Here is a 72,089-nt window from a genome sequence, read left to right on the forward strand (position 1 = left end):
TGATAAAACGATAGCCTTTGAAGACTATGCCATCCTGTTTTGTGAGTTCGTCACAAACTTTGAAGTATGCATGCATTTCAGTTGGACATTCATATGTCACTTCTGGCCATCCCACTGTGATTTGTTGTATGACCAGTTGTAGCGTGGCATCGCTTGCAGTTGTGCGTTGTATGGTAGTCAGTCCTTGTTTGGAGAGTGGGAGAAAGTCCACCATGTGGATCATTCCACTGTAATTTCTGTTGGTGATCTCTCCACGTTTTCAAGGTATGCGCATGAGAGGGTGTCTGCTAGGTACATTCCTTTTCCTGGTTGATACTTTATTTCAACGTTATATTGGTTGAGCCGAATGAGCAGACATTGTACTCGCTTGGTTGCTGCAGATAACGGCTTGCGTCGTATAGCATCCAAAGGCTTATGGTCTGTCCATAGCATGATCTTGCGACTGTATACATATTGATGGTTTCGTTCCATTCCGAAGACTTGAGCAAGCAGCTCCTTTTCGATTTGCGAGTATTGCATTTCTGCTTGAGTGAGCGATCGGCTCGCGTAAGCAATTGGTTGTCCCTGTTGTAGAAGGACGAACCCAAGACCCTTGCTCGAAGCATCTCCTTGACCTTCGGTTGCAAGTTTGTGGTTAAAGTACCTGAACACCGGAGAATCTGCCATGCGTTGTTTGATAGCTTCAAATGCTTTATCTTGTTCTTCAATCCATTTCCAGACCATGTCTTTATGAGTAAGCTGCTGCAGAGGCTCACTGAGGTCTGAAAGATCTGGCAAGAATTGTGCGAGGTACTTTGCCATGCAGACAAATCATTGTACATCTGTGACATCTTGTGGTTTCTGCATTTCATTGATTGCAATCACTTTGGATCAGCTTTGAGTCCATCACTAGACAGTATGTGCCCCATGTATTTCACTTGGGAGCTCTTATATCTGAACTTATCATAGAAACATAGAAAATAGGTGCAGGAGTAGGCCATTCGGCCCTTCGAGCCTGCACCACCGTTCAATAAGATCATGGCTGATCATTCACCTCAGTACCCCTTTCTTGCTTTCCCTCCATTTCCCTTGATCCCGTTAGCCGTAGGGGCCATATCTAACTCCCTCTTGAATATATCCAATGAACTGGCATCAACAATTCTCTGCGGTAGGGAATTCCACAGGTTAAAAACTCTCTGAGTGAAGAAGTTTCTCCTCATCTCAGTCCTAAATGGCTTACCCCTTATCCTTAGACTATGTCCCCTGGTTCTGGACATCTCCAACATCGGGAACATTCTTCCTGCATCTAACCTGTCCAGTCCCGTCAGAATTTTATATGTTTCTATGAGATCCCCTCTCATCCTTCTAAAAACTCCAGTGAATACAGGCCCAGTAGATCCAGTCTCTCCTCATATGCCAGTCCTGCCATCCCGGAAATCAGCCTGTGAACCTTCACTGTACTCCCTCAATAGCAAGAAAATCCTTCCTCAGATTAGGAGACCAAAACTGAACACAATATTCCAGGTGAGGCCTCACTAAGGCCCTGCATAGCTGCAGTAAGACCTCCCTGCACCTATGTTCAAATCCCCTAGCTATGAAGGCCAACATACCATTTGCCTTCTTCACTGCCTGCTGTACCTGCATGCCAACTTTCAATGACTGATGTACCATGACACCCAGGTCTCATTGCACCTCCCCTTTTCCTAATCTGCCGCCATTCAGATATTATTCTGCCTTTGTGTTTTTGCCACCAAAGTGGATAACCTCACATTTATCCGCATCTGCCATGCGTTTGCCCACTCACCTAACCTGCCCAAGTCACCCCGCAGCCTCTTAGAGTCCTCCTCACAGCTCACACTGCCACACAGCTTCGTATCATCTGCAAACTTGAAGTTTAGTTTGATATTTCACTCTCTGCCTCTCTGCATGAATTTGCGTAAGTTTGCATCATGATCGTGATTGGCCTCTTTAAGTGTCTCACCACGTCCAGTGATCAAGATATTATCTGCAATCTTGTAAACTCCATCTAGACCCTTGAGGTTCTGGTCTAGCTTCTGCTGGAAGATTTCCAGGGCAGGACTGATGCCAAATGGCATTCTATTATATAGATATCGTCCCCATGGAGTCTGGAAGGTTGTGAGGTAGGAGGACTCTGTGTCTAGTTCACCTTCCAAGAAACCCTCCTTGCAGTCTGCTTTAGTGAAGACCTTTACATTTGACATCTGTGGCAAGGTAGCATCGATCTCAAGAAGTGGATAGTGTCCACATTTCAGGGCATTGTTCAGATGTTGAGGGTAAATACATACTCATATCTTTCTATTTGTTTTTTGTACAGTTACTAGACTGCATACCCAGTCCGTTGGTTCAACAACTTTTGTGATAATTTGTCGATTTTCCAAACGATCGAGTTCCTCATTTAACATTTGTTTGATCGCTATTGGCACCCATCTGGGTGGCATTACAGCTGGTGTCGCTGATTCATTGCATTCAAGGTGAACTGTCCCTGGCATGTGTCCAAGTCCGTTAAAAACATCTGGATACACATTGTTAACATCGTTTTTTGACGCTCGCGAGATGTTTGCCTTGTTCGTAGTTTGCGATTCGCGTGGTTCATTTATCACTGTGATATTCTGAAGCTGCACTTTGATCAGTTGTAGTTGTTGAGCAGTGCGTGAGCCAATCAGTGGTGCACTTTGGCCCTCAATGATTACAAAGGGCACAATGTGCTTTTGCTTGTTCTTTGTATTTTCCAGTGGCACGTTACAAGTCCCTACCACTGGAATGGTTGCATGGTTGTTATAGTGACAGTATTGCTTCAGATTCTTTTCTCTTTCAGCCTTTTGGTAAGTATCAAAGAGATAGCACATTACATGTGGCTCCACAATCTATTTGCATTTTTACCATTTGATCTTTAATGGAGGAGGTAGCCATAATCTTGTTAGGATACTTTCTGTCAGCTTTGTCCTTGATTGTGCGAGCAACTTTACCAAACATATTTACAGGCATGACTTCAAAACTAGAATCCTAATTCTCTTCATATAGTGCATGAACTTTTGGCTTGTCCTTATATTTTGAGTTATGTGTAGACTTCTACCTCAATCCATTCTGCCTACGCTTTTGAGAAAAGTAATTTAGTTTGCTGCAACTTGTGCAGGTCTTCCCATATGCTGGGCATTTAGTTTTTGACAGCTCATGTCTTTTGCCACAATATCTGCAATTGTACGTGAACTCTTTGTCTGTGAATTCTTTCTTTGTGGGTCAAGGTTTCTGTATGTCAGCTTTGACATCTTCAGAGTCTGTTTTAGTGAGCTTCATGGATTTCATTTGCGCAACTGTGGCCTCTGTAGATTTACAGAGCATCACATATTTATCGAGTGTTAGGCTTGATTCTTACAACAGCCTCTTACGCAAAACGTTATCAGATATTCCACAGACTATGCGGTCTCTGATGAAATCATCCCTCAAATTGCCGAAAATACATGACGATGCTAGTTCTCTCACTTTCACGAGATATCTGTCAAACCGCTCGTCCCCTTGAACACAGTTGTTAAACTTGTACCATTCATAGATGATGTTGGTTTTACCTTTACAGTGCTCTTCCCAGAGCCTCAAAATAATCTCAATTTCCTGCTTGTCTTCCTCTGATTTGTAGGAAAGATTATTGTGGATATCTAGAGCATCGCTGCCCAAATCCTTGATATACGTTGCAACCCCAACTCGATCTGGTTTTTCCACAATATTCATGATAATTTCATAGCTGTCCCACAGCTGTTTGAATTTTTTCCAGGTTGCTTTCAAATCGCTAGTCACCTGCAATGGAGGTGGGAGAGGAATGTGAGAGGAACGGGAGTTGGCACCGTGGTGATCATGATAGCTCGCTACAGTTTAGTACTTTGAGTTTGCCACATACATGTATACAATTCAAATACCACAAGACTAGAACAAGTCTAATAGTAAAATATCATGGCCATATAATCCCTTATGCAGCAGTGGACGGCGAAATGTGAGATGCTACAGATGTTGCCTGCTCCAGCCTGGGAGGATCACAACGCAAAGACATTCAGGGCCACGATAACCTTCACAGGCATTGACAGCACTGTCCTTGCCTTGGTGTGGGACTGTAGGCCTGATTGCAAGTAGTGGCAGAGTTCTGTGAGCACCTTCTTCATAAAGCGCAGATGCTTCACACACTGGTCCTGGCTCAGATTGAAGTAAGAGAATTGCTCCAGAAGATCCTAGGAGGTTAAGGCCTCCTGCTGAGAGCCATTCTTCCCCTCCTCCTTCCTCTGCGAGCAGCTTGTCCACTTCGCTGCCTCTGCTCCATTTCCCTGTCATGCAGCATACCAAGTGGGTTGACAACTACGACACCCATGACAGAGAGCAAGTGGTTTGACCAGAACACCTGGGGTGGTAATTCGGTTGGGTCCTAATTAGGGCACTAATGGCGTCAGGACGGTAAATTTTGCGCCGGGAAATGGTTTGCGTCTGCAGCCGCAAAATTCATCAGCTGGGCCCTGAGTGTGGAGCGGAGCGCTAAGGGAGGCATTCCACACCTCTTTTAGGGCACTAGGCTGGCTGAGCAACTGAAAATCCTGAGCTAAAGAACCGGCCTCGGAGAGCCCTAAGAGAGGCTTCCATGGGGAAAAGAAAATCAACCAAATAAACACCAAAAACATTCCCAAAATCTTATTGACGCCACATAAACATAAATGGCAAAAATAAAATGCAATCACACTTAACTCAGGTAGACATTCCTTCCCTCCCTACCGCCGGTACAGCTTAGACCGCCCGCTTTTCTAGGCGGTCCCACTAGAGCGCACAAGGAGGTGCTACGTGTCCCCCAGAAAGCAAATTTAAGAACGGTGTCACAACCAGGGGTGTTGCACACTGGTTCGCCTCTCCCAAGCAGTAATGCTCCGCGCCTCCGAAAACTGGCACCAAATGTCCTGGCGGGATGCTGGAAGCTGGCCGCCTGCCCAGAAATAATTTCCGCCACCATTACCGTCCCTCCGGCACACGAGCAGAAGCGGCAACAGACCGAATTTCCTTTCCTTAAAGCCAGAACCACGTCCTTCTCCACTTGTATAACCACTCCCTGTTACCTCGCCAACTTTAAATAACTCTAAAAAGCTTCAAACTTACACAGAACCAGTAGAAATTAATCAGCAGCTCATCTGAGAGTGGTTGATGAAACTTATAAATATCGCTGGTGGGTGGACCATGCAACTGCTGAATAGGTGAAAGGTGTGCGAGGTTAACACAAGGTATTAGTTCCAGCATTGCGGACGTAAATAGCAGCGTTGGGGTCAATTCATCATTGCCCGCTGATTGACGCCATGATCTGCCTACTATACATACTTCAAGCATACACTCCCAGGACCGATGTTAATATCCTCATCAGGATGGCGTCTGGCGCAGTTCACACCAGAATTGTGCGCGCGCGGCCAGGATGCCATTTTTGACCCAAATTGGCACCCGGAATGCACAATTGAATTTTTAGCCCTCTAAGTAATGTTATTCCTGTTAAGACTGAAGACACAATGGGGCCAAAATTGCCCCCGACCAAAAAGTAAGCGCACTTACCGATCTTGAAGTTTTCTCTCCGCCCCAATCCGTGGGGTGGATCTTGCGCCAATATTCAGGTCTTTGTTCTGCATTTCCCATCGGGGTGGAGTTGAGGGGTGAAAGTGCCCTTGCAGCGGGATGGCCGACGCAACAAGTCATCAGTGCTGCGCTGAAGACGTCAGCGCAACACAGACGTGCAGCATCACTCTGACGCGTCACAATGTCCCTCCCCTTTAACTGCTGCGAGCTCTGCATGGGGTTTAGATAGTCCCCCTGGGCCCCCAGGGAGGGTTTTGGCCAGGTCAGCGGCCTGGCACCAAAGAGGGGGTGCCGGGCTGTCTTTTGGTGGCCCGGCTGAACCCCTGGCTACCATTGTCGGGCCGACCTCTGAGCCGTCCTTACAATTAAAATAAAATGGAGGCGGCGGCAGCGCTCCCTCTCCTTTAACAGCAGACGCGCCATCCAGCCACAACACAGCCCGTCAGTGGCACCAACCGGCGGCAGCACCCCTCCCGCAGGGCAATTTCCCACGGGGGGGTCAGAAAGGGGTTCGCCGCTAGTCTGTAGGGGGTCGGCACGTGCCCTACGGGCGGCCGCACTGGCGCCGCTTAGAGGCAGTAATGGAGCTTAAGGGGAGGGGCAATTTCAGCCCCAACAGGTTTTCAGATAATGGTGCCATACAACCTGATCTGATGAATACATCACCATACCAAGATTGGTCAGTTTCTCGTTTGGGAGAGGTGAAAGGGTTAATTCTTCATTTATGACTTTTTCTTCGAATGCCTCTTGTCTTCTCCTAAATATCATGTAAGCCCGTGTTTTATATATTTTTTTCCTGCTACTGGTATTTCTCCTCTCTTTTTCATGATTCAGCACACAGCTGTTTTATATTTGACCTTATTTATTTCTCTATTTATTTATCTATTGTTAGCAATCAGTGTCCTTGTATACGGACAATAAGTTACCGATAGTCTTTCACAAGGCAGTTTGGAGAGATAATAAGATCCATGAGACTTTTCTATCTTGGTTAAGTTAACAATTATCGAGCATACACTCTGATTTTGTTCAAGTTTAACATGGTCCTTTGCTCCAGTGGTGTTTTGATACAATGGTTCCATTCCTTCGTAGGCTATCGATCCCAGCTAGTGCTCCTGTAACTTGTATTAATGACGGCGCGAGCTATCCTCAGCACAACTCGCAATTACACAATTAGTGCGACAAGTTTATATCGGCGAAATTCATTACAAATGTAGGAATAGGTTGTTATAATGGAAAAAATTTGAAGTTAATGGAAAAGAAAAATCGGGTGAGATGTAAATCAAGCGGCCCTTTCACTATCACCCATTTTGCTCGGCAATAACTCTGAGGAAATCTACCCCATAAGGTAATATGCATATTTCTTCTCAAACAGAGCATTGTGTCATTTTGCAAAAAAGAATAGAACTAAAATGATTACAACCTAGTTATGTTCCAGTCTGATTAAATCAGCCAAGGCTGTTATATTTCAATGGTATGCCATGGGAGATCAACTAGTAATTTATTAAAAATATTACATTTGCGTGCACCTCGTGTCAAATGTTTCCACATTTATCATGTAAATTGCCTATATAAACTTGTCACACTATATCTACACTCTCCCTCTAAAGGATGTGCTGAAGTGTCAAAATTTGTGATAGGGTGCAATTGAAACATGTTTTCATGGGCAGATTCCATTATAAATGTAGACATAGAAGCATGGAAACATAGAAAATAGATGCAGAAATAGGCCATTCGGCCCTTTGAGCCTGCACCGCCATTCAATAAGATCATGGCTGATCATTCCCTCGTAGGAGTTTCGAATGGAAATATAAACTGAGGACACATTGGACGTCTTCAAAAGGGAGAGTGAATTATATCTGTATGTCCTGAGGACCTAAATTCAGAATGTTGAACAGTAAACTTAAAACTGATATTAGGAAGATGTATTTACTAAAAGGAATGTTTTATCAGGCAAGATAGTAGATTCAAAGACATGGGGGATAGTTGGATGTCAGACTGGGTGACTTGGAGCAGTTGAGAGATGAGCTTTGATGGGTCAAGTGACCTTTTCTTGTCCTTGACGTTTTCTCATGTTCTTATCGGTTTCTTATGTTCTTAATATTTGAATAATAAAATAAAACTGACAGGGTCAGCATAGCATTCAAGGTTCCATCCTGTTACAAACAGCGTTGATCATCTGTTCTGGTTGCTTCAGGCACATTGTTACAGTTAAATACCATTTGTTTTAAAAAAAGGAAGAGCTACCTCAGGAAAATCCTGGCAAAAACATTCCTATAGTCTTAAAAATATAACACAAGCAGTTATAGAAATATTTAGCTATCCTACTCTAATGAATGTTTATTCACAAATATTTTGTTAAGTTATTTTTGTTGATAGAAAAGGGTGAGTAAGGCCATTTGGTCTATCCTAGTTAATTCATCCTGAAAGGCCCGACAGTTCCCCTCCATCACAACATCCAACTGTTGCCTAATGATTCAAGGGTTTAACTTCCATGATCCTGCTCAGAGGTCCATTCCACGTGTTGATCATTCTTTGTGTGTAGTTCCTGATAGCAGTCCTAAATTTGTCTTCTGCTAATGTGGCCCCTTGTCTGATTGTTACGGACCAATTTGAAGTATTGTTGTTACCTGTGCTATATCATTAGATGTATTGTATCTTATCCATCTTATGAGGTCTCCCCTCAGTTGTCTCAGCTCAAGGTTGAATATCCGAAGATTTTCCAGTCTTTCCTCATAAATTAATCCTCTGATGCTAGTGACCAGTGCCAAAGATTTTCTCTGCTCCACGTCCATAATTGGTTCAGCATTTGTATTTTTTTCCTTATATGACATTTGTAGAAACATTCATTGGTGCATTGATTTTGTATGCATGGCTGCACATTCAGGATCATCTGCTGCCTGGGATCCCAGAAATGTAGTTCAGTGAGAGAGGTGGATAGTTCCTATTTATATTTTCTGGGAAACAATACGGGAGAGGGATAGTATTGTGCACACATCCAAGAAGAAGGGCCAGAATGCCTAGTGTACCTCCAACTCTAAGGAAAGCTATATATCCCTCATTTTCTTTGGCATATATTTCAAGTGTTTTTCCATATATTTGTGGTTCAAGATAGCAAGTGGAGAACACTTTATTTTTTATTGATTTGTTCATGGGATGTGAGCATCGCTGGCAAGGCCGAGCATTTATTGTCCATCCCTAATTGCCCTTGAGATGGTGGTGGTGAGCTGCATTCTTGAATCGCTGCAGTCCTTGTGGTGAAGTTACTCCCACAGTTAAGAGTCAACCACATTGCTGCAGTCCTGGAGTCACATGTAGGCCAGACCGGATAAAGGACATAAGTGAATCAGTTGGGTTTTTAACGACAATCCAGTAATTTCATGGTTGCCATTACTGATACTAGCTTTTTAATTCCAGATTTATTTAATTAACTGAATTTAAATTCATCCAGCTGCCGTGGTGGGATTTGAACGCACGTCTCCGGATTATTAATCCAGGCCTCTGGTCCAGTAACATAACCACTACGCTGCTGTAACCCTCTTGCTACTAGTCATGACATTTGTGCCAGTACATATGCCACAGGAATATATAATCTCCAGCAGTGGGTCACAATGAATTATTCCAGAGCATTGCCTGGAACAGCTGAATGTAGAGGCATGACTAGTGTCTCATAATATGCTTCTCTGGTCCCTTTAACATTCATCCTGCAGGGAGGAGTAGAATTTGTTTGATGAATAAGATTGATACATGTGGTGGTCATGAGAGTCTGTATTCATACTTCCATGCTTCCTTCTTCATTGTGTGATGGCCTAGGTCTTACTCCCAAGCCTCCATCCTTTAAAGTAAAATAAGAAAGTATCATGGCCAGTCAGGCCTTGTCCTTCCATAGATAATGTGCAATCTACTCTACCTATTTAATCTCCCAAGGGAAAGTTCTTCATGAACAATCCTTGATCCCCAGAGGTAATCAGAAAACGCCAGGGTACTTATGTGTCCCTATATCTCCATGATGTGCATGCTATCCTCCACAGACAACACCCCCAGCCCTAGCAGCACCGAACAATTGTGTTACATGAAAAACTGGAGTATTTTAGTCCATTCATATAGTCTCCAAAGATTTGACCCAGAAACCTAGACAGATCCTGTAATAAACTCTACGAAGCTGCCATAATTGGATTATCTTACTCACAGCAGCAATAGAAGATAAAAAAGTTAGTCCTAGTCATACCAAACTAGAGCAAGTGCAATCTAAAGGTGATCCATAAGGAGGTTTTAAATTGAGAAACTGATATAAGCAATCTTAACTTTTCAAGAGCTGTTAAGAAATTTACAGGCTGTATTAATCCTAAACAACTAATGATATTTTTCCCTATGATAACAATGTTATGACAAATGAAACATTTACTGTAAATTCAAAATATTCTCACTTGCAAATCTTGCCAGAGGTAAAGGGAGGTACTCTTTGTATCAGAAGACAATAAACTTTGGAACAAAATCTAAAGCAGTTATTCTCCTATTCCTCCTCTTATAATAGACACAAATCAGACTTGTTCTCAGAAACAGATGAGAACCCAGAAATTTCTGTTGGTGCAATGGTAATTCAGGACATTAAAGTTAGTCGTGCAATGCATTTCCCAATTGGTCTCTGCTTCATTACATATTGCTGGTCATGTGATGAGATTTCTGTGTGCAAAAGTGCAACTAAGGTTAATAATGGTGGCATAATTGGAGATGATCTGGGAATTAATCATATCGCAGAGATTCTATGTCACACATGTAATGCATTCCTGCTGCCTATATAAGGTTGCTGCACCTCTGTGCGAGGGTTGAGCAGGAAACTCCTGTTTTTTCTGGATTACCAGGAGACATCATTCTGTATACAGAACGCAATAGGGATTGCATACAGTACTCCCTAGCACTCTACTTGGCTGAGGAATCCCTTATTGGTAAAGCTCCAAACAATATCCGCCATTCAGATAGCACTGCTAGAGGCAACAAAGGTCAACATAGCCCTGAATTTTCATACTTCCAGCTCCTTCCTTGCTGGCACTGAGGACATGTGCAATGTCACTCAGTTTTCTGTTCACAAATTCATCAAGGTGGTAATTGATGGTTTACTCAGGAGAGCTAACATCTTCATGTTTACCACTGAGCAGTAGCTTGAGAACACTGCACAATGTTGCAGGACTACTGGCTTACTCAGAATAGCAAGAGTGATAGATTCATGTAGCATTCGAACCCTGATCCATAATGTTGTGCCCAACATGAACAGAAAGGGGTTTTACTCACTCAATGTCAGCTGCTCTATGAGTATCAGAATAGAATCATGTGGGACAATGCCCAGTTTCCGAACAGCACCCACAATGCATTCCTTTGGTAGACAAGGTACAGTGGTAGGATGGTAGTATCGCTCCTAGGAAATCAAGCTGATTCTTCCCTCAGTTGGGTTTATAGATGTCTTTACATCGTCCCCCTTCAACCCTGGATAACGTTATGCCTGTGGCAGCCACAGACAGAATCTAAGCAGTGATACCGCGAAGCCCATGCAGCCACCAGGCTAATTATTGAGATGCCATTAGTAAGCATTCCCAGTTTTGGGAATACCCACCACTTGCCTGCTCTCAGACCAGCATTTGCCTTGTAAGTGCTGGATGGCAGGTGATCCCAGGTGATAATCCCTGTAATTTAAAATCATTGGGCTGAATTTTCAGCTCATTTGCACCTCGGTTAGTACACCAGCAGGGTGTTAAATGCTGTTTTTGGGCGTTATGCCAGGCATCCAGGATTTACTGCCTGGCCAGAAGATTCGGCCATTGGTTTGCACCGGTGCAAAAACTTACCGCCCCGCCCTCCATTTTTAGCGTGATGATGAAGTCAATCATTGTGCAATGCTGCACGATCGCCCCGGATGGAACATTCGGCCTTAACGCCTCATTTAACACCTGCCCCAGGAAAGGCCTGACAAAAACAGGTGGTCCCAGGGTGCAACAGGCAGTATTGGCAGCATTTTTAAATGGAGGGATGAGAATCCTACATCACAGGTCATAATGACTGCAACGGTTCTGTACATAATGCTGTGTCAAGCTCCAACTTGCAAACCTCACTTTTATCTGCCTTTACATTGCCCTTACAACTTCAGTGAGAAAATTTAATGGGGGCATTACTAGTTCACCAGCATATCATGCTCCATGCTATTGCCAGACAGTGTCAAGAGAGAGGAAGGACTCTTGGCCATGTCAGTCCACGGATGATGAGAGGCCGAAGATGTCCGGGGAGGAGGGCCTGCCTCCCACGGGTTTACAGGCACCAACACTCAGACTGCAGCTCCCTGAGGAGCAATGTATGAGCAGGCTGCGCTTCTGAAAGGAAGTGAAGACAGAGGTATGCCATCTCCTACAGGCAGACCGATGCCTGGACCACTCTGGAGGCAACCTTCAATATTCCCCTCAACAGGTATCCGAATTCATTGTGGTGTGCTGCACGTTGCACAGCTTGGCCATCATGAGGGGCCAGGCATTGCCAGTGGGGATTGCATACCCACCTCAGGAGGAGGAGGACGACTAAGAGCAGCCTGGCGAGGCCTCCATTGGATAGCCACCCCATCCACGGGGGAGGCAGCGTGGAATTGCTTCTGGACCAACACTCGCACGTCACCAGCTTGTAATGGACTGGTTCTCCTAAATGGAGGAAACTGAGGGATAGAGCTAATACTGGACACGCTATGTGCCCCCATAAAGGCACATCTCCAGTGAACGTTGGAATGATGCACAAAACACCAATGGCAAATGAGGAGTCATAAGTTTTACTGAAACAAAGTCACAAAAACTCCCCCCACCAAAATAAAATATACAATATACAATGTTATGTTACAGGGCACTAAATAACAATGAAACTTCTTTACCATCGCAAGTTTTGGCTAAGGCACTTAAAGTCCGCTGTGTAATACCTCACATAATGCCAACGCTCCTCCAACTTACATTTTTGTCGAAGCTTGCAGTCAGAGGCACAAACTATTTTCAGGTGCTAACTTTAATGCCCCGCTGCGATTAATGTCCAAAAAGCACAAAATCCGGCCCCTTCGGTGCTTAAATTCAGTGGATCACATAGCAATTTAATTACATCTTTGTCATGTGACACTGAGTAACTTTCTAAGTGAAATTTTACAGAATGTTCAATAATTTTGTATTCCTCACAATATCCTCTGCAGTCGTACATTGTGAAATTAAAAAAAAAATTTGGTCCTGCCAACCCATCTGCCTCATCCTCACTGACTTACACTGGATCCCGATCCCTGCAATTTAAAATCATTAATGGGCTGGATTTTCGGCTTGCTTGTGCCTCAGTTAGTACCCCAGAGGGGCGGTAAAGGGTGTTTCTAGGTGTTACGGCAGGCGTCCAGCCTTTACCGCCCGGCCGATAAATTCGGCTCATGGTTTGTGGCAGTGCAAAAACTTACCGCCTTGCCATCTAGTTTCAGTGAGATCATGATGTCAATCGTCACGCAACACTCCGCTAGCATGCCGGATGCAAAATTCGGCTTGAACACCTGATTAAACGCCCACCCCAGGAAATATCTGAAAAACCAGGCATTCCCAGGGTGCAGCAGGCGGTTTTGGCAGCATATTTAAATGGAGGGAGGCGGATCCTACTTCACAGGTCACATTGACTGTAACGATTGTGCACATCATGCTGCGTGAAGCTCCGACTTGAAAGTGGCAATTTTATCTGCCATTACAATGAATTTACAACATCAGTGAGCGAATTTAATGCGAGCAGTACTTGTTCTCAAACGTATCATGCTGCATGCTATTGCCAGCTGGTGCCAAGCTAGAAGAAGGGCACTTGGCCATGTCAGCCCACGGATGAGCAGAGGCTGAAGACGTCTGGGGAGGAGGATTTACCCCTTCATGGGTTTACAGGCACCAATGTTCATACCTCCAGTTCTCTGAGGAGCAGTGTGTGAGAAGGCTGTGATTCCAAAAGGAAGTGCTGACAGAGATATGCTATCTCCTATAGGCAGACCAATGCATGGACCGCTCGGCAAATTCGGCTCATGGCTTGCAGCGACGCAAAAACTTACCTTCAATACTCCCCTCATCAGGTATCCGTATTCATTGTGGTGTGCTGCATGTTGCACAACTTGGCCATCACGATGGGCCAGGCATTGCCAGTGGGGATTGTAGGACTACCTCAGGAGGAGGAGGACAACGAAGAGAAGCTTGGTGAGGCCCCCATTGGATAGTCACACCATCCATGGGGGAGGCAGCGTGGAGATGCGCCGGACCAAGAGTCGCATGTCACCAGCTCATAATGAATTGGTTCTCCTAAATAGAGGAAATTGAGGGATTGAGCTAATCCTGGACAGGCTACGTGTCTCCATAAAGGCACATCTCCGGTGAACGTTGAAATGATACACAAGACAACGATGGCAAAGGATGAATCATAAATTTTACTGCAACAAAGTAACAAAAACTCCCCCCACCAAAACCAAACCATACAATATACAATGTTATGTTCCAGGGCACTGAGCAACAATGAAGTCCGTTAAATCCACTAAACATTTTTAAAGCCGCGATTTTCGGCTGGGGCACAAAAAACTTCCTTGTGTAACACTTGATTTTGTACCCTGATCATGGAACCTCAATTTTTGCTGAGATTTCCAGATGAGTATGCAAACTTTTTCCAGGCAGTATCCGGACCGCCCAGCCGCCATTACTGCCCCAAAATCTCAAAAGCCGAAAATCTAGCCACTTGTCTTCAAAATTCTCTGCAACTCTCTACTTCCACAACCTCCTCCAGCCTTACACTGCTTCCCACACCCTTCAGTTCCCTCACTGTGGCCTTGTATATCTGTCCTTTCTGTTCGACCCACCTTTGGTTGCAAACATTTCCGATAAGTTATTTTTTAAAAAGACCTCGACAAAGAATATCACAGAACTTAGTCAACAGATATATAAATGGTTTTTAGTTCTTAATGTAATCTTTCTGAAGTCTTTAGAAGAAATATGTCATGCTAGTACTTCACCCTGCAAAGCATTCCAAGCTCCAACACTTCTCTGCGTAAAGTAAATCTTGCTAATCTCTATCTTCATTTTAAATTGTCATATCACTAATTCCCCAACCAGATGGAATAGTCTTTCCCTCTTCACTTTATTAAAAGTTTAATCTTTTAAAAAACGTCTATTAAATATCCACTTAGCTCTCAGCCACATCCACTGGACAATTAAGCAACTGATGGGAGGAGGAGGCTCCATGAACATGACTAACCTCGATGATGGTGGAGCCCAGAACGTGAGTACAAAAGAGAAGGATAAAGCGTTTGCAACCATCTCCAGCCAGAAATGCCGAGTGGATAATTCATCTCGGCCTCCTCCTGAGCTCCCTACCATCACAGAAGCCAGTCTTCAGCCAATTCGATTCACTCATTGTAATATCAAGAAATAGCTGAGCGCACTTGATACAGAAAGACAATTTCCTGGCTATCATACTGAAGACTTGTGCTCCAGAACTAGCCGCACATCTGGCCAAGCTGTTCCAGTACAACTAAAACACTGGCCTCTATCCGGAAAAGTGGAAAATTGCCCAGGTATGTCCTGTCCACAAAAAGCAGGAGAAATACAATTCAGCCAATGATTGCCCCATCAGTCTCTCTGTCATGTATTCAACTGTCATTGTAACCCATGTATAAACTGACCGAAGTTGTACACCATGAGAACATTGACCACTAGGTGGTGAACTTGCGCGAGACACTCCTAACCTGGACTTTCAGGGATAAAAGGGGAAGCTCCACCCACCTTCATCACTTCAGTGCTGGAATAAAGGTTACTGGTCACAGAATGACCTTCTCTCAAGTATGGGCCTCGTGTGCATTTACATTGTATAGTAAGGACATATCATTGGCGACAAGAAACTGGGATTTAAAACACGCGAGCATGGCCACTAGCAGCACAGATGAGAGGTACTGTGTTGGTGATGATTGGGACGATTTTATTGAGAGACTACAGCAAAGCTTCGTCACTAAGGAATGGCTGGGACAGGATTCGGCCGACAAACTCAGGGCTCATCTCCTGACGGTTTGTGGATCCAGGAAGTACTCCCTGATGAAGGACCTTCTAGCGCTAGAGAAGCCAGCGGACAAGACTTTTGAAGAGCTCAGTAAGTTGATCGGGGAACACTTTAAACTGATGAGCAGCATGCACATGGCAAGACACCGGTTTTACATGCCCAGGTGGCGAGAAGGGCAAAGCATTCCACACTTTGTGGCAGACCTCCGGCGACTGGCGAGCCTATGTAAGTTCCCAGATGCATGCAGAGTGGAGATGCTGCGAGACTTTTTTTATTGAGGGCATCGGGCACGCTGGGGTTTTCAGGAAACTGATTGAGACCAAAGACTTGATCCTGGAAACGGCGGCTTTGATGGCCCAGACATTTATCTCAGGGGAGGAAGAGATCAGAATGATGTTTGACAAAAATCTTGATTTAAATGCAGCAAATGGACAGGGAGTCAACATTGTTAACGCGGCACACACTTCTCCAGGCAGACAGGGGCAATCGGACATGCCTGAGCATGTAGTTGAACCCAAAGGGGAAGTTCAACAGAGACAATGGCTAGCTGAACGGCGATTCATGCCATCGTAAGGGACAATGTGGCCAGTAATGGGGCCATCAATACCTGTTAATGGTGCGCTTAAGGATAGTTACAGAGACAGTCAGAGACGATCGACTGGTAATGGACCTTTTGTTTTCAACAACGGCTCATGTTGCAGGTGTGGAGGCAAACATACAGCCAGAGCTTGCAGGTATCAGCAATATAGCTGCAGCAATTGCAACGTCAGCGGTCACTTAGTACGTATGTGCTGGAAGCCTGCAGTCAGGTTGATGTACGAGGAGGACGGGCCCGATGTAAGCCCTACGAGGCCAAATGAACACTGGGGGAAATCTCTGGAAGCTGAAGTTCAGCGAGTTCATGTGGAGCACATATACAGTTCATACACCAGGATGCCACCAATAATGATGAAAGTGCTCCTCAATGGTATCCCAGTATCAATGGAGCTAGACATGGGGGCCAGCCAGTCCCTGATGAGTATCAAACAGTTCGACAAGTTGTGGGCGTCTAAGGCCAGGAATTATTGCCGATTGATGCACAGCTACGGACATATACAAAGGAGATCATTACGGTGCTAGGCAGCGCCACGGTAGTCATGACCCACAAAGATTCGGAGAACAGGTTGCCACTCTGGATTGTCCCGGGGGACGGTACCGCACTGCTGGGGAGGAGTTGGCTGGCTGTCATGAACTGGAAATGGGGCGATGTCAATGCAATTTCTTCTGTGGAGCGAATATCATGCTCACAGGTCCTGGACAAATTTGACTCATTATTTCAACCCGGCATTGGCACTTTCATGGGACCAAAGTAGTGATTCACATAAATCCGGATGCCAGGCCAGTACACCACGAGGCCAGAGCAGTGCCGTATGTGATGCGGGAAAAGATAGAAGAAGACTAACTTTGAAGGTATGAGGCGTGAATTAGCTGGGATGGATTGGCGAATGATACTTAAGGGGTTGACTGTGGATGGGCAATGGCAGACATTTAGAGACCGCATGGATGAACTACAACAATTGTACATTCCTGTCTGGCATAAAAATAAAAAAGGGAAGGTGGCTCAACCGTGGCTATCAAGGGAAATCAGGGATAGTATTAAAGCCAAGGAAGTGGCATACAAATTGGCCAGAAATAGCAGCGAACCTGGGGACTGGGAGAAATTTAGAACTCAGCAGAGGAGGACAAAGGGTTTGATTAGGGCAGGGAAAATGGAGTATGAGAAGAAGCTTGCAGGGAACATTAAGACGGATTGCAAAAGTTTCTATAGATATGTAAAGAGAAAAAGGTTAGTAAAGACAAACGTAGGTCCCCTGCAGTCAGAATCAGGGGAAGTCATAACGGGGAACAAAGAAATGGCGGACCAATTGAACAAGTACTTTGGTTCGGTATTCACGAAGGAGGACACGAACAACCTTCCGGTTATAAAAGGGGTCGGGGGGTCTAGTAAGGAGGAGGAACTGAGGGAAATCCTTATTAGCCGGGAAATTGTGTTGGGGAAATTGATGGGATTGAAGGCCGATAAATCCCCAGGGCCTGATGGACTGCATCCCAGAGTACTTAGGAGGTGGCCTTGGAAATAGTGGATGTGTTGACAGTCATTTTCCAACATTCCATTGACTCTGGATCAGTTCCTATAGAGTGGAGGGTAGCCAATGTAACCCCACTTTTTAAAAAAGGAGGGAGAGAGAAAACAGGGAATTATAGACCGGTCAGCCTGACATCGGTAGTGTGTAAAATGATGGAATCAATTATTAAGGATGTCATAGCAGTGCATTTGGAAAGAGGTGACATGATAGGTCCAAGTCAGCATGGATTTGTGAAAGGGAAATCATGCTTGACAAATCTTCTGGAATTTTTTGAGGATGTTTCCAGTAGAGTGGACAAGGGAGAACCAGTTGATGTGATATATTTGGACTTTCAGAAGGCGTTCGACAAGGTCCCACACAAGAGATTGATGTGCAAAGTTAGAGCACATGGAATTGGTGGTAGTGTACTGACATGGATTGAGAACTGGTTGTCAGACAGGAAGCAAAGAGTAGGAGTAAATGGGTACTTTTCAGAATGGCAGACAGTGACTAGTGGGGTACCGCAAGGTTCTGTGCTGGGCCCCAGCTGTTTACACTGTACATTAATGATTTCGATGAGGGGATTAAATGTAGTATCTCCAAATTTGCGGATGACACTAAGTTGGGTGGCAGTGTGAGCTGCGAGGAGGATGCTGTGAGGCTGCAGAGCGACTTGGATAGGTTAGGTGAGTGGGCAAATGCATGGCAGATGAAGTGTAATGTGGATAAATGTGAGGTTATCCACTTTGGTGGTAAAAACAGAGAGACAGACTATTATCTGAATGGTGACAGATTAGGAAAAGGGCAGGTGCAACGAGACCTGGGTGTCATGGTACATCAGTCATTGAAGGTTGGCATGCAGATGCAGCAGGCGGTTTAGAAAGCAAATGGCATGTTGGCCTTCATAGCAAGGGGATTTGAGTACAGGGGCAGGGAGGTGTTGCTACAGTTGTACAGAGCATTGGTGAGGCCACACCTGGAGTATTGTGTACAGTTTTGGTCTCCTAACCTGAGGAAGGACATTCTTGCTATTGAGGGAGTGCAGCGAAGGTTCACCAGACTGATTCCCGGGATGGCGGGACTGACCTATCAAGAAAGACTGGATCAACTGGGCTTGTATTCACTGGAGTTCAGAAGAATGAGAGGGGACCTCATAGAAACATTTAAAATTCTGATGGGGTTAGATAGGTTAGATGCACGAAGAATGTTCCCAATGTTGGGGAAGTCCAGAACCAGAGGTCACAGTCTAAGGATAAGGGGTAAGCCATTTAGTACCGAGATGCGGAGGAACTTCTTCACCCAGAGAGTGGTGAACCTGTGGAATTCTCTACCACAGAAAGTTGTTGAGGCCAATTCACTAAATATATTCAAAAAGGAGTTAGATGAGGTCCTTACTACTAGGGGGATCAAGGGGTATGGCGAGAAAGCAGGAATGGGGTACTGAAGTTGAATGTTCAGCCATGAACTCATTGAATGGCGGTGCAGGCTAGAAGGGCCGAATGGCCTACTCCTGCACCTATTTTCTATGTTTCTATGTTTCTATGAATTGGACCGCCTGCTGAGGAAAGGCATCATCTACCAGTCGAATTCAGTGACTAGGCGAGCCCGATTGTACCGGTACTCAAGGCGGATGGGTCGCTCAGGGTATGTGGCGATTACAAGGCCACCATCAATCGGGTGTCACTCCAATACCAGTACCCGCTACCGAAAGTGGAGGACCTCTTTGCGACGCTATCCGGTGGCAAACTTTTTTCATAATTGGACCTGACTTCAGCTTACATGACCCAGGAGCTGGCGAGTGAGTCGAAGAAGCTGACCACCATCACGACACACAAGGGATTGTTTGAGTACAACAGAGGTCCGTTCAGGATTCGCTCGGCCGCTGCGATCTTTCAACGGAATATGGAAAACCTCCTCAAGTCGATTCCAAGGACGGTGGTTTTTCAAGACGACATCCACATCATGGGTTGCGATACTGAAGAACACCTCCACAACCTGGAGGAGGTGCTACTGGACCGCAGACTGGACCGGGTAGGGCTGTGACTGAAAAAGGCGAAGTGCGTCTTCCTAGCTCCAGAGGTAGAATTCCTGGGGATGAGGGTAGCAGCAGATGGGATCAGACCTACTGTGTCCAAAACGGAAGCGATCTAGAGAGCATCCAAACCCCATAACACGACGGAGCTGCGTTCGTTCCTGGGGCTAATGAACTATTTTGGTAACTTTCTTCCCATATTGAGCACGCTGTTCGAGCCGCTACACATGCTCCTACGCAAAGGTCGCGAATGGGCCTGGAGGTCAGCCAGGAAAGAGCTTTTGATAGAGCACGCAATTTGTTATGCTCCAACAATTTGTTAACGCTATATGACCCATGTAAGAAACTTGTTTTAATGTGCGATGCGTCGTCCTATGGAGTCGGGTGTGTGTTGCAGCATTATGCCTCCAGAAGTCTGTCCCAGGCAGAAAGGGGCTACGGGATGGTAGAAAAGGAAGCGCTTACATGTGTATATGCAGTAAAAAAAATGCATCAGTACCTGTTTCACAGGAAATTTGAGCTGGAGACAGATCACAAACCCCTAATGTGCCTTTTGGCCGACAACAAGGCCATAAATGCAAATGCATCGGCCCGCATACAGAGGTGGGCACTCATGTTAGCTGCCTATAACTATACAATTCGGCACAGACCGGGCACTGAAAACTGCGCCAATGCACTCAGCAAGCTCCCACTAGCCAATGGTCATGGCTGTTGAAGCTTTCGGAAGCGAAGGCTCACCCGTGACAGCCCGTCAGATCAAAGTCTGGACGAACAGAGACCCACGACTGTCTTTAGTCAAGAAATGTGTCCTGAATGAGGACTGGGCAGCCACGTATGGGGCATGCCCTGAGAAATTCAAACCATTTCACAGGCGCAAGGATGAACTCTTGATTCAGGCCGATTGCCTACTGTGGGGAAACCGATTAGTCATGCCCTAAATGGGCAGAGAGATGTTCATCAGAGAACTCCACAATGAGCACCCGGGCATTGTCATGATGAAGGCAATTGCCAGGTCACACATTTGGTGGCCAGGGATAGATGCAGACCTGGAACTTTGTGTTCGCAGGTGCAACACATGTGCCCAGCTGGGCAAGGCGCCCAGGGAAGCCCCCCTTAGCCCCTGGTCCTGGCCCACCAAGCCTTGGTCACACATCCATGTGGACTACGCAGGTCCTTTCATGGGAAAAATGTTTTTGGTTGTAGTAGACACCTACTCCAAATGGATCGAGTGTAACATTCTCAATTCAAGCATATCCTCTGCCACGGTAGAAAGTCTACGGGCAATGTTCACTGCCCATGGTCTACCGGACGTCTTGGTCAGCGACAATGGCCTGTGCTTTACAAGCATTGAATTCCAGGACTTCATGGCAGGAAATGGTATCAACCATGTCAGAATGGCACTGTTCAAGGCGGCCTCAAATGGCCAGGTGGAATGAACAGTGCAGATAATCAAACAGGGGATGCTCAGAATCCAAGGGGGTTCCCTACAAAGCCGCTTATCATGCCTCTTGTTGGCCAATCGATCCCGAACACACTCGCTCACAGGGGTCCCACCCGCAGAGCTGCTAATGAAAAGGACGCTCAAAACCAGGTTATCCCTTATACACCCCACCATGAAAGAAATTGTCGAGAGCAGGTGCCAGTCACAATGTGACTACCATGACGGGAATGCGAGGGCGCGATGTATTGATGTCAATGACCCTGTCTTTGTCCTCAACTACGCTGCAGGGCCTAAATCGCTCGCAGGCACTGTGATTGCCAAAGAGGGGAATAGGATTCCGGTAGTTAGACTTACCAATGGACAAATCTGCCGCAAACGCGTGGATCAAACAAAAAGGAGGTTCAGCAACCCCATAGAAGAAGCAGAGGAAGAACATGATGTAGAGTTCACTCCTCCACTGGTGACCGAACACCAAAACCAAGTGGAGGAGAGCCCAGTCACTGTGGGCAGTCCGGGCAGGCCTGAGGCACCGCAAACAGCAGACACTCAGGCCAGCACCCAACAACCGGAGCCCCAACTCAGGCGCTCTACAAGGGAACGTAAACCACCAGAGAGACTTAACCAGTGATCCCAATAAGACTTTGGGGGGGAGGTGATGTCATGTATTCAACTGTCATTGTAACCCATGTATAAACTGACCTGAGTTGTACGCCATGAGAACATTGACCACTAGGTGGTGAACTTGCGGGAGACACTCCTAACCTGGACTTTCAGGTAAAAAAACGGAAGCTCCACCCACCTTCATCATTTCAGTGCTGGAATAAAGGTTACTGGTCACAGAGTGACCTTCTCTCAAGTATGGGCCTCGTGTGCATTTATACTGTATAGTAAGGACATATCACTCTCAATCCTCAGCAAAATGATGGATGGTGTTGTTGACAGTGCTATCAAGTAACACTTATTCACCAATAACCTGCTCATCAATGCTCAAATTGGGTTCGACCAGGATCATTCCGCTCCAGACCACATTACAGCCTTGCTCCAAATATGGACTAAAGAACTGAATTCCAGAGGTGAAATGAGAGTGACTGCCCTTGACGTCAAGGCAACATTTGACCAAGTGTGGCAGCGAGAAGCTTTAGGAAAACTGAAGTCAATGGGAATCAGGGGTAACCTCTCCACTGGCTAGAATCTTACATAGTACAAAGGAAGATGGTTGTGGTGTTGGAGGCCAATCATCTCAACCCCAATCACCGCAGGAGTTCCTCGAGGCAGTGTCCTATGCCTGGACCAGCCACATAAATATTGTGGCAACAAGAGCAGGTCAGAGGCTGGGTATTCTGCAGCGTGTGTCTCACCTCCTGACTCCCCAAAGCTTTCCATCATCTACAAGGCACAAGTTAGGAGTCTGATGGAATACTCTCCACTTGCTTGAGTGAGTGCAGCTCCAACAACACTCAAGAAGCTTGACACCATCGAGGACAAAGCAGCCCTCTTGATTGGCACCCCACCCACCACCTTAAATATTTGCTCCCTCCACACCGTGTCTGCAGTGTATACCATCTATAAGATACATCATGGGAACATGGGAGCATCATCACCTCCAAGTTCCCCTTCAAATCATACACCATCTTGACTTGGAAATATATCGCCATTCCTTCATCGTCACTGGGTCAAAATCCTGGAACACCCTCCCTAACAGCACAATGGGCCCAAGTTTCCACATGATTTGCGCCTGATTTTTAGGAGCAACTGGTGGAGAACGGACTATCTTAGAAATCGCAATTCTCCACATTTTTTTTTCTGCAGTTCTAGTCAGTTAGAACAGTTTCACTTTGGATCAGAATTTTTTCTTCAAAAGAGGGCGTGTCCGGCCACTGACGCCTGATTTCAAATTTTCCACAGTGAAAACGTACTCCAAACTAACTTAGAATGGAGCAAGTGAAGATTTTTGTAGAACTGAAAAAACCTTGTCTACACATTAAAAAAATCAGGCGCAGGTTACAAATAAGGCGTCCGGAACGAGGTGGCGGGGGGGGGGAGGGAAGTCATTACATTCTACAATAAATCCTTATTTATACTTATACAAATATTATACAAATAAATCCAACCTGAATAAAAATTTATAAGCAAAGAAAAGATTAAATAAACCATCTTCCTACCTGTGTGAAAGTGCTTCAGGCAGGGAGAATGTTGCAGGAAGCCTCACAAGTTGAGGCAGCCGTTCGTTCCCGCGGGGGGGGGGGCGGGGAGGAGGAAGCCGTTCCCGACGGCGGGCGGGGGGGGAAGGAGACAGTGAGAAGGCTGCAGGGAGCCTCACAAGTTCAGCAGCCGTTTCCCGACGGCAGTGGGGGGAGGCCGTCGGGAAATGACTGCCTCAACTTTCTGAGGCTTCCTGCAGCCTTCTCACTGCTGCAAGAAGCCTCAGTGCTGATGTGCTGATGGCATTGTGCTTTTATTAAAAAATGTTCAAAAATTAAACAGCTACAAAGAACTACAAAAATGGCCGAGTGCCAATGTTTCCTTCACACTGCGCGTGCGCGAACGCTCCAACGCGCACGCGCAGGGTTGCCAGCAGGAAAAAAACTAATTTAAATGGTACCCGCCCCCTCCCACTTACAAAATCGGTGCGAGTGGTAGGCTCCGCCCCCCCCGGGCGCCGCGCCAAGCAGACATGGAGCTGCAGGGCGCTCCAGAATCGCGCGTTTTTTTTCCGGCGCCGTTTTCGGCGCGAAAAACGGGCGCCCAGCTCAGAGGGGCGCCCGTTTTTTATCGTGTGGAAACTTGGGGCCGATGGGAGTACCTTCAGCACACAGACTGCAGCGGTTCAAGGTGACGGCTCACCATCACCTTTTCAAGGGATGGGTACTAAATGCTGGTCTTGCCAGCAATGCCAACATCCCATGAATGAATTTTTAAAAAAAGCTCCACTGGAAATTTTCCCAGAATCTCAAGTCTCTCCTCAAAACCATAGTATCTCATCCCTGGTGAATCTGTCCTATACACTTTCTACAGCTGTGATCTCTTTTCTATAATGGGATCCAAATCTATACACAGTATTACATCACCTTGTATCATGACCATCTTCAAGAAAGATGATGTGGTAATTACAGAGGAGTTTCCCTGCGGTCTACCGCACGAAAATCATCGCAATAATCCTCCTCAATCGTCTCCTCCCAGTGGCTGAAAAGCTCCTTCCAGAGTCACAGTGTGAAAAATGCGAATTCTGCCCACTAAGGGGCACAATGGACATGATCTGCACCACGCGACAAATCCAAGAAAACCAGAGGGAGCAGCATCAACCTCTGTACATGGCTTTCTTTGACCTCACAAAGGCCTTCGACTCTGCCAACCGTGAGGGATAATGGAGTGTCCTTCTCAAAGTCTCTCAAAAATTTGTCACCATCCTCCACCTGTTTCATGATGACATGCAAGCCATGATTCTCACCAATGGCTCCACCCAATACAAGTGCAGACCAGGGTCAAGCAAGGCTGTGTCATCACACCAACTCTCTTCTCAATCTTCCTCGCGGCAAAGCTTCATCTCATCTTTAACAAGCTCCCTGCTGGAGTGGAGTTAATCGACAGGACAAGTGGGAAATTTTTCAACCTCCAATGCCTCCAGTCTAGATCCAAGGTTGTTCCGACCTCTGTTTGTGCACACGTGGAGGCCTAACTCCAAACCATCGTTGACACCTTCACTGAAGCATACGAGAGTCTGGGCCTTACATTAAACATCAGCAAGACAAAGGTTGTCTATCAATCTGCCCCAGCACCACAGTACTCCTCACTGGTTATCAAGATCCATGACGAGATCTTGGACAATGTGGACCACTTCCCATACCTTGGAGCCTACTATCAGCAAGGACAGACATTGATGACGAAGTCCAACACCACCTTCAGTGTGCCAGTGCAGCCTCAGTCGCCTGAGGAGAAGAATGTTCGAAGACCAGGATCTCAAAACTGGCACCAAACTCATCGTCTACAGAGTAGTAATGATACCTGCCCTCCTATGTGTTTCAGAGACATGGACTATGTACAGTAGGCACCTCAAAGCACTGGAGAAGTGCCACCAATGCTGCCTCTACAAAATCCTGTAAATTAATTGGCAGGATAGGCACACCAATATCAGCGTTCTCTCTTACACCAACATCCCCAGCATTGAGACATTGAACATGCTCGATCAGCTCCGCTGGACGGGTCATATTGTCCACATGCCCGATGCTAGACTCCCGAAACAGGCGCTCTACTCTGAGCTATGTCACAGCAGGCGAGTCCCAGGAGGGCAGAGAAAACACTTCAAGGACACCCTCAAAGCCTCCTTGTGAAAATGTAACATCCCCACTGACTCTTGGGAATCCCTGGCCCAAGACCGCTGAAAGTGGAGGAGAAGCATCTGAGAAGGCGCGAACTCTTCAAGTCTCTTCAAGTCTCTTTGCTGGGAGCACATGGAAGCCAAGTTCAACAAATCAAGGACCCCACCCGCCTGTCCCTCCAACCACAATCTGCCCCAACTGTGACAGAGACTGTAGATCACACATTGGTCATTTAAGTGTGGAAGCAAGTCATCCTCTACTCCGGGGGACTGCCTAAGAAGAAGATCTTAACATTTAACATTACCTCTTTGCTCTTGTACACAATTCAAGCTGCTATTGGCCTTTTTCACCAGGATGACACTCACTGGTACCGTCTAGCATTGACTCCGCCGGAATTTGTGGTGTCATGAGAGGGCATCTCATTTGCACGAGGCTGGTGGACACCAGTCCACTATGGATGTATTTCCGGCACCTACTTGCTCCAAGTACCCAGAAAATGTTGCACCTGCCCACCCACCATTGGCGTGGAGTGAATGGCTTGAACCCTCTTTCCCAAGATCCCATCCAGCTCCCCCTTGACTTCCTGTGTACAAGTGCTGATACAGATTTTATTTATAACAAATGGCAAACTTTCGAAACCAAGCCATGCCTTCTCTCACCTAGACTCCATTTTTTGTGCCCGTTTGCATCCACTGGGAGATGATTGTGTCTTATCTCTCTTGGTGTACGAGAGAGCAAATATCCTTACAAGGCTGACTGGGAAGTCCCAGAATGGGTGGCGACACATTGTAACTAAGCTCCGATAGGTTTCCAGATTCTTCCCAGAATTACGGTGGTAATCTAGCAGACAATTTGAAGAATTTCAGAGCCTATATCTTGATCTTCCTGCCATCACACTTTTAAGGAATATGTATTTTCAACCAATTCAGATAAAACCTTTTAGTCATACATCGAAGCATTAAATGATGCAACAAAGTCATTGGACTACTCTTAAAGATGTATGGGTGGATGGCAGTGGAAAATTGGAGTGGGGGGTGAACCTTGCCTGCCCCACCAATGCCCAAGGCCCACCTGATGTAATTGTCACACGGTTTTGTAAAGGGCCAAGTGGCCTGGCCTAGCCACCAGAAACAAAATGCAATTTGGGTCCTAGGTCAATCGTAGAATCTTGATTGCAATTTTCAGGTACAAATAGGCAAATGGGCGCTCACTGCCCACTTGTACCTGGGATTGGGCAGCCTAACCAACGTTTCTTGACGAGACCCTTGAAAACTGCTCAACAAATGGCTAAAGAAATTAAAAAAATATTTTTTGTGGAGCCAGGAGGAGCAGGTATACTCTACCTGGGCTCACAAACCCTGCCCACTGTCGACCTATGTGAGACCCTCACCAGTGGCTTCTCCGCCCTGCCGACCTGGCCTGCTTACCGACTCAGCCTGGGAGCTGGCCCAGTTCATGAACGGCAAGCTGCATCGGGGAGGCTGGGGTAGGGGTATGGAAGGCAGTTTGCTCTCGGGATGTGGGAGCCCAAAAGAACAATGCTTCTCCTCCTGGCCCCACAAACATAAATAAGAACATACCTTGGGCTCCGCTTGGGCTGGATCATCAGCTAGTACTGGAGCAGAATATGAATGGCATATGCTCTGACCAGTTGAGTCCTTAAATAGCATCAGGGGCCCATTGATGTCACAGGACCCTGATTTAGATATCTAAACCAGCAATGTGCTTGTTTCAGGTTGCCAGGTCCACATTGATGGCGGTAACTGAGCGGTAAGTTCTTCCCCACGATTTTTGGGGTGCTATCATCACCTTTCCACTGGGCGGGGAGCACTCTGAGAAAGGGATCCAAAATGAGAAACTGAAATTCAAAGATTTGCAGTTAGCATAAAGATCCAGGAGAGGATGCTAATGTTACAAAGATTGTCAACAGCTACAGCAGTAGTTCATGCTCTGTGCTCTGTTATATAATGCAGAGTGAATGATATGTCCATATTTTATGCAAAAAGTACAGATGAACGAACAGTGATGCAATATGAGTACAAAGTACTAGGGGATTATTAATCTATTTTAAACTTTGTTTGATCATTCATTTATCTACAAAATGCATTCAGAAACATTAGTAAAAAATGAATGAAAAGTCAATGTTTTGCTTGTTCTGTTCAGTTCATTAATGGGGAGTTCACACAGCGTTCCTTAGCTACATAGACAATATCAAAGTGTTTGTTGCCAGATCAAACCAGGTAAACTGAATGAATGGGATCGATGATGTTTGTGTGATTATTAGCAATAGGAAGCGAGAGAAAGGAAATAATTAATATTATTTTTCACCTGAACTTTGAATAATATATTGGCTCAAATTTTGCTGGATAAATAACGGTGTCTAAACGACATACGCTGTTAGTAATGCACAAAGCAATCAGCAACCTTTAGCGAGGATGAGATACCGTGTATTGCAAATCACCACAAGTTGCTATCCAATTTGCATTGTTTTACTGTTAGCTTTGCAAAAACGGCATCTCACCCTTAATCTCCTTGTGATTTTTCATGAAGTTGCTGCATTTGTGCATTAATTGCCCATTAAACACTTTACAAAAAGTTAAGTCTAGTAATTAACAGTGTAAGTACCCTTTTAACGACATGATAATTGTTAATGACTGCAAATCAACCTGGCCAGAATGTGACCAATTAAAAGTGCGGAGTCTCATCCTGTCAGATAGTGAACTGTTGTTGGAGATTTAAAAAAAAGTCAAATTTAAACATTTATTTTTTTCTTATTTTTCCTTTATGTCTCTTTCTTCGCTCTCTCTTAATCCAATCATTTTTCCCTCTTTATTCCTCTTTCTGTACCTGAATAGACATTGAATTCACTCTCCTTCTCAATCCTTTCTCTGTTTATTTCTCAATCCTTAAATCTCATTGGTTAAGGAGAAACACTGTTTGACCATCGTTCACCAAGGTACCTATGCCCTGTTGCCCTCACCATGCTGTTATCAGCACACACTTCCAGCAACTGTATGGGCAAAAATAAATACATCGTAAACATTCATGAACAATTTTAATGGCAAAATAGCCTACTCCAGCAAAATTTGGGCTGATATGGTCTCCACTCAGCAGGAGAGTAACAAATAAAAAAGACCTGTGGTTCCCCACCTGAACCATTTATATAACGTTACTGGAATATTGTATTATAAAACAAGTTGCTCAAATTTGGGGGTGAGGGCGGGATTGCGGGGGGAGAGGAAGATAGGCGTTACTGTGCAGTTTCTCCATCATCATCACTATATATCTGTTTCAAATTACAAAGGATTGAAAATAGAATTAAATTTATATTTATAGCAAGTATCTAATTTAATGGCTTATCATTGTGTTGTGTATTTCTTAGCAAATATTATTATTAATAATAATCCCAGATCTATGGCTTAGATTCCTGCTGTGTGCATGGACGATGTCTCTTATTGCTTTGCAGTCAAATAGCCTGCATAATTTAATATGAAAACAATCTTGTTTGAAAAGAAAATCAAGTAATTGTGAAACAGTATTAACATTTCTACCAAATATTTCACTTTGTATTAGTGGATGGTGAACATTGGTTAAAGCCGGAGTTTGCTGATGAAAACAACTGGAAGGGACAGATCTTGAAGAAAAAGATCTGGAATGCACCGAATCGCACAGGGCATTGTCCAAAATATTATTTTCATTTCCCCACAGCATATTCAAAGAAAAAGATTTATTATGGGGTGTCCAAGCTGCGGAGAGTTGCCGTCTTGGCCTCCAGTCGGACGGCAGCATTAGGGCGCATGGATCCCAGGGATGGGGGCGGTTCAGAAGTGTCACTGGGAGGATTCCATTGCAATCATTTATGAAGGGACTCCCCTAATGATATGCAATGGAATCCTCAAATAATTATACAATTTACACAATTCTAATAAATATAAATGTACTGAATTTCAATTTATTCATAAATCTTTTCATTCCACCAACCTCAATAAAAATATAATGTTTTGATCAATAATTTTAAACATCTTAATCCAGGCTACATTTGCATAAACTAATTTATCTTGTATCAATTTTTATGTTTAAATGTTTAATTTAAGGCTTATATACACCTTAGCACTGATGAAAGCAGGCCCTAAGCTAGCTTTTACCAACCATAAGAGTTTTGTGGGCAATTGCTGGGCAGTTGTTGGGAAAATATCCCAAACTGCGCCAGAAATATCGGGCCAAACTTCACCAACGCCCCGTCTGGGGGCGGTAAGCTAGTCAGGGAGGGACTTCAAGCGCCCGGCATGGATTTCCAGTCCAAGCTGCAAAATTGGGGTTACCGCCCCTCACAGGAAGTGGAGCGCATTATTGCATGCTCCACTTCCTGTTGTGGCGGTACACAGGCGGAATCGGCAGCGCTATACAGCTTCTCCACGTAACATTTCAATGCTTCGCCCCTTCCGTTAAACGGGAGGGCCGCTGCGCACTCTGCAGGGCCTCTGATGGCCTCCACTGGGCCACCAGGGTGGCATGATGCTGTGGCTGCAGCCCACCACCCAAATGGAGTGCCAGGCTACACAATGGCAGCGCAGACCAAGCCACGATGCCTCAAGACAGGCCGACCGGTGAGTCGGCCAAAATGACAAAATGGCGGCGCGTGGCGCAACACAACTCCAAATTTAAATTCCAGCCCGTGAGCGGATGTCGGCTTGGTTCACGACCCGCGAGACCGGCGCCGACGTCACTCAAGGCAGCCTCACCAATTTCCACCGGGGGACAGAATTGGATCACTTTGGGGCGCAAAGTAGTTGCCGTGCATGGCAATGATGTTGTCCTCGGTTGCACAGCAGCCCGGGGCGTTACCAGCACGTGCAATTTCGCGGGAGCTCATAGCACTCCACCCAGACAAAAACAGGTTTGCGTCCCATTAGCACCCCCCGGAGGCACAACAGGGGAATTTCGCCCCCACAGTGTTTCCATGCGGTTCGGATGATCTGTCAACCTTGACAGATCGCAAGTTCTGGATTTTGCGCATGCACAAGCGAATGCGGAAACCAGAAAGTTGCGAGACCTTTGAAATGGATTACAACGGTGTACTCTGAGAGTAAACCATCAGGGAACCCGCAATTTCAGGACCATTGAGATATCAAGACCAGCCATTCATATAAAACCTGAATATTAGATTGTTACAATCAAAGGAAATGTAATTTTGAACAAAATAAGGTGTACATATAAAAGAATTTGTAAATATGTATATATCAACAAAAATATATTGAAATAACCAGTGTGTTTGTTTGCAGATCTTGAGATAAATTTATTACCATAGGAGCCCAGGCTTCCTAAATTTCCTGAGTGCCAATTAAACCAAAAGTGGCTGTCTTTACATCTGTAAATGTGATCACAAAATGTAATCTGGTAAAAACTTGACTAAAAGAAAAACAACTTAATGAAAATGTATTTAACCTTTGTACTATTATCTAACTTCTGCTGATTGCTATTCCAGATTTTATCTTTAGTTCCTTTTCTAATAATTTTCAGTGGGATTGGGGAGGCTGGTTCTGACCATTTTTTATGGGGTTAAATGGTTCTTTAGAAAGGTAATTTTTGTGGCAGGTTCTGTACAGTGGCACCAATTACATTTACAAGTGTTCCACCTCCTCCGATTAATTAATAGAAACATGCAGTACCTCATTCAAATTCAGAAAGTTTTAATTCTTTGACAAACATTACATTATTAGCAAAGATCAACACATTTGCAATCTGCATTTATTAAACTATTTAAAAATATATAATTGCATCTGTAGCCTGTATTTTCCACTCTGGAGTGATTGCTGGCAGAAGTGTGGCCACCTGCCAGAGTGTCCCAGTGTTGACTTCAGCGCGAGTCTCATTTGCAAATTCTTCTGCGACTTCTGATATGGTCAATACTTCTGCTGGGGAGCTCACCTATTTGGAGATGGGAAATGGTGGGCTGCTGCAGGAGTTAAATACTCACAGCCAGGCTTCATCATGGAATTCTAATTTTGCAAAGCAGTATTGCACATCTTTACCAAATGTCTCGGAGGTTAGCTGCAGGGCAGACAGCTGGCGAGTTTTCAGAGACTGAACTGGAAGCGCTACTGGCTATAATAAAACAGGGGAAGGAGGCCCTGTTTCAGACTGAATGGAGAAGGCCATCAAAAGATAATTCCAAGGAGCAGTGGGAGGACACTGTTCAAAGTAGTCAATGCCAATTGCTTGACATTAGGCACAAAGTCCAGGGGCAGTGTCCATCACCAGCCATTGCAAATAGGCACTCTGGGATCCATAGTGGATGCATTAGTTGTGATCTTCTAAAATTCCCTAGATTCTGTAATGGTCCCAATGGATTGGAAGGTAGCAAATGTAACTCCACTATTCAAGAAAGGAGGGAGAGAGAAAACGGGGAACTACAGGCCAGTTAGCCTGACATCAGTCATCGGGAAAATGCTGGAATCCATTATTAAGAAAGTAGTAACAGGGCACTTAGAAATATGATTAGGCATAGTCAACATGGTTTTATGAAAAGAAAATGTTTGACAAATTTATTAGTGCTTTTTGAGGATGCAAAGAACAGGGTACATAAAGGGTAACCAGTGGTTCTAGTGTGTTTGAATTTTCAAAAAGAATTTAATAAGTTTCCACATGAAAGGTTGTTGCACAAGATAAGGGCTCATGGGGTTGGGGGTAATATATTAGCATAGACAGAAAACAGAGAGTTGGGATAAACGGGTCATTTTAGGTTTGGCTGGCTGCGACTAGTGGGGTGCTAAAAGAATCAGTGCTTGGGCCTCAGCTATTTATAATTTATATTAATGACTCAGCTGAAAAGGCTGAGTGTAATGTATCCTCCAAGTTTGTTGATGATACAAAGCTAGGTGGGAATGTAAGCTGTGATTTCCCTTTTCTGGGCGGGTCCGTGGCGGGCGAGGTCAGTGGCGGGCCGCGAGCCCATTGCTGCCTTCATCCCGTTGCAAGAAAATACTTTCCTGTAATGGGGCTTGTTAAGCCCGGCCTGCACGTTACCAGGCCCAATTAAAAGGTGTGGATCTGGTGACGTCAGCACTTACGCATTTGGTGCCAGTATATTTAAAGGGGCCATGGCCTGATTTGATTTCACTTCTCATTTAGGATTATTCAACCTACTGTGAGCCTGTTTGGCTCTAACATGAGTTGAGAGAGGCAGAGGGATGCTCCATGATTCTGTGATGATACCCTACATGTGCTTGGGAGGGAGTCTGAACATGTTCTCTTCCCTGCCAGTGGCCGCAAGAGACGTCCCAGGAGATCAAGGCAGCCTGGCTGCAGATAGCGAAGGAGGTCACAAGCAAGTCTGTGGTTATGAGGACTTGGCTGCAGTGCTGCAAGCATTTCAATGATCTTATAAGATTAGGAAAAATAAGTATAAAGCCACACTTACCTTCATAAGAACATAAGAAACAGGAGCAGGAGTAGGCCATCAGGCCCCCCGAGCCTGCTCCAGCAGTCAATAAGATCATAGCTGATCTGATCAACTCCTTCATCTCAGGAATCAACTTCGTGAACCTTCTCTGAACTGCCTCCAATGCAAATACCAAAACTGTACACAGTACTCCAGGTGAGGTCTCACCAATGTCCTGTACAGTTGTAGCAGGACTTCCCTACTTTTATACTCTTTGTATACATCCCCCTTGCAATAAAAACCAACATTCCATTTGCCTTCCTAATTACTTGCTGTCCTTGCATGCTAACTTTTTGTGTTTCACGTACAAAGACCCCCAGATTCCTCTGGACCGCAGCATTTTGTAATCTCTCCCTATTTCAATAATAATTTGATTTTTACATTTTCCTACCAAAGTGGATAACCTCACATTTTCCCACATTATACTCCGTCTGCCAAATTTTTGCCCTCACAACCTATCTATATCCCTTTGCAGATTCTTTGCATCCTCCTCACAACTTGCTTTCCCACCAATCTTTGTATCATCAGCAAATTTGGCTACATTACACTCGATCCCTTCATCCAAGTCATGAATATAGATTGTAAATAGTTGAAGCCCCAACACTGATTCCTGTGGCACCCCACTAGTTATAGTTTGTCAACCTGAAAATGATCCATTTATCCCAAGTCTCTGTTTTCTGTTAATTAGCCAATCCTTTATTCATGCTAATATATTACTCCCAACCCTGTGCACTCTTATCTTGTGGAGTAACCTTTTATGTGGCACCTTATCGAATGCCTTCTGGAAATCCAAATACACAACATCTGCTGGTTCCCCTTTATCCACCCTGCTTGTTACATCCTCAAAAAACTCCAGCAAATTTATCAAACATGATTTCCCTTTCATAAAACCTTTCTGACTCTGCTTGACTGCATTATGATTTTTTAAATGTCCTGCTAGTACTTCCTTAATAATGGACACCAGCATTTTCCCAATGACAGATGTTAGGCTAACTGGTTTATAGTTTCCTGCTTTCTGTCTCCCTCCTTTCTTAACCAGGGGCGTTAGATTTGCAGTTTTCCAATCCACTGGGACCTCTCCAGAATCCAGGGAATTTTGGTAGATTACAACCAATGCATCCACTATCCCTGCAGCCACGTCTTTTAAGACCCTAGGATACAGGTGATTAGGTCCAGGGGACTTGTCCATCTTTAGTCCCATTAGTTTGCATGCTCCCTGTGCCTCTCATCACATCCCCATCACTCTGCATTACCAACCTTACTCCTGCACATCCTTACTCACACCAACCCATCCCTCTCTCTCTCTATCTACATTATCACGTCCCCGTCTTACTAACCACCCCTCACACTCACTCTCATCCTCATGCAATCATACCAACTAACAACACACAAGGAAGCCTCTTGGTATTAGCCCCCCACTCCATCATAGTCTTCATCTAAAGATATAACCCATCCATTCCTTACACTCATTCTATCACTCTCATTCAACTTTCTCTTTACCTCCTTGCAGGAAAAGAGAGCCCTCAATAAGATGGAAAGGAAGAGAATGGGAGCAGGCCCTCAATCCCTATCAACCCTCACTAATGCAGAGGTGGCTGCCTTGGAGTTTCCTGGAGCGGTTGACCAGCTGGAAGTGGGGTACAGAGAGAGGGGCTCATCAGAACAACCTTGTGACGGAATCAGTTTCCATACAGCTACATGGAATACATTAGTCACTCATATGGGGGCTGATGTCAAGAGACATTTAATGCTCATCGTGTGCATAATGGTATCTGTATGCAATCTACATATGATATATCTAATTGATCTCTTTACTCTCCCACAGATCCATCAAGAGTCCATCAAGGGAGGAGCCTCCTGCCTCTGAGGGCACAGCATCACCTGAAACAAGGCAAGCCAGCACCAGCGCAGATATACACACTATGGTGACATTGTCGCGACATAGAGTAGTATTGTCTTACACAGCACACTTGAGCAAGAGCAGATGGTGGAGACAGGATCAGCAGTAAAGACTCCTTGTCAGATGGTGCAGGAGTCTCCTAGCTCTGCTCAGCTGCATGCCGACACTGAGTCTCGGGGGCCATCCAGGAAGGCAACCCTGGAGCTGCAGGAACAAGTGCAGGAGGCTTGGACAGGTTTTGCGAGCATGGTGAGTGCAAGTACTCAGAGAATCGAGGAATCCTTCTTCAACATGAGCACCACCATGGCAAAGGCAATCTCGGCTGTAGGTTCCTCCACAGATGGGATGGCCATTTGAATGGAGGACTTGAGCCACATGATCTCTATGCAAAATAGATGGGCATCTATGGAGGAGAGATGGCTACCTATGGAGGATAGAAACCAGAGGCACATAGACGTCTTTACTAGGAGGGATGTCATTGTCGATGTAGATGTAGGTCCTCATGGCCCCACTGATGTGGAGCAAGGTGCTCTCCAAATACTTGCTAGCAGAGAAATACGGGTGGCCCACGAAAGGGATGATGGTGGGAGGGGACTTGGAAGTGGGGTCTCCTCTCCAAGCGTTCACACTTCTATTCCCTTGCCAATCCCTCGCTCAGAGCCCCACATGCCTCCTCGGACAGCGATGCCCAAGTCTCTCCTTGCACAGTCGCAGGAGGAGCAGACTTTGGTAGGGGCCTCACAGGCTCCAAACCCAGATGTCATCTGCCAAAGGCATCTAAGCAGGCACAGCAGGGGAGTGAGCAGGCTGCCTCCACCTCTGCTGAAGACACAAGGGTAGCACCTCATAGAAGCACACAGAAAAGAAAGATGCCAGACAAGTAGAGTCATAAGGGTAACCACTTGGATGTTTTCTTAAACATTATTCAATTCATCTTTTGTATTAAATCATTTATTTTGAAAACTTTGCGGTCCTTGACAAATGTGTATGCACAATTGGAAGTGGCAGAGTGAGCGGTCAGGGCTACCTTAAGCTCCAGCAATGCTGGGGACTATGAAAAGAATGGACTGGTCATTGTAGGGATGCTTTATGGTGTTTCTGTGGGGTGATGCCAACCTCACTCTGCATCTGCCAGCTACATGGCTATGCTGCGTTAAGTAAATGTTAATGTTAAGATATATCAAGTTAAGTAACTCTAGCCATGATGAGCCCATCCTGGCCAGAATCTGGTGGAATCTGGACCGCCGGCTCATCTTAATCATCGTCTTCCACCTCATGCTCCTCCTCCTCCAAAGAGGCTATGGGCTGTAAACCTTGTTTCTCATGCAGCGCTAATCCTCGCTGCTACGCTATGTTGTGCAGGACGCAGCAGACCACGATGATTCTGGAGACCCTGGCTAATGCATACTGAAGGACTCCTCCAGATCTGTCCAGGCATCTGAAGTACATTTTGAGCAACCCTATTGTCTACTCTATGACACATCTGGTCGTGATGTGGCTTTGATTATAATGTTCCTCAGCCTCATTTCTTGACTTCCTCAAAGGTGTCGCGAGCCACGTCTTCAAGCAGGCAGCCGGTAAGTATGTTTGGAGGTGCGAAGAGCTGAGGTAGGGTGGACTGGCGCAGCATGAAAGAGTCATGGCAGCTGCCAGGGAACTTGGCACACAACGTGCATGATGATCTTCCAATGGTTGCAGAGGATCTGCACATTGAGGGCATGGAAGCCCCTGCGATTGACAAAGATGAGTTACCCTAATAGCCACATCTGTGCAGTCGATGAAGCCCTGCACCCATGGGAAGCCAACCAGAGTGGCAAAGCCAAGCACCCACTCTGTAACAATGGCTTCATCAGTGGACAAGCTTATATAATTGGTGTTTTTTTTTTAAAGAGGGCATCAGTGACCTTGTGATGCATCTGTGAGAGGCCGACTGCAAGGTGCTGCAAATGTCTGCTGCAGATACCTAGAAAGAGCCTGAGGTGAAGAAGTTGAGGGCAATGGTGACTTTGGCAGTCACTGGTAAGGGGTGTCCACCCGGTCCGCTGGGCTGCAGGTCTTGCTCCAGCAATCTGAAAATGTCTGCGATAGACTGAGCCTCCTTTGGCACTGCTGCTCAGCTCATCCTCTGCCTGTATACACTGTATTGAGGGTATCACCTCCAGTGCGGTGCAGCCCTGCGCTAATGCCCTCTGCCCTGTGCAGCAGGTGTTTGAGGAGAAAGTTGGCAGTCTTGTTGTAGGTGCTGCTGGTGTGCCTAGTTCTGCTGGCATTGTGGCTGATCATGGTCAGATTCTGAGGACCAAGGTGAGAGGGTATAAAATGTTCCCATGCTGATGGATTAGATGACAGGTGAACTTGAGGTGACAGAAGCGAACTGTCAATGGTGAGAGAGCTGCTCCAATGAGGTGGCACTTGAAGGAGAGTTTGCTCCAAACACTTGTAACCTGCATAAAGCTCAATCTGTTTTCCAAATGCAGTAAGCAACAGCTTCTTGGAAAATGAACAGCTGTGAGATGGGAGCTTTATAGCACATTTCAAGTTGTCAAGTAATGAGGTGATTGCATGGCCATTCAACTCTCATCCAGCTTAACAGACATGATCTCCAAGCAGCGTCGACCCCGTGGGCGAGCTGGTAAGTTCTAAAGATGTGCTCAAATTTGTTCTTAATCCTCTGATAACAAGGTGATAACCTGAATTGCCTCCCGTACTGCTGCGTGTCGGGTCTGTTTATTCAATTAAATAAATAATTGTTTAATTGTTTAAATAAAAGTCACATGTGCCTGTAAAATGGCCTGACCCAATATCGGGTTGGATATCTTTCAGGCATTTTTGGGGCACAGGATGTTGGTCCGAACTTGGCCCTTGTTGCACAGTAAAATGAACACATTGAAGTCTAATTTCCAGCCCATGTACATGCGTTTCTGACTTCTTGTGGGTAGATAAATAAATAATGCCACTTTGATATAATAAATCTTTGCATGTTATATGGAGAAACAACCATTTACTGTTCTTTTAGGGTTTAGCTTTCTATAGTGAAGACTCAATATGATACAAAACTTCAATTTAAATCTTTTCTTATTTCCATCGCTCTTTGATTACTAAATATTTCTGTGATAGTACTTAGTATATTTAAGCAGAACCTTTTAGTAAAGCATTTTAAATTCAGAACATTTATTCAGGACCTCACTGCCAAAATGAATAATATTATGGCCTGCATCCCCCAGTAACTCCCTTCCCATTCCTTCACCTCAATGTTATAGGCCTCCAGGTCAAAGGGCTCATTGTGATGAAGCACTTTGGAGAGAAATGACTATGACACTTGAGTTGAGCAATGTCTGCATAATGGGCAGTTTGAATTCCCCCCAGCAATCAATGGTCCAATGGTGAGAGTAACCGGGTAATGGATTTGCTTTTTTGCAAAGGCCCCAATATAGTTTTTTTTTTTTTTTTTTTTTTGGCACTAAAATCAAATTTTCCTTTTTTCCAGTGCCCCCTTTAAAAGGAGAGGGGGACACTAAAAGCACCGGCAATTAAAACAAAATAAACTTTAAAACGTAAAATCAAATTAAAATTTGGTTGCCGGGCGTGATGATGCACTCCAGTCCCTCCGGTGCCCACCTCTCGCGGAAGGCCGCGAGCGAGGCCCCAATATAGTATCAACTATTTTAGTTGCACCTGTAAGTCAAATGCCCCCTGATTAAAGGGGTAAATTAGAGATGGCAAACTTTAATACAAGTGCCCCCTTATTAAAGGGGGGCATTAAAACCAATACATTAGTCAAATTAAACTTTTGCCAGTAACTTAAATAAAATTAGAATTTGTTTGCCGGGGGTGATGATGCACTCCAGTCCCTCCAGCGCCCACCTCTCGCGGAAGGCCGTGAGCGTACCAGTGGACACCGCATGCTCCACCTCCAGAGACACTCTGGCTCGGATGTAATCATGGAAGAGAAGCAGGCAGTCGGGCTGAACGACCCCCTCGACCGCCCGCTGCCTGGACCAGTTGATGGCCACCTTGGCCATGCCCAGGAGCAGTCCTATGAGGAGTCCTTCTGATCTTCCCGCTACCTTCCGCACAGGGTGCCCAAAGATCAGGAGTGTGGGACTGAAGTGCAACCAGAATTTGAGGAGCAGCCCCTTCAAATATTGGAACCCCGATGTAGTACTATACCTCCATTTGGGGGAACACCTATGTGGTATATTCTCTACTGACATCACAAAAAACACAGACTTAACAAAATGGCTCTTAACACAGGAACTTGTCAGGTGACCTGTCACCTAATGCCTTTGTTGTATTTACAGCAATGGCTGCATTACTACAGTAGTCCACTAGGTGGAGCTATATATTACACTTCTCTTTCCTTAATGAAGAAGTAATTATAACAACAAAATATCATGCATAACAATAGATATGGAATTATTTTGCCATATTTACAAATCAAAATTAACCACTTGTTTTCTGTTTCGAAGAGGATACCTTCGGTCTCAAACAGAAGTTTCAAAACATGGTGCCGCACTTAGATTTATTCTAGGCTGAGTCTGAGGAGAGTTTTCCTCCAAGGGATACCCTTGATCTACATTTGAACTCTCTACATCTTCAGACTGTTTGTCTGCCTTACTCAGACTCAGACTTAAATTCTGAATTGCTCTTGGACTTGTTTCTAGTACATTTGATGTAGGATATGCTACTGGTACTGTATTTGTAATAAGACTATCTGATGAGTAAAAAATAATTGAACCATTCCAACTTTCAACTCCTTCCACATCCTGTAGGTAAAATATGATCAATGTGAACAAACCTAACCTGTCCATGATCAAACATCTTGACCAAATATGTGCGAGGACCACATATCTTCACCACTCTTCCTGCTAACCAAATTAACCATTTATGGTGATGGTTCTTCACTCTCACCTTCTGATTTACTATCGCTCTCTTACTCGACCTCTATCATGATTCTCTTTCTGTCTTAATTGTTTCTCTTCTACTGACTGCCAAGTTTGGCTTTAACAACGAGAACCTGGTTCGTGGCTGTCATTTGAGAAACAACTCTGCTGGTGTTGTACCAGTGTTGTATGAGGAGTATTACAATGTAACTAGAAAGTTTCCCAATTTGTGGTTCAATGACAACTGCTGTTTCTTTGAATTTGGATCCAACGTTTGTTTGATGAGGGCACATTTTACAATTTGTACTGTGTGCACTGTTGCACCATTTGGTATGGTGGAACCTTGGTATGTTTCACAATATTTTTGCTCTTGAGCTGTGCAAATTCTTCTGAACAAAATTGTGGCCCATTAGCATACACAATGTCTTCTGGGAGGCCATCTGAAGAAAATAATTTTTGCAAATGATTTAGTGTTTTACTTGTTATTTTCCGCATCGGAAACACCTCTACCCATTTCAAATGGCTATCAATAACAATGAACAATTGCTGTCCTTCTGGCTGACCAAAATCGAAATGTAACCTTTGCCACACCCTGGGAGGCCATTTCCATGGCTGTAATGGTACAGATGGTGGTTTCTTGCTTACCGATTGACATGTTGTACACTGACAAACGATTTACTCTATATCTTTATCTAGACCTGGCGACCATAAGTAACTGCATGCAAAACTCTTGGTCAAGCATATTCCCAGGTGCTTGTCATGAAGATCTCCTAATAATTTAGACCTGAATTTATTTGGGATAACCACTCTTGCACCCCACATGATACAATCTTTATCCGCTGATAATTCATTCCTATGAACGAAGTATGGATGAATATCTTTTTCTGAAGCCTGGATTGGCCAGCCATTTGCTATAAAATTTTACATCTTGGACATAACTGGGTCTTGTTTGGTTGCTCTACCAATCTCTTCAGTTGTGACTAGCAGTTCATCAATGCATGAAAAATAGAACACTTTTTCCCTATCGGGTGTAACTTGTGATGGGGAAGGCAATCTAGACATAGCATCAGCATTACTGTGATCAGCTGATCATCTGTATTCAATGTCATACGTGTATGCTGAAAAAATCAAAGCCCATCTCTGCATTCAGGCTGCAGCTAAGTTTGGAACTGGGGACTTTGGATGGAGCATTGCTGTTAGGGACTTATGGTCCATAACGATGGTAAACTTACGACCATACAAGTATTTATGAAACTTCTTGTCCCCAAAACTTAATGCCAAAGCTTCTCTTCCGATTTGCGTATAAATACACTCACTGTCACTGAGAGTGCGTGAAGCAAAAGCAATTGGTCTCTCCTCCTCACTCTATAGTACATGAGAGATGACTGCTCCAACTCCATACATAGAGGCGTGACATGCTAGCTTGATCTCCTTAGATACATCATAGTGAACTAACATTGTACTCTCTACCAACTGGCTTTTACACTCCTTGAATGCTGTGTCACATTCTTATGATCACTTCCAATGGACCTGTTTTTTCAACAGTTCATTCAGTGGATGTAACACCGTAATAAATTTGGTAGGAACTTCCCATTATAGTTTATAAAACCCAAAAGTGATCGTAGTTTAGTGACATTCTGGGAGTGGGTGCATTAATGATTGCATCTGGATTTCCCTTGGTTGGATGTAAACCATCTTTGTCTACTCTGTGCCCTAAGTACTCCACTGAGTTTTGAGATAACTCACACTTGTGAGCAGTCATCGTATGTGGTTCTCTAGCCGTTTGAGCACTTCACTCAAAACCTTATTATGGATTTGCATGTTTGGTGCTGAAATTAGTATGTCATCTAAATAACATGCTACCCCTTCAATGCCTTGTAAAATCTGGTTCATCACCCTTTGGAATACAGCAGGGATGGAAGACACTCCAAATAGTACCCTATTAAATTGATATAGGCCTGGATGAGTATTTATAGTCAAGCATGACTTGGACTCCTCATCTTGTTCCAGTTGTAAGCATGCATTTGTAAGATCCAACTTTGAGAAAATCTGACCACCTCTCAGCGTTGTGAACAAATCTTCTACATTTGGCAATGTATTGGGTAGATTACCCTCTGGAACCTGATTTACGGTTACTTTATAATCAGCACACAATCATACATTACCATCTGACTTAGGTACAACAATGGGTGTAACCAAATTACATAGATCTATCTTAGAGATAATGTTCTCAGCCTCTAGTCTTTTGAGTTCTTGCTCAGCTTTCTCCTTGAATGCATATGGTATGGGACGTGGCTTGCAGTAAACTGGTCTAGCGTCCTTCTGTACTGTGGCACTCACCTTGAAGTCTTGGATCGGACAGTCTGTTTCACAGAACACTTTTGGATACTTCTTGATGACATCATCCTTTGATGCAAATCTCATTTCAACACAAAAAATCTCAATCCAATCCAGCTTCAGTGATCCCAACCAATTTCTACCTCGTTAGGCAGGCTTGCCTCCTGCCACTATTAAGAGAGGCAAGCTCTGAAATTAATCATTGTCTTTCACCGGTACAGTAATACATCCTACCACAGGAATGTTCTCTCCCGAGTAGCCTCGCAGCTTTATCTTCGACTTTTCCAGTGGAAATTCACTCAACTTGTCGAGATATAGCGATTCCGGTACTACGCTCACGGATGCACCAGTGTCGACTTCCATGGGTATCCTGGTTCCAGCAACATCTACTTGGATGATGATACTTTTTGAATCACTGTTAGATACCCCCGTACATCTCTGGGCCTGCTTCAATCAGAAAAATTTCTTTCCAAAACAACCCGATTACTGTTTTCAACATCGGGGATGTCTATGATACTATTTGCTGTGAAAAACATTTCTAGCCGCTCCACATAATGTTCCGAATGTCTCTCGGCTGCATTGAAATGCACCCAAGTGCCCTATTATTCCCATAGGCGTGGCCATCTGGACTCTGGCAGTTCAGCCAAGTGTGCTTGTAATTTACCTTGGATTTTTTTAGCTATTCTGCAACACAAAGGATCTCTCCAGTCTCTCTAATTTTTGGCTAGAATCATCCACCAACAAAGATTTCAGCTAGGGTATCCAGTAATCTGATCCTACATCTCCAAATGCGGTATATTCTCTATAACATCACAAACACACAGACATTACAAAATGGCTCTTAACACAGGAATTTGTCATGTGACCTGTCACCTGATGCCTTTATTGTATTTACAGCAATTGCTGCATTATCACAGTAGTCCTAGGCGGAGCAGTAGTTCACTAGGTGGAGCTATATATTACAATCAAGGCAACAGTGACCACAATATTATTACATTCAACCTGATTGGTCAAACAAAAGCTGCTGAATATGCAATGCCATTCCAATGCAATGCCAATGCAATTCCAGTTTTTAAGAGGGCTAAATTTGCAAAAATGGTAGCTGACTAAAATTGGGCTACTCTACGAGACTGGTGTAGTACTCATACAGATGAAAAATTGAATATCTTTTAAACTATTCTAATCTCTGTGGGTTATAGCTAATACTGAGGCAGAATGCAACATAATGCAAAATGATGTTAGAAAACTTGCAGACTGAGCAGTTAAGTGGGAAATTAACTTTAACATCGATAAATGTGAATTGATGCACTTTGATAGGGTAAATAGAAACACCTTAGAAAATAAGGAACTGAATGGAATAGAAAAGCAAAGGTATCCATGGATACAGGTGAACAAATAATTAAAAACAGCAGCAAGGCAATTAAAAATGCTAAAAAAGCACTGGATTTATTTCTGGGGATTTGGGGCTAGACTTTCCCTAAAGCTCCTCACTGCCCAATTGCCACCCAGAAACACAGCTAACGTTCTGCAACTAACGCTGGCAAAACTTTCCATAATAAAGGTAAAAAATGTCACCCGCCGAGAAAATGGATCTTGCACCAATATTCTCGGCGGTTTCTCGGCAGTTAAAGGCGAAACTAGATGAAACGGGTGGTTCTTACCAGAATGGATGGTAAGTACTTAAAATTTAATCCGATGCTATAGAGGGGGGAGAACTCAAAAAATATTTTTTCACTTAAGCAAATAATAAAAAGTTATAAAACATTCTCAAGACACTTTTTAATGTAATCGCCATTTTAGAATTTAAAAAATAATTTTACAAAACCTTGAACTTACCTTTCTACCACCCTGTTTCGGCTGCTTTGCGTGGGCGGTTTCCTTGGTGGTGTGTATGGGTCCTCCGCTGAGGCTAAACTTAGATCCTGGCGGTTTTCTCAGTGCTGCATGTGGGCGGTTTGCTACCTTTTCAAAATGTGGGCGGAACTCTTTAAAAAATAAAGAGGAAACTTTCACTAAGCGGTTTTTCATCATCATAAAACAACTGTACCGCCAAGAAAATCGCCGAAAATAAAGGCGAAAGTCTAGCTCATAGAATTCAGAAGTAGTGATGTTATGTTAAACCTGTGTAGGACTGAATCTATTTGGTTAGAGTTAAGGAACAGAAAAGGAGCTGTTACATTGCTGGGTGTTTACATGGTATAAAAGAGACGGTGGTAACTTGGGTACTTGGGTATGAAATGGATGTTTTTCTGACTGAAGAGAAGTATGCAGTGGGGTCCCCCATGGGTTAGTAGTAGGACCATTGTATTTCTTGTTATATATAAATGGACTTGAGTATAGGGAATACAATTTTGAATGTTTGCGGATAATGCAAATCTTGGCAACATCGTAAATAATGAACAGGGTAGTAGTAGTTTCAGAAGGACCTAGACAGACTGGTGAAATGGGAAGACACATGACAGATGCAATTTAATGTGGATTAGCGTGAAGCAATGTACTTTGGGAGAAACAACGTGGAGAGATGGTATAATCTAAATGGTACTATTTTGAGTGGGGTGCAAGAACAGACGGACTGGGGGGAATATTCACTAATCCTTGAATGTGGCAAGGCAAGTTGGTAAGGCAGTTACGAAAGTGTAAGGGATACTTGGTTTTGTAATTAGGGACTTTGAATACAAAAACAAGGAAGTCATGCTAAACCTTTATAAATCTGGGAATGGTAGCATAGTGGTTATGTTACTGGACTAGTAATCCAGAGACATGTGTTCAAGTCCCACTAAGGCAGCTGGGGAATTTAAATTCAGTTCATTAACTAAATCTGGAATATAAAAGCTAGTATAAGTAATGGTGACCATGAAACTATTGGATTGTTGTAAAAACCCATCTGGTTCACTAATGTCCTTTAGGGAAGGAAATCTGCCATCCTTATCTGGTCTGGCCTACATGTGACTCCAGACCCACAGCAATGTAGTTGACTCTTAACTTTCTCTGAAATGGCCTAGGAAGCCACTTAGTTGTACCAAACCACTACGACAAAGTCACTGTGAGAGTACCTTCAGCACATAAAAACATAACATAAGAAATAGGAACAGGAGTATGCCATTTGGCCCCTCGAGCCAATAAGATCATGGCTGATCTGATCTTGGGCTCAGCTGCACTTCCCTGCACACTCCCCACATGTACTTGAAGAGAACTCCCCATAACCATTCGCTCCCTTATTACTCAAAGATCTGTTTATCTGGTGTAGCCAGACTTAGAGTACTGTGCACAATGGACTGCAGCGCTTCAAGAAGGCGGCTCACCACCACCTTCTCAAGGGCAATTAGGGATGGGCAATAAATGCCGGCCTTGTCAGCAATGCCCACATCCTGTGAATGATTAAAAGAAAAAAATCACTAGATAGACCTTAGCTGGAGTATTGTGTACAATTCTGGGCACCACACTTTAGCACTTTAGAAAGGATGTCAAGGCCCTGGAGAAGGTATAGAGGAGATTTATCAGGATGATGCTAGGGATGAGGGAGTTCAATTATGCAGAGAGATTGGAGAAGGTGGGGTTGTTCTCCTTTGAGCAAAGAAAGTTAAGAGGCCAAATAGAGGTATTCAAAATTATGAGGGGTTTTGATAGAGCAAGTAGGAAAAAATTAGTTCCTCTGGCCAGTGGGTCGGTAACCAGGGGACATGGATTTCAAATAATTAGCAAAAGAACCAGAGAGGAAATGAGGAGAAATGTTTTCACACAGAGGGTTGTTAAGATCTGAAACACACTACCTGAAAGTGTGGTGGAGTCATTTTCCATAGGAACTTCAAAAGGGCAATTGGACATGTACTTGCAGAGAACTAATTTGCAGGATTATGGGAAAAAGCTGGGGAGTAGGACTAATTTAATGGCTCTTTCAAAGTGCCAGCACAGGCACAATGAGCCGAATGGCTTCCTTCAGTGCTATAGGATTCTATGATTCTATGATTCTGTGACCCTGCTGAGGCTGGACCAAGTACTCTGCACAATTCTGGTCTCCATACTATAAAAATGACATAGAAGCAATGGAGAAATCGCAAAAAATGTTTTACAAGGATGGTGCCAGAACTGAGAGATTACAGCTTTTAGGAAATATTGAACAGGTTGGGACTTTTTACTTTAGAAAAGTGCAAACATAGAGGAGAACTGATAGAGCTCTTTAAAATTATAAATGGGTTGGACAGGATAGATATGGAAATAATGTTTGCACTTGTGGGAGAATCCAAAACTAGGGGCCATAAATACAAGATAGTTACTAATAAATCCAATAGGGAAATAAGGAGAAATGTCTTTACACAGAGAGTGGTTAGAATGTGGAACTCACTACCACAGGAAATAGTTGAAGAAAATAGCTTGGATGCTTTCAAAAGGAAACTCGATGAGTACTTGAGAGAAAAGGAATAGAAAGATATGTTGAAAGGCTGAAATGAGGAAGGTGGAATGTGAGGAGACTCATGTGGAATATAAACACCAACACAGACTAATTGGGCCGAATGGCCTGTTTCTGTGCTATATATTCTATGTCATTCTACGTAATGTGAAAAGAAGTTATGTATGTCCCTAAAGTAAAAAAAAGCTCAAAGCAAAACAAAGCCAAGGTGGCTAACTGGTCATGTGCAAGGCGTAATCAGGCTTAAGCAAATGATCTGAACTGCATCATATAACAGATTTTCTCCCATTGGCTTGGTGTTATAATGTGACTGTCCAGATACAGGAGGGCAGATTATGCACCTGCTCTCACTTCAGAAATAAATTTTGATAAGCAGGGAAAGGAGCAGGTACCCAGCATAACTGAGTCTCACCACAAATTTCACTCCAACCAGTACAGATTACACAAAGTACTCACTGATTTAACTAAGCAAATTCAGGGCTCCTGCATTATCCTTTAGCTAAATTATGGATAGACATAGCTAGAGAAGTAAAAAGTCTGAATACTGTGAATTAAGCACCGAAGAAGTTCACAGTGATCAATTAAGAAGCTTCAGACATTCTGGAGGGAATTTTAGTCCCCAGGATGGGTTGGAGAGGGGCGCAGGGAGGTTAAATTCTCAAAATTCTGAAACCCAAGTGTAACCTGCTGCAACTATGTCTACTTCCAGAGCAGCGGTGTACCTGAGCGGGAGCAGACCGAGGCCTGAGAGTGGGAATAAAAGCCAAGCAGACCACAGCATACGGCCAGTGAGATCTCCTGGACTAGTTTCGATCGCCTGGTTGGGTCGGAGAGGATTTTCCCCAGATTTTTTCCCCAATTGGCCTGGGTTTTTATCTGTTTTTTTTGCCTCTCTCAGGAGATCGCATGGCTCCGGGTGGGGAGAACTCTGCTGTGTGACATCACAGGTAAGGCAGGTAAGTGATTGGTAGTGATTGTGGGCTAAGTTTTTCTTTAAATTACCATGTAGCATATAACTATGTACTAAAAACCTAACCTTTATTTGTTTAACTAATTCAATAAACTATTTAGGGTAAATATTTGATTAACGCTAAACTAATTAATTCAATAATATAATAGGAAAACAGGAGATGTGTTGCTGCTGCAATATGTGGGAGTTCTGGATGTTTTGGTCCAGGGCGATTACATCTGCGGTAAGTGTCTTCGGCTCGACGAACTTCGGCTCCAAGTTGAGGAGCTGGAGTTCGAGCTGCAGACATTGCGAGACATTAGGGAGGGAGAAAGTTACCTGGACCTTTTGCTCCAGGAGGCAGCGATACCCTCTAGATTAAATACTTTAGAATTGACAGGTGGTCAGGGACAGGAGGGTGTGACTGCGAGTGAGGCAGGTAAGAGGATCCAGGAGGTAGTATTGCAGGAGCCTCAGTCCCTGCACTTATCCAATAGATTTGAGGTTCTTGCAACCCTTGTGGACAAGTGTGCAGACTGCGGGGTGGACAAGCAGACTGACTAAGGCACTGTGGTGCAGAAAGCCATTCAAGTGGGGGGAGTAAAGAGGCAGGTGGTTGTAGTAGGGGACAGTATAGTTAGGGGGATAGATAGGGTTCTTTGCAGCCGAGAGCATGCGTCCCGAAGGCTGTGTTGCCTACCCGGTGCCAGAATAAAGGACATCTCCTCCGGGCTGGAGAAGAACTTGGAGTGGGAGGGGGAGGATGCAGTTGTCGTGGTACACATAGGTACCAATGACATAGGTAGGATTAAGAAAGAGGTTCTGCTGAGAGAGTTTGAACAGTTAGGGTCTAAAGTGAAAAGGTAATAATCTCTGCGTTATTACCTGAGTCACGAGCAACTTGGCGTAGGGTCAGTAGAATCAGGGAGATGAATGCGTGGCTCAGAGGTGGCTATGGGAGAAGTGGGTTTTGATTCGTGGGGCACTGGCACCAATACTCGGGAAAGAGAGAGCTGTTCCGTGGGGGTGGACTACACACAACTACGCTAGGACCAGAGTTTGAGTGAACTGAATAACCAGGGAGTTAGATAGGGCTTTAAACTAAATAAGGGGCGGGGTGGGGGGGCAGGGGGGATCGTGGGGTGAGGACGGTCACAGTGGAGAGAAATCTAGAATGCTAAAGAGAAAAGAAAAGGAAGCAATGCATGAAAGTGATTGTGGTGAGGCTAACCAGATTATGTTAGGAAGGGACAGAGCGTACAAACAAAAAAGTGCACTAACAAATAGGGTCCAGGTAAGAACAAATAGGACTACAGTACAAAATAATGTTAAGATGTCTAATAATGTTAAAAAGACAAATTTAAAAGCATTGTATCTGAATGCACGAAGCATCTTCAAAAAGGTAAATGAATTAACAGCGCAAACAGATGTAAACGAATATGATATAGCTGCAATTACGGATACATGGTTGCAGGGTGACCAGGGTTGGGAACTGAATATCCAAGGATATTCGATATTTAGGAAGGACAGGAAAAAGGAAGAAGGGGTGGTGTGGCATTGTTAGTAAAGGATGAAATCCTAGCAAAAGTGAGAAACAATATTGGCTCAGAAAACCAAGATGTAGAATCAGTTTGGGTGGAGCTAAGGAGCACCAAGGGGCAGAAAACATTGATGGGAGTTGTCTATAGGCTTCCAAATAGTAGTGGTAGTGTAAGGGAAGGCATCAAACAGGAAATTAGAGATGTATGTAACAAGGGTACTGCAGTAATTGTAGGTGACTTTAATCTACATATAGACTGGCCAAACCAAATTAGTAATAATACTGTGGCAGATGAATTTCTGGAGTGTGTACGAGATGTTTTTTTAGACGAGTATGTTGAGTAGCCTACTAGGGAACAGGCTATCCTAGATTGGGTATTATGTAATGAGAAGGGGTTCATTAACAGTCTTGTTGAGCGGAGTCCTTTAGGGATTAGTGACCATAACATGATTGAATTCTTTATTAAGATGGAAAGAAGTCCAATCCAAAACTAGGGTAGTAAATCTAAACAAAGGAAACTACAAAGGTATGAGGAATGAATTGGCTATGATAGATTGGGAAGATTTATTAAAAGGCATGACGATGGATAGGCAACGGCTAACATTTAAGGAACACATGCATGAATTGCAACAGTTACACATTCCTTTCTGGCGTAAAAACACAAAAGGAAAAGTGGCCCAACCATGGCTAACAAAAGAAATTAAGGATAGTATTAGATCCAAAGAGGAGTTATACAAAGTTACCAGAAAAAGTAGCAAGCCTGAGGATTGGAAGCAGTTTAGAATTCAGCAAAAAAGGACCAAGAGATTGATTAAGAGGGAAAAAATAGAGAATGAGAGTAAACTTGCAAGGAACATAAAAACCGACTGCAAAAGTTTCTACAAGTACGTAAAAAGAAAAAGATTAGTGAAGACAAATGTAGGTCTTTTACAAACAAAAACGAGAGAATTTGTAATGAGGAACAAGGAAATGGCAGAACAATTAAATAAATACTTCGGTTCTGTCTTCACGGAAGAGGACACAAATAACGTCCCAGAAATGCAAGGGAACAAAGGGTCTAGTGAGCATGAAGAATTAAAGGAAATGATTATTAGTAAGAAAGTAGTGCTGAAGAGACTAATGGGACTGAATGACGATAAATCCCCAGGGCCTGATGATCTGCATTCCAGATACTAAAAGAGGTAGCCATGGGAATAGTAGATGCATTGGTTGTCATCTTCCAAAATTCTATGGATTATGGAACAGTTCCTGCAGATTGAAGGGTGGCAAATGTAACCCCACTACTTAAAAAAGGAGGGAGAGAGAAAACAGGGAACTACAGACCGGTTAGCCTAACATCAGTAGTAGGAAAAATGCTAGAGTCTATTATAAAGAATATGATAATGGCATACTTAGATAATATCAACGGGATGAAACAATGTCAACATGGATTTATGAAAGGAAAATCATGTTTGACAAACCTACTGGAGTTTTTTGAGGATGTAATTGATAGAATAGATAAGGGAGAACCAGTGGATGTAGTGTATTTGGATTTTCAGAAGGCCTTTGATAAAGTCCCACAAAAGAGCTTAGTGTGCAAAATTAAAGCACATAGGTTTGGGGGGTAATGTATTGGCATGGATTGAAAATTGGTTAACTGACAGGAAAAAAAGAGTAGGAATAAACGGGTCTTTTTCGGGGTGGCGGGCAGTGAGTACTGGGGTACCAGAGGAATCAGTGCTTGGGCCCCAGCTATTCACAATATATATAAATGATTTGGATGGGGGAACCAAATATAATATTTCCAAGTTTGTTGATGACACAAAACTAGGTGGGATGGTGAGTAGCGAGAAGGATGCAATGATGCTGCAAGGCGATTTAGATAGGTTGAGTGAGTGGGCAAACACGTGGCAGATGCAGTATAACGTGGATAAATGTGAAGTTATCCACTTTGGTAGGAAAAAAATAAGGACAAAGTATTATTTAAATGTTGATGGCTTGGGAAGTGTCTATGTATAGAGGGACCTGGGTGTCCTTGTACACCAGTCATTGAAAGCAAACATGCAGGTGCAGCAAGCAGTTAGGAAGGCAAATGTTATGATGGACTTCATTGCAGGAAGATTTGAGTATCGGAGCAAGGATGTCTTACTACAGTTATACAGGGCCTTGGTGAGACCACACCTGGAGTATTGTGTGTAGTTTTGGTCTCCTTACCTAAGAAAGGATATACTTGCCACAGAGGGAATGCAGCGAAGGTTCACCAGATTGATTCCTGGGATGGCAGGACTGTTGTATGAGGAGAGATTGAGTCGACTAGGGCTGTATTCACTGAGTTTAGAAGAATGAGAGGGGATCGCATTGAAACGTAAAATATTCTGACTGGGTTGGATAGACTGGATGCGGGGAAGTCTGGAACAAGGGTCACAGTCTCAGGATACGGGGTAGGAAATTTAGGACCGAGATGAGAATAAATATTTTCACTCAGAGGGTGGTGAACCTGTGGAATTCTCTACCACAGAAGGTTGTGGAGGCCAAGTCACTGAATATATTTAAGAGGGAGATAGATAGATTTCTAGAAACAAAAGACGTCAAGGGGTATGAGGAAAAAGCGGGAATATGGTGTTGAGAGGCTCAGCCATGATCATATTGAATGGCAGTACAGACTTGAAGGGCTGAATGGCCTACTACTACTCCTATTTTCTATGTTTCTATGTTTCTAACCACAGCGGGTTGGGGGGTGCAGACGAGTGACCTGCTGTTAGGAGGCGGATCAGTAATTTATGTATGTTAATGAGGCTGCGTGCCTATCTTAGAAACTGTTTAGATTTAACGGCTGCGAGCAGGGTATTCCAGTGCTTGGGAAACCAAGCAGCTTAAAATAGCTGAGAACGCCCAGATGCAGCAGGTAGTTGCTTTTTATAGAACTGCTTGTGGGCCAGGAGGAACAGGAGTGCTTACTCCCGGACCCCCCAAGCTATCCTGCTGCAATCAGCCTCCCTCCCTGTGATCCAATGACCCCCGTGATCTCCAGGCCAACTTGTAATCTCTTCTTCACCGCCCCCGCGATCTCGTCTCCCTGCAGTGTCTCCTCATCACCCCCCACCCTCCACACCACCATCTCTCCCTCCCTCTCACCCTACATTTTCTTCAGTCCCTGATTGCGGCCGTGTACCGCAGGTCTTCCCGCTCGACAGCCAGCCAGCCTTCAAACTGGCTGGCTGCCGGCAAAGATACGGAGAAAAAAATTCAAATGAGGTCCTGCTGTTAAATTCAGCAGGACCTCCTCATCCTTGTACTTCCTGGTTTCCTGCCACCACTAGTGCTGCCTGCTCCCTCCCCTTCTCCCCATAAATACCAGGTCCTCTAGGTTCAGTATTATTTTTTGGAGAGTTTCTTTGGCCCCAATCTTAACTGCCCCTACCTGGCAGGTAGGAAGTTAAAATAAGTCGAGTCACTTTCCCCTTCTGATCCCGGTGCTTTCCCATCATGTTCCCATATTAACCTTTTCTTTTGAGCAAGCGAGCAGGTCATCCACAAGAAGGAAGCGGGGTTCTACTTTAAATATGCATATAGGGATCGATGATGTTGTCAGGAATGTAATCAGGTTGGGGAGTCAGAGATAAGTCATCATCAATTTAAAATGATCACAGATCACATCTTTACTCAAAATGTGTAGCATGGACTGGTTTGTCACAGGAAGTGGTTGAGGCAGAGATCATTGCACCTCTTAATGGAAAATTAGGATATGTGGATCGGAGTTTATGGGAGAGTAGTGGGATCTGGGATTTTGTTCGGATTGATGTAGCAAAGAACAGGCATAGATGCAATGGTCTAGAAATTGTTTTGCACAGCCTGTCGTTGTGAACTGGATGCAGGGAACGATCACTGCTGGAGAATGGCCATGCATGATAGCCATTGAAAGAGCTTCAAAGTTGTCTGAGGCCTTGGCACAGGCCAGCAGTAAACGTGGTAAATGCTGACAAGCAACCATCTAGAAAATGATATAGTTTGATATTTATATCTTGGTGGATTCCTTAAAGCGTGTCCTCTTCTTCAACATCTGTTTCCAGGTCCTGCATGTACTGTACTCACTGCTAACCCTAAACACCATTTTCTGCAAGGCATGTTGCTCTGCTGTCCCCTGGGAGGGTGCCCTTGAGTGCCAAACAGGGCAATCGAACATGTCCCCAAATCATGCAACATTACCTTCACTTTGCCCAGCCATCACATAAGGACTTCAGGTGCTAACTAACTCCATCACTTGCCCAAAGATTCTTTCCTACCGCCACATTTTTTTGCCAAACATTAGCCTTTCTTCGACACTTTTGTATCTCATCTAGTCTTTTTAAGACTAGCCACAATTTAAAACTCCTAACAGCATTCGGAAATGTTGGCAGCAATTAATATTCCCACGCAATTCCCTGCCATTTCTTTGGTGAACACACAGGCAAGAATGTTGCTGGTGCTCAGAGGCCGGGTTTGGAGGTGGGTCCACTGTCAAAATATAAAAGATTGACAATGTATTGGGATCCCACTGTCAACCTGCCTCCATGTCAGTTTCCCAAGTGTCGGGTCTTTTGTGTGCTTTACAGACTCAACAGACTCAGCTTTTTGACAAGTTTCATGACATTCGGGGATCACGTCAGGTAAGTAGGTTGGGTTTTCAATGACTCTCCGTTACTCTGAATAGGTGATGGCTGCAAAAGTGGTATAAAGGCTACCGGTTCACAGCTGTTCACTTTCCAATGTTAGCCACTGGAGTCTTAAGTATTTGGAATAAACTTTTCAGCTTATTGAAGGTTGGAAGTATTTGGAGTAAACACTCTATCCACTGTCACTTCTTTGAAGCAACCTCTCTCACTATTGACAGATCACTTCTGTCATCTCAACCCCATCTAGTCCAGCAGCATCAGAGCCATTGAAAAAATCTCACCTTCATCCACAGAATCCCACCACGATCAGCCCCAACATTAACATCACCAGGCACACCAACATCACAAACAACAATATCAACCTGCTCCAAAATCACCTGATGCTGCACAGGACACAGGGCATCAGCTCATGACCATATTGTAGCCCGGGAGGCCAGGGATGGCCTCACAATGACCAGATTAACTTCATTTGATGCTGTCGACCCTGGCTGTCACATGATGCACCAGCACCATAAAGCATCCTGCAATGCTCAAGCCATTCGTTTCACACTCATCACCATTGTGGGGGATACCCTTATGTCTCACCATTCACTACAACTCACTTCCAAAGGTGCACACAAATCTGTCCAAGAATGCAAAGTGTTGAAAATAAAGATTTCAATGTTTGACAACACATTAACAGAAATTATACATGAATGTTGGCTAAAAGACCCAAGTGCCTACCCTTGTGTGTTGTTAGTTGGTATGTGTTATGTCTTGAATAAAGAGTCAGACTAGATACTGCAAGCTCAAAGTAAGTGTGACCATAGTCCTTTATTAGAGATCTCAGAGTGCCTCTCCAGCCTGTGAGGTCTCCTTATATACAGGTGCTCCCAAGGGATTGTGGGATCCCTTGGGACTCCAGGGGATAGGTCCTCTGGTGGTTAGACATGGTAATTAAAGGTTTACATACGTAACAACACTCACCCCCCACCCCCCGCCAAGTCAATAGTGTAACTATTTACAATGTGAGTTGATCTGGGGCCTTCCTTTCCCTGGTTGACCATCTCAGTGTAAATGCTGGTGTTGGTGAGTCGTTTGTTGGGCCTTCGCTGGGCTGCTGCGCAGCCAGCTTTGCTGGACTGCTGGACGTGATGGGTTCTGCTTCGTGGTCAACCGCTGGGTTGGTTGCCATTTGTGTGTGTGTTGGTGTGTCGAAAAAGGTAGAGTCTATTATGGGTTGTTCTGGATAGTCCGTAAATCTGAGTTTGGTTTGGTCCAAGTGTTTTCTGCAGGTGAGTTCATTTGCAAGTTTGACCACAAACACCCTCCTACCCTCTTTGGCCAAAACAGTGCCAGCAATCCACTTGGGACCTTGTCCATAGTTAAACACAAATACAGGATCATTGGCTTCAATTTCTCGTGACACATTTGCGTGATCATGATATGTATTCTGTTGAAGCCACGTGCTCTTTACCTGTTCGTGTAGATCAGGGTGGACTAATGAGAGCCTTGTCTTAAGTGCTCTTTTCATGAGCAGTTCAGCGGGAGGGACCCCAGTGAGCGAGTTGGGTCTTGTGCGGTAACTAAGCAGGATTCGGAATAAGCGAGTCTGCATTGAGCCTTCAGTTACCCTTTTCAAGCCCTGCTTGATTGTTTGAACTGCTCGTTCTGCCTGACCGTTGGATGCTGGATTCAACAGGGCAGACGTGACATGTTGTAACCCATTGCAGGTCATGAATTCCTTGAATTTGGCACTGGTAAAGCAAGGCCCATTGTCACTTACAAGGACATCAGACAGGCCGTGCATGACAAACATAGCCCATAGATTTTCAATGGTGTCAGCGGACGTGCTTGCTGACATTATCACACATTCAATCTACTTGGAGAACGCATCTACAACCACTAAAAACATTTTTTCCAAGAATGGGCCTGCCTAGTCGACATGAACCCTAGACCACGGTTTGGAGGGCCAATACCATAAACTTAGTGGCACCTCCCTGGCTGCATTGCTTAACTGTGAACATGTATTACATTTGTGCACACGGGAGTCTAAGTCTGCATCGATACCGGGCCACCACACGTGGGATCTGGCTATCGCTTTCATCATTACAATGCCTGGGTGGAGATCACTAATGAAAGTGTCCCTGCCCGTTTTTGGCACAACAACCTGATTACACCATAGGAGGCAGTTTGCCTGTATAGACATGTCATCTTTGCGCCGCTGGTACGGCTTTATTTCTTCTTGCATCTCTAATGGGACACTAGACCAACTCCCGTGGAACACACAGTTTTTTTACTAAGGACAGTAAGGGGTCCTGGCTCGTCCAGGTTCTAATCTGTTGGGCGGTAACAAGTTGATTGCTCACTCTCGAATGCTTCCATTACCATAACTAGATCTGCAGGCTATGCCATCTCCACCCCCGTGGTGGGCAATGGTAGCCTACTGAGAGCATCGACACAGTTTTCTGTGCCGGGCCTGTGGTGGATGGCGTAGTTGTATGCGGACAACGTGAGCACCCATCTCTGGATGCGGGCCGATGCATTCGTATTCATCCCCTTATTTTCAGAAAAGAGGGATATAAGCGGCTTATTGTCGGTTTCCAATTCAAATTTGAGCCCGAACAGATATTGATGCATTTTCTTTCCCCTGTAAACACACGCTAACACTTATTTTTCGATCATACTGTCGGTTCTCTTGGCCTCAGACAGACTTCTGGATGCATAAGCAACCGGTTGCAATTTCCCAAATTCATTAGCTTGTTGCAATACACACCCGACCCCATATGACGACACATCACATGCTAGTACCAAACGTTTACATGGATCATGCAACACAAGCAATTTGTTTGAACATAATAGATTCTTAGCTTTCTCTAGTGCATTTTCTTGGCTTTTACCCCATACCCATTCATCTCCTTTACGCAGTAAAGAGTGTAGGGTTTCTAACAATGTGCTAATACCCGGTAAGAAGTTACCAAAGTTGTTCAGGAGTCCTAGAAATGACCGCAGCTCCATCACGTTCTGTGGTCTTGGTGCATTTTTGATTGCCTCCGTCTTCAAATCGGTGAGCCTGATGCCTTCCGCCGCAATTCTTCTCCCCAGGGATTCCACTTCAGGTGCCAGGAAAATGCACTTCGACCATTTTAGCCTAAGCCCCACACGATTAAGCCGACTAAAAACCTCCTCCAGGTTCTGCAGGTGCTCGACGGTGTCTCGACCTATAACCGAGATATCGTCCTGGAAGACGACGGTGCGCGGGATCGACTTCAGCAAGCTTTCCTTGTTCCTCTGGAATATCACCGCGGCCGATCGAATCCCAAACGGGCATCTGTTGTAAACGAAAAGACCATTTTGCATGTTGATGCAGGTGAGGCCTTTCGAAGATTCCTCCAGCTCCTGCGTCATGTAGGCCGAGGCCAAGTCCAGCTTTGTGAAAGTTTCCCTCCCGCCAGCATCACAAATAGGTTGTCTGCTTTGGTAGTGGGTATTGATCCTGCAGTGAGAAACGATTGATAGTTACTTTGTAATCACGACAGATTCTGACGGTGCCGTCTCCCTTAAGGACTGGAACAATCGGACTGGTCCACTCATTGAATTCAATCGGCGAAATGATGCCCTCTTGTTGCAGCCTGTCTAGCTTAATCTCCACCCTCTATCTCATCATGTAAGGTACCGCTCTCGCCTTGTGATGAATGGGTCGTGCCCCCGGAATCAAATGGATCTGTATTTTTGTTCCTTGGAACTTCCCGATGCCTGGTTTGAACAGCGCAGGGAGCTTGCTGAGAACTTGGGCACATGAGGTGTTGTCGACAGACAAAAGCATTCGGACGTTGTCCCAGTTCCAGCGTATCTTTCCCAGCCAGCTCCTGCCGAACATCGTGGGGCCATCGCCCGGTACCACCCAGAGTGGTAACTCATGCATACTCCATCGTAGGAGACCTTTACGATAGCACTTCCAATTATGGGAATCAGTTCCTTTGTGTACGTTCTAAGTTTGGTACGAATGGGAGTCAGGAATGGCCTTGAAGCCTTGTTGCACCACAACTTATCGAAAGTCTTTTTACTCATTATGGACTGGCTTGCGCCCGTGTCCAGCTCCATGGACACCGGGAGTCCATTTAATTCAACCTTCAGCATTATCGGGGGACATTTTGTGGTAAATACCTCTGCCTCCTCGGTCTGAGGCACTGGTTCATCATGATCCACCATGGATCTGTACCTCCTCTAAAACATGCTGGTTTGCAGGATTAGCAGGGTTTGCAGCTCACCTGCACATACGTTGGAGGTGTCCCATTGTTCCATAGCCCTTGCAAACATATCCTTTGAAGCGGCATGAATGGAATCGATGATCACCCCCACAGCGCCAACAAGGTGTTAATTGCCTTGTAGTCACCACCCTTGATGGCGGACTCTGAGTCATCTGCGGATGTGCAGCTACAGGTGTGTAAGTCCCTCCATGTGCATTTCGATTCGAAAACAATGTTACTTTGTTCACAGTACTTGGAGCACCACTCGTGTGCTGGTAAATTTGTTTGGTATTGTCACTGGTGGTGATAAACGCCTGGGCTATCACTATGGCTTTATTCAAGGTTGGGGTCTCTAAAGTCAAAAGTTTGTGAAGTATTACTTCATGGCCTATGCCAAATACAAAGAAGTCATTGAGCATATGCTCCAAGTGTCTTTAAAATTTGCAATGTCCTGCAAGGCACCTTAGCTCAGCGAAGTAGCTTGCCACTTCCTGGCCTTCAGACCTCTTGTATGTGTAGAACCGCTACCTTGCCATCAGAACGCTTTCCTTCGGGTTTAGGTGCTCCCGGACCAGTGTGCACAACTCATCGTATGACTTGTCTGTGGGTTTTGCTGGAGCGAGTAGGTTTTTCCTGAGGCCATATGTTGGTGCCCCGCAAACGGTGAGGAGGATCGCCCTTCGTTTGGCAGCGTTCCCTTCTCCTTCCAGCTCGTTGGCCACGAAGTATTGGTCAAGTCCCTCCAAGAAGGTTTCTCAATCATCTCTCTCCGAAAATTTCTCCAGGATGCCCACAGTTCTCTGCATTTTTGTGTTGGGGTTCGTCATCTGTATCTCGTCGCCTGTTATTATGTCTTGAATAAAGAGCCAAACTAGATACTGCAAGCTCAAAGTAAGATGTGACCGTAGTCCTTTATTACAGATCTCAGAGTGCCTCTCCAGCCTGTGAGGTCTCCTTATATACAGGTGCTCCCAAGGGATTGTGGGACTTCAGGGGATAGGCCCTCTGGTGGTTAGACATAGTAATTACAGGTTTACATACATAATAGTATGATTGGACAAGGATGAAGGTGAGTGTGAGGGGTGCCTCGTGAGATGGGGATGTGATAATGTAGATGGAGAGAGAGGGATGGGTGGAGGTGCAAGATATGTTGGTGTGAATAAGGATGTGCAGTAGTAGGGTAAGGAAGGCAGAGTGATGGGAATGCGATGAGTGATCGCAATCCTATGTTCCTTCGAGACCACCAGGTATTTTCGTAAACATTTTTTTGGGTGGAAAGCATTCGTCCGAAGGAAGCCTCTGACTGTAATGTTGCCCCCAATAAGTCTGATCATGAAAGAAAAAGTTGTTTCAAAGTGAATCAAACCCTTGTTGGCTGATCAGTTTACACTGCAGTTTTGAAAAGCCACATTAAAGTCACTTTTGCACCTGGTCTTACTTGAAAGAATAAGCATGGTAGATGAAGTAAAAAGATACCTTTAATAGTGTAGTAAGATATAAATATTGGTGTGGTAACTGCAGGTAAAATACCTTAACAATTCTATTGTTCCCGTAGCCTTCTTGGTACATTTTAACTTGGGTATCAGCAGGGAAATATGCTAAAAACTCAGAACAAGAAACATGAAAGAAAAAGTGTTTAGTACACAGGAGAAGTCTGACCATGATCTGAGAAAAGACATGTTGTAAATAAAGGTGATTTGAAAGATTTATTTACAGCAGAAAGTTAATTTCATAATTAGGCTAATTTGTTCTTATAAATTGGATATAATTAGGATCATTTATTAATTATATGTAATAGCATAAAAATACACTACTTCTGAGATACAGTGGAAAAAATCTAATTAACTTAATTTGTGGATGCAAATTTAGATCTACTAATTAGAGTAATTCATTACTACTGTTGATATATTAATTATATTTTGCAGCTTCCATAAAATGAAAGTATGGGGTGAATTTGGACCTCGATTTGCCCATTTCTCAGGCACAAAATGGAGGCAAAGGGATCCAATTTCACAGGTTAGGTCTCGTGCCCCATGGGCAACTAAAATACATCCAACACACTTGGGCCCAGACCAAAATCTACTTCAATGAGTCCACACTACAGATAGAAAGATTTACCTCAATCACTTTGAAAAACTGTGCGAGCACATGGCCAAATCTCCCAAGGTACTGTCAAATGTCAGTGAAGACTTTTAAAGTTACACCTCTGATTTCTCATCACTCTTTTCTGCTTAGCATATAGCAGGCTTCAGTCGAAACAAGAATGCTGTTTCCCATATAATATCCCTCTATCACTATCAAAATCACCTTGAAATATCCTCCCCCATGCCTGAAGGGGAAACTGGCACTCATATAGAAATGAAAGATTTGCATCTTGCCACATCTCTCTGAAACATTTCAAAGCGCTCAAATACAATTAATTACTTTGAAGTGCAATGAATGTTATGTAAATACACTAAATCAACATCAAATTGGATGTATTGTGCAGAAATTCACCTGAACTGCCAAAGAAACCTTGGATGGATAGTCTACCAAGTAATTCATGAAATGGATCCATAAACTCAATATGGCAACACAGAACTTAGACGTTAGTGAAATCGGCCTCTATGGAAATCAGATTAATTGGAAGGATCAGGCACAACATTTAAATGAAAAACTTCTACCTCAAATTGTCAGTCATATCCTCCCATCTGCCAAGAGCCAAAGCTCCAAAAAACATTATGGTATTTACGTTTCAAAAAATGACTTCTCAAATTGTATGACATACGTGCAAAAGAATAAATAATGTCACTATGCAATGAAGCCCTCCTTTCCTTAAATGGAAAAATGCTTCCATAGAATCCAAATACAGCTCAAATTTAGAATAAATCCAAATCCTCTTCAATTCATAAAATATTTAATTTTCATCCCCCATTTCTCCAACAAGAAGGTGAAAAAATAGTCCCTGAATTGAGTTTGAGTAACAAGGTGAGTGTTAGGACTTTGGGGAAGTAAATAGTGTATTATTGGTCTTTCCTCACTCTGCGCTGCCAGATGCCACACACTAGGTACAGTTCACACAGACCCAAAATAAAGTAGGCCTATTCTGAAACTTTGTAAACCAGCTAAGAAAAGTAAAATTAATATAATTTTAACAAATAACCACAAATTAAAATAAGTAACATTTACCAAATCCTTACAAAGAGTATGACAGAAAGAGGTCTACTGCTGCCATTGTCTATGACCCATATCAGCTATCTATTCGAAACATACATAGAAAATAGGTGCAGGAGTAGGCCATTCGGCCCTTCTAGCCTGCACCACCATTCAATGAGTTCATGGCTGAACATGCAACTTCAGTACCCCATTCCTGCTTTCTCGCCATACCCCTTGATCCCCCTAGTAGTAAGGACTTCATCTAACTCCTTTTTGAATATATTTAGTGAATTGGCCTCAACAACTTTCTGTGGTAGAGAATTCCACAGGTTCACCACTCTCTGGGTGAAGAAATTCCTCCTCATCTCGGTCCTAAATGGCTTACCCTTTATCCTTAGACTGTGACCCCTGGTTCTGGACTTCCCCAACATTGGGAACATTCTTCCTGCATCTAACCTGTCTAAACCCATCAGAATTTTAAACGTTTCTATGAGGTCCCCTCTCATTCTTCTGAACTCCAGTGAATACAAGCCCAGTTGATCCAGTCTTTCTTGATAGGTCAGTCCCGCCATCCCGGGAATCAGTCTGGTGAATCTTCGCTGCACTTCCTCAATAGCAAGAATGTCCTTCCTCAGGTTAGGAGACCAAAACTGTGCACAATACTCCAGGTGTGGCCTCACCAAGGCCCTGTACAACTGTAGCAACACCTCCCTGCCCCTGTACTCAAATCACCTCGCTATGAAGGCCAACATGCCATTTGCTTTCTTAACCGCCTGCTGTACCTGCATGCCAACCTTCAATGACTGATGTACCATGACACCCAGGTCTCGTTGCACCTCCCCTTTTCCTAATCTGTCACCATTCAGATAATAGTCTGTCTCTCTGGTTTTACCACCAAAGTGGATAACCTCACATTTATCCACATTATACTTCATCTGCCATGCATTTGCCCACTCACCTAACCTATCCAAGTCGCTCTGCAGCCTCATAGCATCCTCCTCGCAGCTCACACTGCCACCCAACTTAGTGTCATCCGCAAATTTGGAGATACTACATTTAATCCCCTCGTCTAAATCATTATTGTACAGTGTAAACAGCTGGGGCCCCAGCACAGAACCTTGCGGTACCCCACTAGTCACTGCCTGCCATTCTGAAAAGTACCCATTTACTCCTACTCTTTGCTTCCTGTCTGACAACCAGTTCTCAATCCATGTCAGCACACTACCCCCAATCCCATGTGCTTTAACTTTGCACATTAATCTCTTGTGTGGGATCTTGTCGAAAGCCTTCTGAAAGTCCAAATACACCACATCAACTGGTTCTCCCTTGTCCACTCTACTGGAAACATCCTCAAAAAATTCCAGAAGATTTGTCAAGCATGATTTCCCTTTCACAAATCCATGCTGACTTGGACCTATCATGTCACCTCTTTCCAAATACACTGCTACGACATCCTTAATAATTGATTCCATCATTTTACCCACTACCGATGTCAGGCTGACCAGTCTATAATTCCCTGTTTTCTCTCTCCCTCCTTTTTTAAAAAGTGGGGTTACATTGGCTACCCTCCACTCCATAGGAACTGATCCAGAGTCAATGGAATGTTGGAAAATGACTGTCAATGCATCCGCTATTTCTAAGGCCACCTCCTTAAGTACTCTGGGATGCAGTCCATCAGGCCCTGGAGATTTATCGGCCTTCAATCCCATCAATTTCCCCAACACAATTTCCCGACTAATAAGGATTTCCCTCAGTTCCTCCTCCTTACTATACCCTCCGACCCCTTTCATATCCGGAAGGTTGTTTGTGTCTCCTTAGTGAATACCGAACCAAAGTACTTGTTCAATTAAAAATAGACCTACATATTCTTTTGCTGGGCTTGATTTCAAGCTGGATCTCTAGTGCCTGAAATAAACAAGTGGTTTTGCTGCCAATGTAACCTAACTGTTCTTACATTTTGTGTCTGATTTAATACAGGAAGGACCTAAAGAGCAGATCTTTAAATAATAGAAACATAATAATAATTAAACATACGAATATTTAGTAGCCACACATCTCATACTGCACTTATGCATTCCCAATGAATGCTTATCCACAATCTTGAATTGTAGTTGATTCAAGCTACTGTGACACTTTCTTTTCAATTTGTAGTAACACCTAATAACCATGCATTGTGATAAAGCAGATTATGTATGATTACATTTATAAAGCAATTTTTTAGCATCCCACAATTAAGGAGTAGCTCCCTCGTGCTGTTCATATCTTTAATTTATTAGTCTACTTAACTCATTTGGCAGTGCATTATTTTCCAGCAAAAAATATTGTTCGTTTTACAGAGAAAGACATTTCAGAAGCCCGGCAGGATGAAGCCTTGGGATGCTACGCCTCCTGGTCCCTGGAGCAAGCAAAGTTCAATGTGGCATGGATAATTTGTTTGCTTTGCAATTATTTTCCGTCAGTGGAGACAAATTGATTCGTGCAGCAAAATTGACTGTCACTAGAAGGCAGTTGGCTCCCTGAAGTGCATGAGAATCTGACAAGCTTGTGAAGAGCCGTGTTTCTCATACACGAAACGTTACAACAGAAAAAGGATGCCGTTAAATCCAGACAGATTAGGCCCTTTAGATATACACATTTTTCTAATCGGACAAATATTGTGCAATTTCTCACTTAATTGATCAAAATTAATTCTTAAATTGTGGTTGAAAAATGAATTAAATCAAATTAAATGACAGCTAGTGTGAAAAAAAGGATGTAAAAACAAAACAGGAACTGGGGTTTAAAGACCTGAAATCTAAAACGAGGCGTTCTTTGGAGCTAGGTGAGAGAGGCAGTAGAAAATTCACAAGCCTCCCCTGAGAACATGTTAAAGAGGATGTATGTAGTGCTTTGGTTGTGCATAGATGACCTGACTAATAAGAAAAGTAAACTAAATTGTATGAACAGTGATCAAAGTGCAAATTCAAGGGACTGTGGCGTTCATTGTAGGTGTGAGAGAAAAAGTTCTGAAGAGGGGGGTCATGTGTTCTGAAGTTCAGACAATCTTGCTTTGGAATGCCCTGTGTAGTTTGCAGGGAGTTGTTCTTCCCCCAGCTACCCACGTGAGATGGGGGTAAGAGGTCAGTAATTACTTAGAAAGGCTGAGAAAGTTGTATGAAGCTACTCTTAGCTGCCAGATCAGGTTAGTATCAGAGTACTGCAGGTAAGCAATTGTGAGCAATACTTAATTCATTTCAGCTCACTGAATATAGGGATGTGCACTTCTTTCCCATTGCAATTTTGTACTATTGCTTCATTTACAAGTTTTGCATAATATCTATTATAACAAGACTGTTCCCCTAATTTGTTTCTGAAAACATAAATCTATAGTCATGGGGAAAATTCATTGTTTTACTTAACACATAAATATCTATTATTTTAACAGTGACACAATATTTTTAAATGCAAGAAGATTTCTTTCGAAGTCACAGAATTTTAATCCCAATGCACCAAAAATTTCTATCACATAACAGCAATATTTTTATTCTAAAACTGAAATTTCCTGCAGCTAGTCTGCTTAAATAATAGAGATGATAGATTTTTTTATGCAAATGAATTTTGTATTATTGAATAGTCCAAAAATAAAACTCCACAGCAAGACCTACCGTAACTGAATGCCTGCAGCACTTTTCACATTTATAATAAATTAGCTTTTCCTAAGGAACCAGAATGCAAGAGGTGTACTCTGCTGTGCTCAACCGAACTAACATAATTGCAAAAATACCATTTGATTCTATAATAATGGTAGAGTGTCATCTTCAATTCCATCTGTTTGCTTAATGGCAACAATTACAGGCCTGTACATGTGCAGACAGCTCGTACAGCAAGTGATAATAAGCCACTTTCTTTGTTACAGTCCTTGAGCAAACTTGAGGTAATCCTTGAAGCAACTCTAATGTGCCCAGTCATGCATGATCCAACACAAAAACTAAAGATGATGGCTGTAAAGGAACTCTTCAGCCAGAACAAAGCAGCTCTAACTAGGTTAAGGTAGTGCACCAATTTCTCTGAATGACTTGGTAGCCGAGAGCAGCTTTGCAGAGAGAAGTGGAGTCACTTAATGCTCTTACTGATGTCATTTGTACATGCTTCATTGCTGCCTGTGCCAATAAAAATGTACATTTGCCATGCAATGGCTCTGAAAGCATTTAGTAAAAGCACTAATTGATAATTGGTTCATTTATTACTTTTGTTTTATGCTTTTTTTCTTTACATACCATGCCATAGCATTGATATCAACTCAGAATTTATTTTTGATGGAGAATGATTTTATGTTATTTGAGATGCTATTGAAAATCATTAACCTTGATAATGTCTTTCACTATGTCTCTTGACCCTTCGCCTAACCTTCCCAATAAAAAAACATTTATAAAGAAAGAACTTACAATTTTATAGTGATTTTCACGACCTGAGGACATCCCAAAGTGCATTACAACCAATGAATTACATTTGAATGTAGTCACTGTTGTAAATGTAGAAAACATGATGGCCATTATGAGCATAGCTAGGTCCCACAACCAACAATGTGATAAATGACCAGAAAATCTGTTTTGTCGAGATGTTGGTTGAGAGATCAAAAATGACCAGGACACTGGGAGAATTCCACTGCTCCTCTTTGAATAGGACCATGGGATCTTTTACACCCACTTGAGAGGGCAGATGGAGCCTTGGCTTAACACATCACCTGACAGTGCAGCAATCCTTCAGTACTGCACTGGAGTGTTAGCCTAGATTTTTATACTCAAGCCCCGGGAGTGGGACTTGGTTCCACGATCTTCTGATTCAGAGCCTGAGCTACAACTGACACCTAAATATGCCATATATTATGACAATGTAATCTTTATCACTTTCACAAAAATGTATGACTTTGTTTATTGACTGACAATAGGAAGTTGAATTTCCATGGGGTTCTTCCAATAATCTGCTGTAGCTTCAGCAGAAGATCTGCAGACACCTTCTCCAAGGTTTCCAAAAAACTGCCACCAAAGTAACAGCGGACGATCACGACAACTCCCATGGAAACTCAAGCCCTATGAGGTTGTGCTTAGTATGTTTGAGGAGGAGAGATGAAAGAAAACCGTTTTATTTGTACATCAGATCATTGCTATTAGGGCCTTGTTTGCAATTTTTGTATTTCTGTGCCTGAACTTTAATTTGACAGTTAGTTATTAATTTTGAATAATGTCATTAAAATAATATTAACATAAAGCTTCAGAGTCTCTTAATAAATTATTCATCATTTAAAATTTCCCAATATATCTTAGTTACCTAAAATTAACATCATGCATATAACAATATCAGCCTTTACAATTTGTAATGTAGTATCACACGATCGATGTTATTGTGCCTAAAGGTTGAAAGTTGCTTAAAAAATACACCTTTAAAATGAGACATGCTTAAATGATAATTTTACGGTAACTTGGATGTAGTTAGAAAGGTTTACTCCTTAAATGCTGTACTTCATTATAAAACAGAGAATGTATTGTTATTTACTAGAGTTACAGAGCATTTTAACTGCCAAGAACAGGTGATTTGTGGGTGGGTGGGGGTTAAAATTAATGATTTTTCGATTGGGATTGCAACCCAGCGCCCACTTCTGGCTTTAATGGAGGCACGTTTGGATGTTGGCTAGAAACCTACTCGCTGAAGTCAGGAATCTAATTATTACAGGTGGGGTGGGGTGCAATTAAGGTCTTTTGGAGAACTTAATGAAGTGTTTGCAAATTGAATTTTACTTAACTCCAAATTTAACACTATCTTCCTGAGGCTCAAAGAACTGACCAGGGGAATGGAGGTGAGATCAAGCAGTAGTTCAAATCATGTTTAAAATTGTCATTGTCCCATCAGAATAAAACCTCATTGATTACAGTTGGTGTTTTAATTCCCTCTGGCAATGATTCAATACAGCTTTATCTAAACTTTGGATACATTCAAGTTGGCAGGATCAGGATGGGAGGCGGGTTGCATGTTTTTAACAGTACATCAGAAAAAGAAGACCACCACCCTCCATGGCAGCGACGACATGCTGTGGTGGGATCAGCACATGCACAGAAGGGAGTGCACAGGAAAGGGGCAGCGGTTGCAAGAGGCGCTACTCACATCACAGGGTTTACAGACAAAGACCTCTTGGAAGAGCAGTGCTTCTGAAGCCTGAGGTCACATCAGGTGGTGGCAGATATCTGCAGTTTCCTAGAAGAAGACCTGCTACCTGCTGAACCTGATAGTCATGCATTACCAGTGGCAGTGACGAGTCCATTTTTTCTCTGTGGTTCCTTCCAACTTGAGAGTCTGGCAGTCGGCTGCACATAAATGCATAAAGCAGGTGTTGGATGGATTGTTTGCCAGGGTTAGGAGTTATGAAAATTTCCCCTGTGATGACAGTAATCGAGCTTCCTCGAGGGGACTACTGCTCCACCTAGTGGACTACTGATGTACAGCAACTACTGATGTAAATAATAAAGTGTCATGTGGCAAAGTCAAATGATGACAGTTTTCGGTTAAGAGCCATCTTACATACCATAGAGCCATATTCACTAAGGAGGACACAAACCACTTTCCGGATATAAAAGGGGTCAGAGTGTCTAGTAAGAAGGAGGAACTGAGGGAAATCCTTATTAGTCGGGAAATTGTGTTGGGGAAATTGATGGGACTGAAGGCCGATAAATCCCCAGGGCCTGATGGTCTGCATCCCACAGTACTTAAGGAGGTGGCCGTGGAAATAGCGGATGCATTGACAATCATTTTCCAACATTCCATAGACTCTGGATCAGTTCCTATGGAGTGGAGGGTAGCCAATGTAACACCACTTTTTAAAAAAGGAGGGAGAGAGAAAACAGGGAATTATAGACCGGTCAGCCTGACATCGGTAGTGGGTAAAATGATGGAATCAATTATTAAGGATGTCATAGCAGCACATTGCGAAAGAGGTGACATGATAGGTCCAAGTCAGCATGGATTTGTGAAAGGGAAATCAGGCTTGACAAATCTTCTGGAATTTTTTGAGGATGTTTCCAGTAGAGTGGACAAGGGAGAACCAGTTGATGTGGTGTATTTGGACTTTCAGAAGGCTTTCGACAAGGTCCCACACAAGAGATTAATGTGCAAAGTTAAAGCACATGGGATTGGGGGTAATGTGCTGACGTGGATTGAGAACTGGTTGGCAGACAGGAAGCAAAGAGTAGGAGTAAATGGGTACTTTTCAGAATGGCAGGCAGTGACTAGTGGGGTACCGCAAGGTTCTGTGCTGGGGCCCAGCTGTTTACATTGTACATTAATGATTTAGACGAGGGTATTAAATGTAGTATTTCCAAATTTGCAGATGACACTAAGTTGGGTGGCAGTGTGAGCTGCGAGGAGGATGCTATGAGGCTGCAGAGTGATTTGGATAGGTAAGGTGAATGGGCAAATGCATGGCAAATGAAGTATAATGTGGATAAATGTGAGGTTATCCACTTTGGTGGTAAAAACAGAGAGACAGACTATTATCTGAATGGTGACAGATTAGGAAAAGGGGAGGTGCAACGAGACCTGGGTGTCATGGTACATCAGTCATTGAAGGTTGGCATGCAGGTACAGCAGGTTGTTAAGAAAGCAAATGGCATGTTGGCCTTCATAGCGAGGGGATTTGAGTACAGGGGCATGGAGGTGTTACTACAGTTGTACAGGGCCTTGGTGAGGCCACACATAGAGTATTGTGTACAGTTTTGGTCTCCTAACTTGAAGAAGGACATTCTTGCTATTGAGGGAGTGCAGCGAAGGTTCACCAGACTGATTCCCGGGATGGCAGGACTGACATATCAAGAAAGCCTGGATCAACGAGGTTTGTATTCACTGGACTTCAGAAGAATGAGAGAGGATCTTATAGAAACGTTTAAAGTTCTGATGGGCTTAGACAGGTTAGATGCAGGAACAATGTTCCCAATGTTGGGGAAGTCCAGAATCAGGGGTCACAGTCTAAGGATAAGGGATAAGCCATTTGGGACCGAGATGAGGAGAAACTCCTTCACCCAGAGAGTGGTGAACCTGTGGAATTCTCTACCACAGAAAGTTGTTGAGGCCAATTCACTAAATATATTCAAAAAGGAGTTAGATGTAGTCCTTACTACTAGGGGGATCAAGGGGTATGGCGAGAAAGCAGGAAGGGGGTACTGAAGTTGCATGTTCAACCATGAACTCATTGAATAGCGGTGCAGGCTCGAAGGGCCAAATGGCCTACTCCTGCACCTATTTTCTATATTTCTATATTTCGATGTGCAGTGCGCTCCTTTGTGATGTCGTAAGAATATATCACATTGGTGATGTAGGATAGGATTTCTGGATTCCCTAGCTGAATTTTTTGTTGGTGGATGTTCCTGCTAGCCAACAAAAACACTTTGAGAGGTTCTTTGTTTTCTCGAACAGCAAAAAATCCAAGGTAAATGTCAAGTACACTTGGTTGAATTGTCGACATTGCCAGAGTCCAGTTGGGTGCGCCTATGGGAATAATAGGGTGCTTGGGTGAGTTCCATCATGACCGAGAGACTTTTGGAGCTTATCTGGAATGGCTAGAAATGTTTCTCACAGCAGGGGGATTGCCTTCCGAGTCAGAAGGAATTGCTTTCTCCTGAACGGCTTCTGTGCTGGCGTTTGCTGTCTGCGGCATCACGTCACGTTCAGGTGCAGCGGCAACAATGCATGCTGCAAGGCATTGGTGGCAACGGTCTGCTGACGCATCTCCTCGAGCTTCTGTTGTGACACCCGGGAGAAGGTCTCCGTGAAGTCCAGAAACGCCTGAAGATGGTCGTAACCTATCGCGACGGTCTCCTTGCACATTTGAGCCAAACCATCCATGCGATCGGCCAGGGTAGGCATGTGCTCTACTAGCTGACACAACTTCCGTGGGGTCTGCGAGGGCATCAATGCTTGCCTTGGCGTCGATAGTTGCACGCCACTTGGTCCCGCTGCTTCTTCCATCGAAGATGCCGATGTAATTGCCACAGGTCCCACAGGAAATTCCACCACATGCTGAGAGATGCTAGGGGCATCTTCCTCCGAATCCAGTTCCTCCTCCTCCTCCTCCTCCTCAGGCTCCGTAGTATCTTTCTGCTCCTCCTCCCCACCCGTGTAACGGAACCGCAGGTTGCGGCTCTGATCTGCACATTTGTGCTGTGGATGTTGTGGGTCCTGCAAAACACAATTGAGCTTATTGAGTTTATTATAGCAGAGGGTTACACATTATGGTGCTGCGCTGGCATACAAAGGCGCAGCATCACTACTACAATAAATGAGACCAGGAGATATGACATAAAAACGCATCATATGTTAATACATATGGTTGTGCCCCTTCCCATGCGCCTCTGCTGCACTCAGTTGTTCGATATCTTCCTCTGCAAAATTGGCAAAGTGCATGGCAAAAGCTGTATGGTATCTGTATTATCATGGAAAGGCATTTTAGCAGTTATAACACATATCGGGGATATGAGGTGATGATTGACACAAACATATCTCTCTGTAATACAATCTCTATTGAGGTCTGCAATGTCAGGAGCTAATGTACAAAAGTGTCCCGCTGTGTACAAAATATATTTCAATGCAGGCGATTTAATATTAAAATTACAATAATATACAATGTAAAATCTGTACTTACTCTTGCTGACGCAACCAGGCTGTTCCAACGCTTGCGGCATTGGTCGAACCCCCTTGCCTCATTAGATGCCGCCGAGACGACGTCAGAAATCTCCAGTGAATTCCAGTGAAGAGGAAAGGGTGTAAGAGAAAAGATAGCCATCCGTGGCTAACTAATGAAATTAAGGATGGTATCCAATTAAAATCAAGGAGATACAACGTGGCCAAAACTAGTGGGAGGTCAGAAGACTGGGAATCTTCTAAAAGCCAGCAAAGGATGACTAAAAAAATGATTACGAAAGGAAGATAGACTATGAAAGTAAACTAACACAAAATATAAAAACAGGTGGCAAGAGTTTCTATAGCTATATAAAAAGGAAAAGGGTGGCTAAAGTAAATGTTGGTCCCTTAGAGGACAAGACCGGGGAATTAGAAATGGGGAACATGGAGATGGCAGAAACTCTGAACAAATATTTTGTATCAGTCTTTACGATAGAGGACACTAACAATATTCCAACAGTGGATAGACAAGGGGCTATAGCGGGGGAGGAACTTAACACAATCACAATCATTAAGGAGGTGGTACTCAGTAAGATAATGGGACTAAACGCAGATAAATATCCCCTGGACCTGATGGCTTGCAACCTAGGGTCTTAAGAGAAACAATGGCAGGGATTGTGGATGCATTGGTTGTAATTTACCAAAATTCCCTGGATTCTGGGGAGGTCCCAGCAGAAAACTGCAAATGTAATGCCCCTATTTAAAAAAGGAGGCAGACAAAAAGCAGGAAACTATAGACCACTTAGCTTAACATCTGTGGTTAGGAACATGTTGGAGTCCATTATTAAAGAAGCAGTAGCAGGACATTTGGAAAATCAAAATTCGGTCAGGCAGAGTCAGCATGGATTTAGGAAGGGTAAGTCATGTTTGACAAATTTGCTGGAATTCTTCGAGGATGCAACGAACAGGGTGGATAAAGGGAAACCAGTGGATGTGGTATATTTGGATTTCCAGAAGGCATTTGACAAAGCGCCACATAAAAGTTCACGGTGTTGGGGGTAATAAATTAGCATGGATAGAGGATTGGCTAACGAACAGAAAACAGAGAGTCAGGATAAATGGTTCATTCTCTGGTTGGCAACCAGTAACTAGTGGGGTGCTGCAGGGATCAGTGCTGAGACCCCAACTATTTACAATCTATATTAACAACTTGAAAGAAGGGACTGAGTGTAACGTAGACAAGTTTGCTGATGATACAAAGATGGGAGGAAAAGCAATGTGTGAGGAGGACACAAAAAATCTACAAAAGGACATCGACAAGCTAAGTGAGTGGGCAAAAATTTGGCAGATGGAGCATAATGTCGGAAAGTGTGAGGTCATGCACTTTGGCAGAAAAAAATCAAAGAGCAAGTTATTATTTAAATGGAGAAAGATTGCAAAGTGCCACAGTACAGC

The sequence above is a fragment of the Pristiophorus japonicus genome, chromosome 2 (assembly GCF_044704955.1).
Source record: "Pristiophorus japonicus isolate sPriJap1 chromosome 2, sPriJap1.hap1, whole genome shotgun sequence".
NCBI lineage: Eukaryota > Metazoa > Chordata > Chondrichthyes > Pristiophoridae > Pristiophorus > Pristiophorus japonicus.